The sequence below is a fragment of the Amblyomma mixtum genome, chromosome 2 (genome assembly GCF_055824585.1).
Source record: "Amblyomma mixtum isolate Tamu chromosome 2, ASM5582458v1, whole genome shotgun sequence".
In the NCBI taxonomy this organism is placed as follows: Eukaryota; Metazoa; Arthropoda; class Arachnida; order Ixodida; family Ixodidae; genus Amblyomma; species Amblyomma mixtum.
In genome coordinates, this window is record NC_143013.1 from 247,235,739 (window position 1) to 247,307,827 (window position 72,089).

At 45.9% G+C, this 72,089-nt stretch overlaps 2 protein-coding genes across 2 annotated transcripts in view; both read left to right on the plus strand.

Annotated features, from left to right (window-relative positions):
- Nucleotides 1–6,981, plus strand: part of LOC149363344 (uncharacterized) — a 7,478-nt gene extending 497 nt beyond the window's left edge. The window contains exons 2-4 of the mRNA XM_089568468.1: nt 2,735–3,554; nt 4,413–4,579; nt 6,760–6,981. Of these exons, the coding sequence (XP_089424594.1) occupies nt 2,735–3,554; nt 4,413–4,579; nt 6,760–6,981 (1,209 nt within the window). The remainder of the gene's footprint in view (nt 1–2,734; nt 3,555–4,412; nt 4,580–6,759) is intronic.
- A 9,482-nt stretch (nt 6,982–16,463) lies between these two features.
- On the plus strand, nt 16,464–57,811 carry LOC149363345 (uncharacterized). Its single transcript, XM_089568469.1, has 6 exons — nt 16,464–16,469; nt 16,771–17,357; nt 38,592–39,238; nt 43,428–43,486; nt 53,409–54,108; nt 57,798–57,811. Exons 1-6 carry the CDS (start codon nt 16,464–16,466, stop codon nt 57,809–57,811), a joined length of 2,013 nt encoding a protein of 670 aa, XP_089424595.1.
- Nucleotides 57,812–72,089: the final 14,278 nt, after the last annotated feature.

The window sequence follows — 72,089 nt, forward strand, 5'->3', positions numbered from 1 at the left end:
TGTTGAAAATGCGACCGCGCAAATTTCCTTGAAGCTACAGGTTATGCTGAATTTTCTTACTCTTTGTAATCTAGGAGCACGCGCGGCATAAATTAAAGCCCCGCTGAGCTGGTATAAAAGCGGCTCAAAGTGTCTCATTCACCAGCAGTTGGCACAACAGCAATTCTGAACTCATCATGGTAAGTCTTTTTTATGCCGCCCACAAGGAGGACACTTCTAAATTTCAACTAAAATCTTAGTGTCACTTCCTTTCCAGCTTGACGTGTGTTTTTACTGTGCAATCCCTATGAGCATGTACCCGGTGATCTTTATTAAACTTTGCATCTAGGAAGAGATAATATGAACTAAAAAGGTAAATGGAAGGCGCAGTTAACATGCACCTGGGAGTCCGTCATAGCCTGAGACGCTTTGGGACGTTAAACCTCACAAAACGTAACGTTCACTTGGTAACAGCGATGAGGCTGCAACAGGGACTATTGTTTTTATCTTGTACATTTCATTCCCAAAATAAATAAAGGTACGGGATGGATACACTGACACTTCCGATGGCATGAGAGTCCCGATTTTGAGCCCCATCTTTCGACTATGCAAATTAGCTAATCGTTTGTCACCAATCGAAATGGCCGTCGTGGTGGCTCAGTGGTTATGGTGCTCGCTTGCTGACCCGAAAGACACGGGTTCGATTTCGGCCGCGGCGGTCGCTTTTTGATGGAGGCGAATTGTTAGAGACCCGTGTACTGTGCAATGTCAGTGAACGTTAAAGAAACCCTTTCGTGGAACTTGTCCGGAGCGGATCTTTAACGAGCCCTTACATCGCACAACACACGGGCACCGTTTTACGTTTCGCCTCTATAGAAAAAAACAAACCCCAGAAAGAAAATCAACCAGCACTTGGAATAGCTTTCTTTACCTGACAGCCATGTGCATGGGGTCAGGTGGGCTCTTAGAATTCTCTCCCACATTTGAGGATTGATGGCGCCGTTAGACAGGCTGTCGACGTCCCGCAATAAGGTCTTATGCCGGCCTTAAACAACGGTCATATCAATCAATCAAGCAATCAATCAGCCTTTTATTTTCTCTATATTAGAGAAGGAGACAGGACTAAAAGCTCGAAAGCTTGACAGAGGTCCTGCCCCCTTTTTTCACGCTGGCATTGCAACAGACAAGCGGCAATAAATTCTGCGCTATACATTATAGCACAAAAGAAAATAACACACCTTGAAAAAAAAGCAAAAAGCACCAACATAAAAATACATGCAGCGTCATGACACAAACTTGTTCAGAAAAAATTTCTAAATAACGGTATTTGAATGCTGGAAAGGGTCAAACATTTCTTTGTTTAAGTTATTTAATAGCACTGGCAGCGTATACGAGATAGATTGTTGTGAGTAATATGCTCTAGGTGTAGGAACTAGCCACATTTTTTTATTTCTGGTTTGTGGAATATGGGTGTTTTTTGCAAGTTCTGCCAAATTACCAACATAATTTTCATTGCTCCGCGAAGCACTTTTGAAACTCATTAAAAGTCTGTGTTCGTGTAAAGCTAAGACTGGCAGGATTTCATATTTTAAAAAGAGGTCACTCGTAGGGAAACAATACGGAACACCAGCAATGCATCTCACAGCTCTTTTTTGGAGAAGATGTAACTTGGTCATGTTCGTGATACCGGTGGTACCCCAAACGATAATGCAGTATTGTAAGAGAGATAGAATTAAGGAGTTATACAGCAACAGCCTAATTTTGAAAGGAAGAATGGTGCGCAGGCGCGACAAAACTCCGACAGTTGAGGATATTTTGGATCTGATATAATCCACATGATCATTCCAAGTCAAGTGTTTTGAAAACACGACACCAAGGATTTTGACAGAATCCACTATCTCCACAGGATCATGGTTTAAACATACATTGAGTGGCCTAAACAATACCTTCCCTTTCGGCAAGTACAACACTATTTTAGTCTTTTTAGGATTAATCTTCAGAAAATTTGCTTGTGCCCATGTATTTAATGCATTAATTGTTCTACCTGCTTTTTCTTCAATATCATCTTCTGATTTCCCAGAAATGAACACTGAAGTATCATAGGCGTAAGATACAAATGTACTATCAGGTTCACAATGCACAATATCATTTAGATAAATTAAAAATAAAAGCCGACCCAATATGCTTCCCTGGGGAACTCCTGTGCAGATATTCTGTACTGAGGACAAGGAGCTTTTAAAGTCTACATACTGTGTTCTATGGGAGAGGTATGATTCCATTAAGTCTAGTGCTTTTCCACGGATACCGTAGGTTCCCATTTTATGTAAGAGAATTTTGTGACTTAATAAATCAAACGCTTTTGTGAAATCTATGAAGATACCTGCAACTATATAAAACACTGAAGCGTAAAAGTCAAGGTTTATGAAGGATATCAGAACAGCTTTCAGTCATGGTGCCAAATTGCGCATTGAGATTTCGACCATTAAAAAAGAATGAGAGAAATTCAGTAGTAAGGAAGCAGCGGTAGAGTGGCGCTAGCGCAAATGAACGTATTACGTGAAATTAGGAGAGGCATCTTAAAATACATTGCTTTCAGCAACGTGTAAAAAACAAAATAGTTCTCCAGTCTGCAAAAAATACGAACGTCGGGATAAAAAGGGAACATATGCGGCAACAAAGAAAGTTAAAGACGTCTAATTACAGTAATATTTCGCCCTTGACGTAAGCACCTTTACCTCTTTATCTTGCTTGCCAGATCCGCGCCTGCATTGTTCTGGCCCTGGCCACCAGCGCCTTCGCTGGCTTTGTTGGCAGCGCCGGTTACGGCGTCGGCTTGGCTGCCGCTCCAGCCGTGGCCACCTACGCCGGTGCCCCAGCTGTGGCCACAATTGCTCAGGCTGCCCCAGTCGCCACCATTGCTGCTGCTCCAGCTGTGACTAAGGTTTCCACCACTTACGCTGCTGCTCCAGCTGTCGCTGCCGTCCAGGCTGCTCCAGCTATTGCCACTTACGCGGCCGCCCCAGCTGTGGCTACTGTCGCCCACGCTGCTCCAGCCATTGCCACCTACGCCGCTGCCCCAGCTGTGACTAAGGTTGCCACCACCTACGCCGCTGCTCCAGCTATCGCTGCCATCCAGGCTGCCCCAGCTGTTGCCACCGTCGCCCACGCTGCTCCAGTTGCCACCATTGCTGCTGCTCCAGCCGTGACCAGGGTTGCCACCACCTACGCTGCTGCTCCAGCTATCACTGCCGTCCAGGCTGCCCCAGCTGTCGCCACCGTCGCCCACGCTGCCCCAGTCGCCACCTACGCCGCTGCTCCAGCTGTCGCTGCCATCCACGCTGCCCCAGTTGTTGCCACCACCACCGTCCACCACGCTCCAGCTGTGGCCACCGTTGCCCACGCTGCCCCAGCCCTCGCTGCCTACCAGGCTGCCCCAGCCTACGGCTACGGCATTAGCACCCTCGGCTATGGTGTCGGCCACTACGGTTTCGGCCACGGTCTCCTCGGCTACGGCCTGAACTACGGCTACGGTCTTGGCTCTCCATTCCACTACGGCGCTCTCCTCCGCAAGAAGTGTAAGTGGACCCCTGGACACATACTATGTAAAAGCACCGAAATTACTAAGCTATATCACCTCCCCATACCGCTGCTTAGGCTGAAAAAATATGTTTGGCTGCAGTGGGCTGGACCTGGCACTAGGATTCTAATTAAGTGCTGTCGTCACTTGTTATGACGGTATCTTCACTCCGCACTGCAATTACTGCTGAGAAGTAGATACTAGGCTGGTGAATGCATGTCGTTGGAGGCGCATTTATACAAAGGAGGTGGTGATATTTTTGATGTGGTGTTGCATAACTATACTTTATAAAAAACTGCGCCTTTTCGCTTTTACTCGTCATAGGCGAAAATGTCAGTGCATATTAGGGAGTCTTCAAGTAGATGAGGCTGAAATAAAACGATACTTATGATTCGTCGGAACCAAAGACGAAAGCACATGTTCATTCGCTTCCATCTAATGTAGACATTGTGAAGCGAGCGACGTGGCACTAGTTTGTAATGCTTGGGGATATGAAAGCAGCTAATATTATTAAATTTCAATTAGTGTTTGGCAGCGCTAGAGGAGTGACGAATGTTGACACCGCTTTTTGTTTCTTTTTTTTTGCAGAAACTGCTTTCCTGGACATAAGCACTCTGTACTCCAATTCGGACGAAGCAATTCCTGTTTTCCATCGTCGTCAGTGCAACGTCGATTGAATGAAACTTCACTAAAAATAAACCTATTTATTTCAGCAAACTTGGCTAACCTTGATTTATTCCGTACTACATTCCGCGGGTTTTCTTTTTGTTCGCGTTACTGTTTGCGCAACATTGTTGCAATCCGCGAAACAACTTTGCTTTTGCTGGTAACTAAACATGTCTTTAAAAATACCTAGCGGCCGTCATGCTAATGAGGGCTCTCTACGAATGTCTCCGAGACTCCTTACTTTCCCGGCAAAGCAATCTGTTTGAATCCGTTGACACGCCCAGGGAGATGCTGCTCCGTAGAAAAAAGCAGAGCCTGCTACCCAGCATACTTCGGCCGTTACAAGACCGATATAGGGCAAGCTAAGTTTAGGGGTTACGGTATGCACTGCTGAGTAGCTCCGACCAGACCATAAGAAAGCGAAGGAGTGATTTTCTAATCAGGGCAGTGGTAGTCGAGGGTCAGTCGTTGGATGGGACGGAATTCGTACCGGAGAAAAGCGAAAGACCAAGATGTTGCAGCATCGGGGAAAGAATGAAGGCTACCACTAAAGATTATTTGCCATGAGGTATCGACCACATGAACTGGTTCTCTTTTTCCGGCGTGGAAAGCGGTCTCAAGCCAATGAACCTTCAGTGGTTTGGTCGTCTTGTGTTCATGGAATACTAAACTGTCGTAAGACTGAGTGAAATCATTAAAAGGAATCTAATACAGCGTGAACATTACGAGCCCATATTTACAATATTAAAGTGCAAATGTTTTACTTTTTTATTCAGGGCTACGTTACGTGCTTTGTCCCACACCTGAATAAATATTTAAATACCCATTCTCTCCAGGTTCGACATTTGAGTGAAACGACCGTGATTGCATGTGGGCTGAAGTGGATGAAGCGGGTCAACTTCGGGTGTTCATTGAACTTAGTGTATTAAGTCTGTTCCTTTCAGCTTAATATCTTTGAATGCTTTGTTCTTCTATTCACGTACTTTATTTCTGATGTATAGCATCCTTTTCAAACCTTTCGTTTTTTTTTGTTTACTTTGTACTATCTCAATGTTTAGTGATTTATTTCTTACGCTGCCACGGGCCCTACCTCGGAGCTAGGAGTATTGTGAATAAATAAAATAAACAAATATGGTTTGGTTTATTGGGGTTTAACGTCCCAAAGTGACTGAGGCTATGAGAGACGCCGTAGTGAAGGGCTCCGGAAATTTCGACCACCTGGGGTTCTTTAACGTGAAAAAAAAACAAATATATTCAAAAATAAGAAGTTCCGTTACTGAAAGGAAATTTTCGTCATTATGTGATGCGTCACATAATTTCCTTGTTCTCCCTGATGAAGCAAACCTTGAAATCTACCAGAGAACTCTGTGATTGCTTTCCACTGAAGCCTAACGAAATGCAATCTGTTGGATGTGGAGTATTATCTTTTGTGGTAAGTTGCAGCAAATTCAGTAGTCAAACATTCTCCATTACCATAGAGAACACGGCGAAGAAGAAAGATAGAATCCAGGTAAAACCAATAGGGCTGGAGACAAGGACAAGCTATGCAAGAAGACTTTTTTTTGTCTCTGGAGTGTTTTTTTTTGTTCTGTACAATCATAACCAATCCTCCAGCCAGTATGTAATTTTATTCTTAAACTGCAGCTCAGACATAGGATGGAGAAAGGACGAGAGAAAGAACTAAAGAAGTAAGGAAGGAGGGAATTGAAGAAAGAAACAAAGGAAGCAAGACAGAATGAAAGAGGTAAAGAAAGAAAGGAAGGAAAGCACGGAAGGAAGGAAGGAGGAAGGAAGGAAAGAAAGAAAGAAAGAAAGAAAGAAAGAAAGGAAGTAAGAAAGAAAGAAGGAAAGGAAAAAGGAAAGAAGGAAAGAACGAAAGGAAGAAAGAAAGAAGGAAACAAAAAAAGAAGGAAGGAACGAAAGAAAGACAGAAAGAAAGAAAGAAAGAGAGAAAGAAAGAAATAGAGAAAGAAAGAAAGGAAGAAAGAGAGAAAGAAAGAAAGAAAGAAAGGAAGAAAGAGAGAAAGAAAGAAAGAAAGAAAGAAAGGAAGAAAGAAGGAAAGAAAGAAAGAAAGAAAGAAAGAAAGGAAGAAAGAAAGAAAGGAAGAAAGAAGGAAAGAAAGAAAGAAAGAAGGGAAGAAAGAAAGAAAGAAAGAAAGAAAGGAAGAAAGAAAAAAAGAAAGAAAGAAAGAAAGAAAGAAAGAAAGAAAGAAAGAAAGGAAGAAAGAAAGAAAGAAAGAAAGAAAGAAAGAAAGAAAGAAAGAAAGAAAGAAAGAGACACGACCCCTGTCGTTTCTCTCACCTTACAGTTATCGTATACACGTGCTTCTTTACGTTCGCTTTTGTGGCGAAAGCTACACTAGGCTGGCAGAAGCGCATTTTACGGAGCCGGGCAAAAGCCCCTACTGCGCATGCGCCGTTACCTTGGCAACCAGTTTCGTTGGAGCCACTGGTATTGCGCCGCGCGCCGTCGCTCCGCCGCAGCCGCTGTTCCAAGTTCCGATCACTTCGCTATGCCCCTCACTGCGCATGCGCAGAGTCACACGGAGAAGCTGGGATATAATCCGGAAGCGATGCACTCGCTCCTCAGACTCGCACCATGGAAGAAGGAGAGCAGCCGTGCTCGTCATGGCAGCAGTACAGGCTGCGTGAAATTGAGTCTTCCCATCCCAGAAGCCGTCGCATGGTGCAAGGCCAGCCGACTGCCTGAAAACAAGGCGAGAAAAACTAAGCGGGCTACCGAGACGACCGAAGAATGAGATCAATATCTCGCGAAGAAGCGCCGCCAAGCTGCTGAACAACAACGACGGCGTGCCGCTACCGACATGTCAGTCGACGAAACTGGCTTCGCTACGAATATCCTGGCCTAGCTGAGCTAAGCCATTGCCAATTTTTCACTTACGTGCATAAAACACGCGTGGTAAGGCTTAGCTCAGAACAAAAAATAATCTGCCCAGGAGCGGAAACTTTATTTCTCCAAAGAACACGGGGCAGTACGAGAGCACCATACTCCAGCCTGAAGGCAAGCGTTTCAGAGGGTGTTTTGGTCCAAACCAATTTCCGCAGCATTTCTCTCAAGAAAAACCGAGCTCAAAGTAGTGGTGAATGATGAACTCGTTAGAAAACCGGTGGGAACACAGCGGCACTAGGGATAGAACCCAGAGCCCCACGAATGCTAGGGGATTCAGTGCTGCAATTGTTCTGTTCACCACCACGACACGGTAAAATGAGTAGTAGTAATTCATGCATACGGACGGAGCACTTTATCAGGAACGTCTGCATGCCGTCTGCAAAGTATGCTGTACTTTTTAAGTCAAATTTTAGTTTGATTCTCCTCTATATGCTACCGCTAAATGTCGCTTTCCTGCAGTTAATAAAAAATATAAGTGCAGTGTACAGTTTAATTTCTTCAATAATTGTTGGGTCCAGCAACTCTTAACCGTTCTTGAATTTGTTAAAAAGTAATAAAGCAGCCACAAAAAAAAATGGGGCTTAGCTAAGGTTAAGCCTGGACATCTCGAAGCGAAAAGCTGCGGTGATGCGTATGGTTTAGCTCATGGTTATGCTTTATGATTTAGCCTATGGATATGATTACGGTTTAACTTATGGATATGCTTATGGTTTAACTTATGGTACGTAGCTGTTCAGCTTCGTTTTCACGCAGCCGTTTAGCGAGACGTGCCTCTCGTACTTCTGGCGTTTCAGACTCGGCTTTGCTGCGTCGTTTAGCGAGACTTTCTTCTCGTTGTTCGGGAGTCTCGGACGCTCGTTGAGCTTTCAGCCTTTCATTTCTTCGCTCCTTTTCAGCCAAATCCTGTGGTAGCACTTCTGCATCGACAGTATCACTCTCTTTTCCTTCAATGTTGAATGTGCACGCCTTTTCTTTGGCAAGCTGTTATATAGTCGGCCTCCGCGATAAACACGCGCTTGCGGCGAACGTCAAACGATGACGCATAGCGCGCGGCAGCGTGCGCCTGTTCTATGGGCAAAAGCGCCTTTAATACCCCTCCATTCAAATGAGCACTGCGCACGGCTGCGGCGAAAGGTCAAACGGTGGCGAGGAGGAGAAGCGGCGGCGCACATGCGCAGTAGTCTGCGCCGTGCGTGACGTCACTCGTGCTTCGACATACGCCGGCTCACGCGAAGCGCAGTGTTGACTAGTGTAGTGAAGCTTTCGCTTCAAAAGTTGCTGCGAATTCTCACACATTGACGTTCGCCGATATCTACTAGCCTGTGGTGTCAGTAATTGCGCCACTGAAAACCTTTAAGAGCCACTGCTTGTCCGAAGCATCTAGCCCTAATGGTGCTAAAACATGCACCAATCACAACAATGTGCTCCAGATGCCTTTTGCGTCGGATGGCTTCGGCTTCGCGGGCGCACACTTCCTGTTCCACTTGGAATTGCGAGATCACACTTCAAGATTTACTCGCCGTTGACACTTTTTCTCCGTTCCACAGGCGTGCAGCATCAAGGCTTCACCTAGTTGTCGCCGGCGTTCGCAGTCGCGGCAACGGTCGCAAAGATTTCCCTCCGAGTACTACTTCGGACGTCCCGTTTTCTGTGCCAGGAGAGCAATCGAGTGAGGTACGGGTAGTTGGTAAGTCACCAGCAACGCGCTGCGTGATGCTGGCTCCATTGAAGCGCACGGCTTCGGGGTGCTAAACAGCAGAAAGTCCAACTACTGCAAGAAGTTTAAAATGTTAAGCTATCGGATGTATCACATGCTTTGTAGAAACGCAGGGGGAGAAAAAGCATTACCCTCTTTCTTGAGACAGCCTGCAGCACCGTATGAGGCGCACCCTGAACTGCAGCACGGACCTTGTCAAGGCGTTTTGCTGTTGGCGGTAGCGCCTTTTCCTTAAGCAGGCGAGAATATGGGAGTCTTACTGTAATTCCGTTGGTTGCTGATCAGTGGAGACAGTTTCTGTAAAGCAGTAAAAACTGTAAAGGTTGGAGCGTTCCTCGACTTCTTACTTCGGATATTGAGTATCAGGTCCAGATTGAGACATATCCTCCTTGATCGTCGGACGCGTTTTATTCACTACTCACTCGGCTTCCTAATGTATCATTATTGATTTTGTCAAGGCCTCGCGTATTGCGAATCAGGTCCCAATAGGGCTATATTCTCTTTGTTCATAGGACGTGTTTGATGTGCTACGCCTGTTACGAACGTGCCCAGTATCGGCTTCCATGCGCCCACGCTTGCTCCAGTAAACAGAGCCAGCCTACGGTGGAAACTCGAATCTACACGAAATGGACACATGACAATAAGTACATCGTCTGATTTTCTGTGTTTTTGAGTGAATTAGGTGTGCCGTTATTATAATAAATTCCCGTCTTGCCTTCGCGCCGGACTGCGTAAGCATATGGCTAACGGCAGAGTTAGGGTAAATGAAAATAAAACGGTGGGTCAGCTTTTGTTTCAAATTTCGGTTCATTTCCAGGACGGAACGTAAGTACTTAACCACTGCTGTTGCCAATTACGGGAGTGGCTGAAGGCGTCAAAAAATGCCATTACAACACCCTATGGTTTTTCAGCAACTGCGAGTAAGTAACCAGGCAACAAGCTATTCTGGTCAGACATCTTCAATCATGCTCAGAGCAGTGCTGACCTTCTATCTTATTGCTTAAGTTTTACTTCATGTGAACCATACGGTAGTTCTGCTGCCGTTCAAAAGATCGTACAAGTTTGTTGGCAATGAACCTAGATTCCAACGGATGAAGAAAGGTTAAGATGCTACGACCAATGCGGGACCTAGAGAGGAAAAATGACATCTAAACAGCTGATTAGTATCTCTCAATTCATGTCTCAGTGATGAACAGTTTTTCTTCAGTTAATGGAGAATGGAAAAAAGGCGGGATATCTTTTCATTGTCGCTCTAAGACCCTAGTTAGGAGGTCGCTCGTATATTTTGCTTTTTTTACTTGTGAATACTTTGACATCCATCTCTAACACTCAAGAGTAACAGTAAAAATTAGGGTTTGATAGATTTTGGAAGAAAGTGGTTGCTCCATAGCAAAAACGCTTGAGAGCCAGAAAAGAAGACGAAGTGAAGTAGGAGTTAAACAAGACGAGCGCTTTATGTAGCGCTCAATCCTTTTTTCTCCAGAGGCAATCAAAGATCTAGCTCACTAATTCACCTGGAAGTTTCATTTAGCTCCATCTATTTTAAAACTAAAAAGGAGTGTGCGATTTTCTTTTATTTTAACTCTAGACAATTCTAAAAGCTTGATTCGCCTACGGTGTTTGAGCAGTCACTGGACGAAGAAAGGTGTGATTGGATGAATATACAGAATTTTATGCAGAGTTTCGGCTACGGGGCGTTACTTGTGCCAGTTTCCAAGAATGAATACTCAGAATGGTATGTTAGGGGACCTGTAACATTCACTACTGCTAAACCTCTCTGCCCTAGTACCGCGGTTAGGTTGGGACCTTTGCGCTAATTGGGATTTTACTGCCTTCTCGTGGAGTCCTGCTCAGCATTACCCACTTTGTGGCAATTATTCCACTCTTTCTCCACGCATCTCCATCAACGCTTTTCGCAACAGACGCCCTAGTGCATGGATGCCGTTTGAAGGGCTTAGAGCAACCCATTTGATTCGCTTTTGCTGTTTTTTACTCCAGAAGAGTGGAGTAATTATATGCATAATTCAATGTGCACGTAGCTACAAAGGTCACGAATAACCGGCTTTATTCCAGCTAGCGCCCTTAACCGTGGTGCACAGACGACAAATGGGAGACGCTTCCTGAATGCTTATGCGACGAGGCTTTTCTTTTCGACGCATGCCGCGTAAAGGAGGCTAGCCTGGCTGGAACGACATCATGAGGCATTCAGAGTTAACGAAAAGTCAGGCTTTGCTTTTTAACTGCAGGAAAATCGAGTTATCAAAAAGCAATATGGAAAAAATTTTTGGAAATATGGAAATTGATAACTGCGGTGCTTGCTATACTCATATATCGCATTTCTTATAAGTTTGGAAATAGCACCCCCTAAATTCATTGAAAGAAAAGATTTCAAATTTTTTGAACCGATTACAGCTTGCAAACGGCCTTTGCTAGCCCAAAACAGGGATGCTTACCTTGAAGCATTAGGAGGCTTCCATTTCTTCATTCTCTGAGATGATGACTAATGCAGTAGTGTAATCGTGCATTAAAATCACGATATACAAACACATCACTTGTTTTAAGTATCTTCATCATCACCAGCCCAGCTACGTCCACTTAATGATAAAAGCTTGTCCCGTTCATCATCATTTCTCAGCCATTCTATCTGCACAGGCTTTCTGTTCCGATCTTCCAAAGTCATAATTCTGTCATCTCTTCTAATGAAGTCGGCTACCCTAGGGGACAATCGCTTATCTGCTCTCTCGACCACCAGCCCTGACTATGTCCACTTTCTTTTCCTGCTATCAGCTAAGAACAGCACTAGCTTATCCCACGTTTGTTACCGAACCCGCTCAACTTTCTTCCTGTCCATTAACGCCAAGTATATTATTTTTTTGTGTAAGCCTTGAAGCGCTAACCACAGTCCAATTTCAAGCCTTTTCCCAGCCTCCACACAATCGCCCCATATGTCAGAGCTGTCACGATTCAAGAATTTATTTAACCTTTACTCTTTACGAAGACGGGCCAGCTGGTATTCAAAGCCCGCAAGCAACTGCCGCACACCGCAAACCATTCTTATTCTCCTAAAAATCTTACGGGTTATTAATATATTAGTAAATGAATTGTTTTGAATACAGAAGTACCAGGTCCCAGCACGGTTTTCTCATTTGGCTTCTTTGCTCCAGAGGTGCACCAACAGTACCGCTTCCAGCATACATCCCTTGTCATCATACCACATACGATTCATTTTTGAAATGGCTGCTTGACATTGTATAATCCGAGCGGGGGAAGTTGTATAGCAGCAATGTCAGTGGTGCTCTGAACAAGGTGACAAAGCTGATGCTTATTCCGTAGGGTGAAATTTAAATTGAAGCATGCGAACAGGATGCAACCCTTCTTTTCAGAGGACATTAAAATTTCGCAATTTTCAAAATTACAACGCATCCCTCATTTGAATGCAGGCTATCACAGCGGACAGCGACGATTTCACTCGCAAAGCTTCAGAAATTGGCTAAATGCCCCGCTTTAGTTATAGAAAAATTTAAAAAGAGCACCACCTCTGAAGACCGAAGCGGTATCGAGTCCCAGCCACAGTGGCGGCATTTGAATGGAGGCGAAATGCGAAAACGCACATAGGCAAACTGTGCGATGTCGTTGCACAGCAAGAAACCCGGCGTGGTGTAAAATAACCCGGAGATCTCCAATATAGCATAGTTCATAACTCATGTGCAGCTTTGGTAACCCCCACCTTCTATACCATGTGTAGCAACCGTCGGTTCAGAGACAAAGTGGTCCTGAGGTCAATTTTCAGACGCGAGCTGTAAATGGCCTGTTTTTTGCTATGCATCTCGGAACGGCCGGGAAAAATATAGGCTGATTTGCAGCAGCGGCACATTTGATAGTAAATTTTTAAGTGTTCTCCCGAACCGTATGACAGTCAAGAAACACCGGCGTGCACGCTGCCCATGATGACATAAGCCAACTGTCAGGCGCTTGCTCACGACTGAACGACTGTGCGGGCCTTAGTTGCCGTGGCGCGAGGAGGGGGTTGTTCATTTTTCAGGATAGATGTGCGGAGGGGTGAAAGGGGAGACGATGCAGGGTCGATGTACTGCTGTGGAGCCCACGCCTTTCCTGTCCAGCTTCTGCTGAATTGCGAAGAAAAGCTTGAATAAAAAGGTAGGACAAAAAAAGAACACAGGAGGAAGCCAAGGCTAACACGAACACGTTCGTTTTGGTCGCGTCTTCATCGTTTGTTCATATTTTGATGTGTGCTAGCTTTTTATTCAAGTATGTGTCACCAACTAGCCCACCAACAAGTTTTATTGAACCAAGAAAAGCTGTCCTCGAATATACTGTTAGCACGATCTCGGTGACTCGCACCGATAATATTTATAAAGTCGGCATACCACATTGCCAGACATCGTGACGTTTACGCACATCAGAGAAGTTACAACTGAAAAGTTACAGCGTTCAGAGAAGTTACAACTGGAGTAACTTACAACATAAACTGGTGGGCGAGTTGGTCTGACATATCTAGTGAAGCAGCGCAACGGCACAAGGCCAAGGGAAGAAGAGGACACTGACAACAAATGTTTATTCCGGATGCAATCAGCATATATATACTTCAGCACCTTCGAAAAAAACAACAAAAGAAAGAGAGAGGAGCGGAAGGTTTCATCCTAGTCACTATGCGCATGCAGCTGTATCCCGTGTACATCGGTCATATGACATCAGATAGTTGTGCTCTTTCAACTAAATGGCTACGGAAGGGGAGCTGATACAATTCGCACCCAGCTTCATGATTTTAGATGCCTCGATAATCTCTTTAGTAAGTTTATCCTTGTGTTTGTAACTACGTGGCTGTTACAGCCACGTAGTTACGTAGCTACGTAGTTACAAAACACAAGGATAAACTTACTAGAGAGATTATCGAGGCATCTGAAATCATGAAGCTGGGTGCGAATTGTGTCAGCACCCCTTCAGTAGCCATTTCGTTGAAAGAGCACAACTATCTGATGTCATATGACCGATGTACACGGGATACAGCTGCATGCGCATAGTGACTGGGATGAAACCTTCCGCTCCTCTCTCTTTATTTTGTTTTTTTCGAAGGTGGTGAAGTATATATATGCTGATTGCATCCGGAATAAACATTTGTTGTCAGTTCAGCGCTGTGTTTGTCCTCTTCTTCAATTGGCCTTGTGCCGTTGCGCGGCTTCACTAGATATGGAGTAACTTACCCACAGCCTGCACGTGGATAAGAGACCCAAAACATTTTAAAACGCGATTACTAGGATAATACAATACTGTTTTACCTCCCGTTGCTTTGCGTTTATAAGTTCTTTGACTTTTATGTTTTGTTGATTTCTCCTTGTAGTATGATCATTGTGTTCTTCATATTGAGATTATTGTTTACATGTGCTATAATTTTTGCGACTCCCTTCTGGAATGTATGTGCACATACAGCATGAGAGTAAGAATAAATAAATAAAATATCTTACGGCCGGGCTCGAGTAGCCGCGTGCTCTGCTCCGCACCGGCAGTGCGCGAGCTCACCTAGTTTTGCAGCAGATAATGGCGTTATCAGCTCATGGCGTAACTCTGGCTGCTTCAATATGGCCGTCGCCGCCAAGGGTAGAGCCTCAGAACCGATAACTTCTAATTTCTAGCTCAAATGCTTGCCTAGAGCCCCACTTCTTTTTTAAGCGCGCTTAATAATGGCGCGTCTGTAGCTGCAGCGTAAAACAAAGTTTGTTGTTAAATTAACCACTGGCCCTTTTAGGCTCGGGAAGAAAGAATAAAATTACGGAATGTTCTTCAAAAGAATGTTCTTCACAGCAGTCTGGAATAAATTGAACTACATGAAAAAAATGTTCTTCATAGTAGCCTAGAATAAATGGAACAACAGGCGTGGTGTTGCGTCAGTACTCATGCAAGGTGTGAATGATTGCCTAAGAAGCAATTTGAAGAACTTAGCTCTATAAGCCAACAAAGCCGTACTCGATTACAGCTGGGATGGGATTACCTCCAGCTAAGACATAATCTTACATCGTGCAAGCGAGCCCATTTTTCCGGCAATATATGGCGATTCCTAAATTTCAAGATATAAAAAAGCAATGTTTACACATATTCGTCGGTGCTTCCAACGGCACTACCGAAGAAGACGAAATGACCTGTGAACCAGTTTGATAAAGCGGCATTTGCAAAGCAGCATACTGTAGATGTTAACAATTATCCTCTGTTTACACCCCATAAGAATTCCTCGACTAGTGTTGCGCTGTACATTATTCGTCATTCATTTAGGGAGAGATAATCAGCGCAACTTTTCTCAACCAGTAATAAAATCTGCGTGATGCTCATGTAAGTGCCATGCTGAGGTTACTGAGTTAAATATTCGGTCCAGCTCGATTCACTTTAACATATAATTCCCAATGATTATTTAATGTAGCCGCGCTTTAAGCGATTAATTTACCTTTTACAACAAAGCCATTCAGACTGACAAGCAAAGTACAAAAACTAAAACGTCACGGTAATGGGTGCACTATAGAAAGGGTGTACGACTGCGTGAAGAGCTTTTTTTTTAGAAACCCAAGGTCTATGCATTTAGCCTGAAGGAAGAAAACCTGATTTAAAGATTTGCATTAGGGTACCGGTCATTCTATACAAAGTAGCAAGGTAATACCAAAGCACTCAAGTCAGACAAGACTTATGTTACATATGAATTCATGACTCACGTAACGACCTTCTTTCTAAACGTTACGAGAATTTCAGGACCCTAATAGAGCTCTTCTCACATCAGCAAACATCGATTTCTAACGTTTAGAAATGTTCAATTCGGTGCCATAGTGGAGGGTAATAAAATTCAAGGTATGTACCGAAATACATCGTACACAACACTAAAAAAATTGAAATCAAAGTTGAGTAGGAGACTAATGCAATGCCTAATCATTGTAATGTTCAAGCTCAGCTCGAGTTAATATTCTTTTTATTCACTCAGTCCTGTCTAGAATAGAAGAAAATATGGGTACTAAGCGGGCACCCGTGTAAGAAGAACCTACCTTTACTGAATTGCGCAGACAACTGATAACTGGCGCGCCAGAAGCATGTCTAATTTATCTCGACATGGCCAATGGGCGTAGCCTTATTCGCCTTCGAGAAACGTAGCTTTCCCGTCGTGTCTGATTTGCGAACAAGCCAGCTCACCTCAACGCTACTGGTTATGCAGCATTCCAATCGCTCATTGTTATGTGGGTGCATGCGACGCATAAAATTAAGGCAGGCTGAGCAGGTATAAAAGCCGCTTGGAGCCTCACACACACCAGCAGTTGGCCCCAACAGCAGCTCTGAATTCACAATGGTAAGACGCCTTATTTAACAGCGGAAAGTGCACCACTTAGAATCTATTCGTTTTGTTATCACTATTGCTCTGTATTTATGCAGAATATTTTCTTACTGTGACAACTGGCGAACACAGTTACAGTGCACTGCAAGACTTTGTTGCACTCAGGAGGCGTAGCAGTATATAAAAATGTAGAGCGATTAAACAACCTAGGTACCTTTCATTCTTTTATATGTCGCTATCAAGGCAAACATACAACCCTCGAGTAGTATCAAAGCGTAATCGTGCCAAAATGAACGTTAGTGAAAAAGCTTCCATTTTTCTTCCTGAAAGAAAAACTCACCAAAAATTTGTTACTTCAGATAAGTTAATTCGAACGAATTCCGTTGCTGATGCTCATTTGATGCATTTCTGTATATGTAGATTATAAGTGAAGGAGAAATATAATCTTCACTACAGACTTTACTATAATACTACATTACTACTTCGTAATTCCCATCCAGTAGGAACAAGTGTATGATAATTAATAAAAAAGGGTGTTAGTGAAGTTGTTCTGCACCCCTCCCTAAACATTCCCCCATTTTCGTTCTACCTCTCAGATCCGCGCCTGCATCGTCCTGGCCCTGGCCACCAGCGCCTTCGCTGGCTTCGTTGGCACCGCCGGATTCGGCGCCGGCCTGGCTGCCGCCCCAGCCGTGGCCACCGTCGCCCACGCTGCCCCAATCGCTACCTACGCCGCTGCCCCAGCTGTGACTAAGGTTGCCACCACCTACGCTGCTGCTCCAGCCATCGCCACTGTTGCCCACGCTGCTCCAGTTGCCGCCTACGCTGCTGCCCCAGCCGTTGCCACCGTTGCCCACGCTGCTCCAGTTGCCACCATTGCCGCTGCTCCAGCCGTGACCAGGGTTGCCACCACCTACGCCGCTGCTCCAGCTATCGCTGCCGTCCAGGCTGCTCCAGCTGTTGCCACCGTCGCCCACGCCGCTCCAATCGCCACCTACGCCGCTGCTCCAGCTATCGCTACCGTCGCCCACGCCGCTCCAGTCGCCACCTACGCTGCCGCTCCAGCTGTTGCTGCCATCCACGCTGCCCCAGCTGTTGCCACCACCACCGTCCACCACGCCCCAGCTGTGGCCACCGTTGCCCACGCTGCCCCAGCTCTTGCTGCCTACCACGCCGCTCCAGTCTACGGCTACGGTATTGGCACCCTCGGCTACGGTGCTGGCCACTACGGCTACGGCCACGGTCTCCTCGGCTACGGCCTGAACTACGGCTACGGTCTTGGCACTCCATTCCACTACGGCGCTCTTCTCCGCAAGAAGTGTGAGTGGAAAACTTTTTTTTTCTCGTATTTGGGTGTGGGCATGATATATTGAGACTGTCTTCACTGTTAGCATACGTTGCAACTCAGGTGGGTCATATGGGATTAACCCTGTTGTCAGAAATTGCAGAGTTACTGGTTACATATATTCCTGAGGCAATCATAGTTTCCTCAGGGATGTCGTTCAAGCAGACAGTGCTACAGAAACAGCAAAATACGCCAGCGCTTCTCTTGAGCCACTTATTCATAACACGTTTTCAGTAGCAGTCATTACGCCATTAGGCACTTGTCTCTTGAAAGCACATGTGGCTGTTTTACTGCGCGGCTTTTATTTTCACGATGCTTCACTGGAGGCGAATAACGAGTACAGAGATAATTCAATTATGAGATGTTTTTAACTTCTGCGCGCTGCCCAAGAAAAAGAGGAGGAAGATATATTTTAAACAATTGTATGCGTGAAATATTTCATTTCAGCGCTAACGTTTCCTTTTCTCTTTTTTTTACAGAAACAATTTTCAAGGTCATCAACTTCAGCAAAATTACTGCCACATTCCTTCGCTGATTCTACATCGTCGATGGAATGATACTTCATTGGGAATAAACGTATTTATTATTGTAAAATCAATGCTTATTCGTCCATTTATTATTAGGTGTGAGTTGGTTTTGCAGCTGATTCAATTCTCGTACGGTCATAGTTTTGATGAGAGGGGCTTGCTTCGAAGTGGAGAAAAATTTGGACCTTTAATTCTCTTCCTGAAATTGGGAGGCAATAACGATGGAGGTCCTGCTCGCCAGCCCCCTTAACCGGCTTTCTCCAATAGCCGCGTGACTGTGTGACCACTTCTGGCACACAATCCAAGAACCATTTCCCGACCCTTCTGTGTTTTACAAAATAATGCAGGCCTACTTGACCCTTAATTTCTTTGAGCCGCAAAATAAACGCGGTTGCTCTGGCTGACGACATGCTACATCGCCAATGGCCATCAAGATACCGCATAGCCCACGGAATATCTCTGTATTAAGATTATCGGTTGGAAAAAATATTTATGATCGTGTATATTTCATGAGCTGTGGCTACTTTGGTAGTGTAAGATTGAATCGACGCTTTATGCACGTATAAACTAAGTCGTCCACTCTCATCGTAATGAGAATCTGCCCGAAACAAGTGGCGTGATATTTCTCAAAATAAAGTGCAGCGCAGTCACTAAGAGTCGGCATAAGTCTTATACTCAATTTTAAAATAAAAATAAGGCGTGCACTCTGAGAGTGAGGGCCCTTGCTTACTGCAACATTGCAACGGTTCGTGTAGGATTAAAGGAGCATAAGTACTGTATTCCGTCCTCAATCGTAGCACCAACTCCAACTATTACGGCAGACAAAATTACTTCTCTTTGAAATGACCTGAAAACATTGTCCATTACAACGAACGCCAGCAATTACTCGCATGTCCTAAATGGCCTACAATGTACTATGATTTCGCGTTTTCAAGTACGTGCTTGCTCCGACCTGCGCGGTAGCCAATCGCCACTCAAGGACATGGATTGCAAACTGGCAGATACAGTGTCGTCAATGTCTTTCGGAAGCCATGGTTTACGAGTAATAAATAAAAGAAAATTAATATGGTGGCCTCAAATTAAAGAAAGGACACTCACACTGACGAAGGTAACAAAGGTGGCGCTGTCTTTCCTGTGAACAGCGAAGTACACACGACGTGCAATTGTTTCCTTAAGCGTTCAGCACTCCGACAAGGTATCTTCAAGCGTGTGACAACCTCGAGTTGATCCCATATCAAAACGAAGAATTGTTACATTTTCAAGGAAGTGATAAGGTGATGTGCCATTGACGGTATATTAGTAGGGCCTGGAACTTTACGCTTTTACCTAAACGTGCCAATAAATGCCTGAACGGGGGATTTTTGTACTTCCCTGCCTTTTTGTTATTCTTTAGGAAATACTACCTAGTTAACCGCAATTGTTGGCTATAAATGCCTAAATCCGGCATTTCGGTCCTCGGTGCAGTTTTTAAATTTTGAGATATGTAAGTGTGGTGAAACGGCGAAAGGTGTGCGCTTATGCAAGCACAAAAAGCGTGGGTGTCGCCAAACATTTTTCTCCAAGTGTAACTGGCGCAACAAAAGAGGTTATAATATCTGCTTGAGTGCAAACTGGAGCCCAAACACCCGAACTGGAGCCGTTCAGCCAAAGATCGTCTCAACGCGCTCCGTCCAGCCGCGGAACGCCGCCTCAACGCGCTCAAGATTCACAATCGCGTGCTCAGTGCTCGCTGGTCACTCGGTCGACTCTCAGCCGCCTACCCCTCCACAGGGAATGGCCACACTTTGGCTGCCGCTTAGAGAACACGCGACACTGATTTGAGCGGGCTCACAACCTTTGCTTCGTCAGCGCTCCCCATTTTATTTCGTATTAACATGCCGAAAGAAAAGGCATCGAGAGGCACTCGTTGCAGGCAGTGGGTTTCGCAGTTTGGAGATGTTTTTTCAACAGATGGAACTGTGCTTTTCTGCAAAGCGTGTGAAAGTTCAGTATCAAGTGAGAAGCGATGCCATATAGCGCAACACGTCGCTACCAACAAGCATACTGCAAACCTGATGCGATGGAAAGAGGGGACATCGCAGCTCCTACTGGCAGAGGCTTTCACCGATAGTTCGACAGCAAAGGAATCGTCGTTTGCCAATGAGTTGTGTCAAGTATTTTTGGCGGCAGATACCCCGCTGTGGAAACTAACGAACAGTGATCTACGAAGCTTTCTAGAAAAGCACACTAAGCAACATGTTCCAGACGATTCAACGCTTCGTAAGAGATACGTGCAAGAGTGCTACGAGGATACTTTCGCCATAGTCAGAGCTGAAATTGGGACAACTATATTTGGGTTTCGGTCGAAGAAACCACGGACACTAGTAGACGGTATGCGGCCAACTTCATCGTGGGAGCATTGCTGAGCTGAGCGTTCTGGAAAGCTTCTGATTCTTCATTGTGTGCATTTGTTTGCTATTATGCTCGTTATAACCAATTTCGAATTACGGCATACTGCACCATGGCACAGTTATTTATTAATTAAATGGCCATCGTTATGCCGGCTAGAAATTTTTCGTCATATGCCAAGGCAAGAAGGCAAACCGTTTGACACCACTTCGGATGTGCTACGTCAATTAGTTGGGCCGTAATGGACGTTTCGATTTTTCAAAACCTCACTGTATGGGGAACGAAAAGTCGTCGGTTTGAGTCCCTATGATAAGCTACGCTTAGATTCGCCTAGTAATTTTATGCTCCGTAACGCGATGAATTGTTTGGTGTGCTCCGGATGTTCTGCGCCAATCAGGTGGTCCACAATCTGTGTACGAGTGGCACCACCCACTGGCCCCACTTGAACTGCTCACACAGGAGTATATATAGGAGAACGAATGTATATTGAATAGGAGGAGATGCGACTTGCCGCGCTAGGCTGACGCGACTTGCCGGGCGGATACGCTGGCGAGTCCATCACGCGACTTGACATGACCGTCTTGCGAAGTCGGAAGTTTCATTGACAATTTCGGGTACACGGATACACTGGCGAGTCATGAGTTTACAAGAGCTAAAAGCGCCACCGGTAAACAAAAGGAATGTTCGTGCCTCGTATAATGCGTATAAGGGCTGGCCTTGCCCACAACTTCGGGTTGATTTCAGCTAAGATATCTATATCACCCACTTGTTTTCCGCCCTAATCTTTTCCCCTCTTGTCTCTTGACGTGTGGCCCACTAAACATAAAAGACATATGGGGCGGTTCAGCCAGGATAGGTTGTTCATGTACTGCATGTGGAACTAGGAGAGGAGGACATCAGAAGCAAACTGGGGGCAGATGGAGAAAATACTCAGGGCGATATACATAGCAATGAATGGAGGTTTAGCAATATAAGTCAAGAGAAAAGTATATAACAGCTGAATCTTCCCAGTACTTTCCTATGGGGTAGTAACGAGAAGGCTAACGAAAAGGGTTACACTTTAGGACAGCGTAGCAAGATATGGAAAGAAAAATTAGAGGGGACACTTAAGCTCCGCAGTAAGTATATGCGCGTTAATGTTGTAGAGCTAATGCCCATATGTGCAGAATGAATCATTGTCATCTTAACATTCATATGTACCTTGGAGACTTCACACCACTCATTTAGCATTGGTGCAGCGGTTGAGTGATGCACCAGTACCTTGCACTGGCATGTGCTGCCACCGGTGGGTTTTGTGCGACCCAAGTTGCTCTTCCAGAGCAACCTCTCGCGATAAACCATTAATTTAACTGCCACCTCCCAGGGTAGTTAGTTTGCTCACAATCTTGTGGGTAGACTGTGATTACTCTACAAAGTCATGTGGCCTATGTTGCCCATCTAGGTTACTTATTCTAGGATGGTTGCCTGGGCCACCGTAAGCCACCATATTTATCGCTCACATCACCGCTCACATTCTAATATTCTCAAATTAGTGTGCGGTGTGGCCTAAGTAATGAATCTCAGTTATGTTTCGTATCGTTCGGCGCCCATTGTAACGGCGTGGGAAAAAGAAAATGTTGCATTGTTCAGTCCTCTTCTAGACGCAAAGGTGTCGCTACACGCGTTTCACGTTTGCACTCATTTTCTTCCTGCTTGCCATCTGCTTCAGAGTTTTGTTAAAAGAATAGCGTTATGCGATCAAGGTCGAAACAGCTTTGAGCGTCTGCCAGTACTTACTTGACAACGCGCATGTTTTTGCAACGTGGAAGGCTGGTTTACATCTGGTAATGTACTTGTGCACAGAAATGATCATACCATTAGTGACCGTCTAGCGACCAATAATTTTCAATGCTGCGGGAATGGTGAGCGCTGTCACGACAACATCGCACCTCAGGAAAAAGGTAGCTAAGCATCTTTTGGGCAGCTGCCGCCTATCCAGCCCCGCCCTGTCCCAATTTCGGAGACTCCGATTAATAGAGTTATTTCTTCAACCTTGGAAACTGTGTGGACATTGCGAAAAAAAATCCTTGGGCGATATATTATTGCTGAGAACAAAATATTTCTGCGAAAGCGCTGTTTTCTGCAGGTAGACACCACCGCCATGCACCTGAAAGCGCAGTTCAGGTGTCCACTGACACAGGGTGCCAGTTATATTTATCTTAAAATTTTTCATCGTGAAAGATCATTTACTCAATCAATGCCGGTGGTGGTGGTGGTGAAAACTTATATATGGTGAAATAGAGTTTGGGAGCCACAGAATGGCCCCGCTACATGATCGGCGTCCCTAGTCCGGGACACCGCATGACGAGGCCCCGTCTCTCGCCAGTTTCACCAGAGCCCTTTGGGACTCAAGCGAGGAGCAGTTGAGGAGGGCAGTCTTCCATGTCTCTCTGGAAGGGGTAGGGGAAGGGGGGAGGTGGGGATTTTGAGTACATGCCCACACCATGTGGAGGATATCACAGGTCTTCCCACAGTGTGGGCATCGCCCATCCGTGTTAGGATCGTAATGTTTTATGATTGCAGGACAGGGTAGAGTACCTGTCTGCAGGCGTCTTAAGGTTCGCTCCTTCATCTTACTCAGCCCCTCTGCAGGGGCCGGGAAAAGGCGGTGGTTGTCGCCATAATTAATGCGTTATTATATCCCTGAATCGCAGCAGCGACTGGTTAGTCTCCGAGCCAGAAGAGCTGGGATGCGGAGCTCGGTGAGTAAGCGCTCGGGAAGCCGCGTCAGCGGCCTCATTATCTCGTGAGCCCTGGTGGCCAGGAGCCCAAATGACTCTTTTCGGTGTTGGATCAGTGGCAGTCCGTCTTAGAATAAAAGCAGCTAAGGGGGAGATCTGCCCTGCCAAGTAATGATCACATGCTTTTCTGGAGTCCGTGATGATGATTCTCGAATTGACGTGGGCGGCAGCAAGCGCTCTCTCTACTTCCTCGGCTCGCATTGAATTCGGGGCTGGAATGGAAAGTTCATCAACGGGCATATCCTGGTGAACGACAGCGGCCGTGTAAAATCTCGTGGGCGATGGCCCTGCTACGTCTACATAATATACACCGGGTCGGGAGCCGTGTTGTCTCTCAGGAGCCAGAGCCCGCACTTGTCGTCTGTTTTCGTGCATGTCGGTGTCCATGTTACGGAGGAGCGGGGATACCCAGAGCATATGGCGCCACAGTACTGGGATACGCTCCGCCTCCTCTGGAGCGTAGCCGTGTTGGATGTGTAAGCGGTTTAGCAGGCGGTGCCCGGGGGCCGTCTGCATGAGCCGCGTGTATTGGCTCACGAGGTGGGCCTCCCGCCACTCCTGGTAGGAGTTTAGCACCCCCAACGCCTTAAGTTTGGCATTAGAGGTAGCCACCGGGAGATCAAGGGCTCTCTTAGCTGCCTTGCGGATGATGGCGTCTATTCGCGCCTCGTCTTGCTTCGTAGTGCGGAGATATGGCGAGGCATAGAGGATCCGGCTAGTCACGAAGACATAGACTAGCCGAAGCGCGTCCCTGCCCCGAAGACCGCTCCGCTTGTTGGAAACGCGGCGGATCATGCGCCCCACTTGTTCGCCTACTCCCTTGAGTTTCACAATGGTGGTGTCCGGTCTGAGTCTGTGGTGAATGACAAGGCCCAGAATACGGAGCTCCTCCACCTCTCTAACAGAACCTCTTGACAGAGAGATGTGTATTGCTGTCCTATCCTTTAGGTTCGCTCTGACATTCAGAAGCTCTGATTTCGCTGGAGCACATTGGAGCCCACAGTCAATAGCATACCCACCGACTATGGAAGCGGCCTGCTGAAGGCGGTCCTCCATGTCCCCAAGGATCCCCTCAGTGGTCCAAATTGTGATGTCATCTGCATATAACGCGTGTTGAATGCCTTCCACCCGGTCCAGTTGGCTTAGGAGGAGCATCATAGCTATGTTGAACAGGAGCGGTGATAACACCGCTTCCTGAGGGGTACCCCGTGTCCGATCATGTAAGGGCCGTATTCCTCGCCCTCAATCCGAAGAAAGGTCCGGCGATTAGTCAAGAAATCTCTTACATACGCGTAGGCCCCAGCCCCACAATCGGTAGAACTCAAGTTGGTCAAGATGCTTCCGTGTTTAGCATTGTCGAAAGCCCCTTTCAGATCAAGGGCGAGGATGGCTTTGTCATTGTGTTGCATAGTTGTGGGTCGTATTACATCCCTGTGCAGCTGGAGGAGGACATCTGTGCAGACATGTGGGGCGAAACCCGAACATGGTGACTGCAAAGAAGCCCTTACTCTCCCGGTATGGAGAGAAGCGATCCCATACCATCGTCTCCATAAGCTTGCCCGCACATGAGGTCAATGATATGGGCCTCAGGTTGTCTGTATTCACGGCCTTATCTGTTTCAGGGATAAACGCCACAAGTGACGTTTTCCACTCGGGAAGGAGTGGACGCCCGCGCCAGATCTGGTTGATGTCCACTGACACAGGGTGCCAGTTATATTTGTCTTAAAATTTTGCATCCCGAAAGCTCATTTACTCAAGCTATGCCGTTGGCCTATTGCTCCAATGCGACATTTCTGCAGCATTCTTTTCAACGCCAACGTGTATTGCTTTAGTGCCGTGTTTCTGCACAACATAGCTTAAAGCTCGAATTTACTGGCACGGATAGCCGAACGAATTTTGCACGAACACTTTCTAAAATTTTGAGCTAGCATTTGAGAGTGTACCTGTCGTTCGTTCCGCTCCGAGGTGAGACGTTGGTGGTTCTGTTGACGCAGTAACTCGTTCCTTCGCCGTTTTATGATCCACTGTTACTCAAAGCGAACGGCTCGCTGTCCCGGTGTTTCGGCCGCTAACACAGCCTGACGGCTCTCATTCGCAAGTTTTTCATTGCGTTTCGCCACGTTTGTTGGATCTATATAAGCTTACGTTGACGCCATCTTCTTCCTCGTTCTGCATAAATGCGGCCTAGTCAGCGCAACTGCTCCTCAGATATGTTTATCGGAACCGGCTAGCTTTCCATCAATCCGTGCTTTGCATGGTCTTGTTTGTTCGCGAAAGACTTCGTTGTGCAATGCGCAGCGCGAGATGGTTCAAGCTGCACACGAAGTTAATGAGCCGGTTGGAGCTCCTGAAGAAGTGCTTTCGCACTAAGAGAGACAAATTGTAACTGGAGACCCCCATCAGCCTGCACATGATAAGCAGCCACTTTGAAGGTTGGGGCAAGAACGAAAGCGCTTGTTCGGGCCGACCAAACAAGCCCAACGCGCTTTAAAGCCCCTAGGAAGTTCTGGTTCCGCATTTGCTCTGTACGACGGCTTCACGCTGGCCACAGTCTCGCTCTTTCAGTAGTGAAAATGCCAAGGGATGGACCCAGCATTTTCAATAACGATCACCGCGCTGCTTTCCTCGTTTCGACAATACTTACAAATTGCTGTGCAATTAGCAAGAAAAGCAATGTTACCGGAATCCAATAGGCAATCATTACACAGTATTCTCTCTTATCAACGTAGTGTTCTAAAGAGAATGGCATGTTTGCTGCTCCGGGATACTAACCTATCAGTCTGGCGTCGCTTACTTTTCCCGTTATCTTCTTTTAAGAGAACCGAGATTTTTAGCGTACCATGATTATAACTAACTTAAAAGTGCATCCATGCCTAGCTCCTCTAATCTCCATGTTAAATTTTTGATTGATTTATTTTTGCAGGAACGTACACTGCTAAAGCACTTTATTTTAGTAGACATGACCTCCAGAAATTGCGCACTAATTTTTCAAGTAAACTGAAAAATTTACACCTTCACTTTCATAGTGCGAACACGCTCTAGTGTTTACTGCCACCATATTTGTCGTAGTTAGAACAGCGGTATCAATAGAGCTTATATCAACGAAAACTAATGCATTCTTTAAGGAGCTTTATGCCAGTTTACCTGGTTTGTTATGCCAGTTTACCTGGTTGGTTGTGGAGCTAACTCCACAAGCCGCGACTGCGAGATTGAAGGTGAAACCGCCGCTGTCTTTTTTAATTTGAATAACTTACTCCAGCACCCAAGTACGACCACGAAATATTGATTTAGAACATCTAGACTCTTACACGGTTCTGCATTTTATACCATTTTTTCGCCTGCACTGAATAAAATCGTGCACTAAAAAAAATTAAGGCTACATTTTTTTCCCCTGCTGCACTGCTTATTATGCGCTTGAAGTTTTCCAGGGTATCCAGTATTACCTCTCGATTCAGCGCCCGACACCTGGAGAAGAAAGAAGACATGCCCGCATTATTAGGACGACCGCTTTCTTTAGTTGCCTCTGAGGGCATCCCATTTTTCTTGCTTGCAGCACAGCAAAGCGGACTCCCTATTGCGGAGCCGGTTTTTCAGGGCCTTTCGGGTCAGCTTCGGGTGTAATTCTGCATTCATTTCTGTCGCTTTCGGAGAACAAAAAGATATCGTGAAACGTGAGGTACAGCACCGGTCTTGATGACGACTGTTTTAGCATCCTACTCAATGATCGGTGCCAGCGGATTAGACGACAAATGTCTATTACTGTCAATGAATATGAAGGATGAACGTGAACGTTACTGCAAATTAGCTGCTAGTGCACATTTTAGAGAAGAGTAGAAAAAAAAATGCTTTAATAAACAAAAGCTCAGTCCGCATCCTCCTCAGCAGTGTAAGATGCACAATGCCTGCTCTACAATACTCGTGGTCGCTCATTTTCGCTTCGCATCTTTCAGTGCACCCGTTTCTCCTGCCACCTTTTCAAGCTAACAGACGGCAAAGTATCTAAACTGTCCACTGCGTGGAATACGTGACTTTTGCAGTCGGAGCCTTAGTGGACCGCGTTCTCTTGCAACGTTTGTTGTAGTATGAAAGTACTCCTGAATAAGCGGTGAGTGCTTTCGAAAAGTAGTAGCTCGTATGTGAAAAGGGCAACCTTCATCTGCTGGCGAAGGAAAAATTTGCGCAGTTGGCATGAGCCTTAAATGCAAACTCTCGTTGCATTTTCGAACACTTTCAGTGTTAATCGCATCACATTCATTGGCAGCCATTGCAGCCTTCAGCTTTCGCTCCAGCTTTATGTAGTAGAAGCCGACAAATAAACATAAATACAAAGCGTTTTCTTGGTGCGGTACAAAGAACCGTCCTTTTTTAATACCAGATAAAGTAATAAAAAAAGATAGAAACAGGGAAATCTAAACCAAAACTGTTTTTCGACGAAACGATGAAGTCACGACATACTGTCTTATGATGTCACGGATACTGACAGAAAACCTGTCAGAGGAAAGAGGACAGGAAAGGGTAAATAAAGGAAGAAAAAGGAAAGAAAGAGAGCAAAAAATGAAGGAAGGAAAATAAAGAAAAAATATAGAAGGAATGAAAGAAAGAAGGAAAGAAAGAAAAGAAGGCAGAAAGAAGGAAAGAACGATAGACAGGAAGAAAGAAAACGAGAAAGAAGGAAAAAAAACGAGAATGAAGGAAAGAAAGAAAGAAAGAAAGAAAGAAAGGAAGAAAGGAAGAAAGACAGGAAGAAAGAATGAAAGAAAGAAAGAATGAAAGAAAGATAGCAAGACAGAAAGAAAGAAAGAAAGAAAGAAAGAGAGAAAGAAAGAAAGAAAGAAAGAGAGAGAGAGAGAAAGAAACAAAGAAAGAAAGAAAGAAAGAAAGAAAGAAAGAAAGAAAGAAAGAAAGAAAGAAAGAAAGAAAGAAAGAAAGAAAGAAAGAAGGAAGGAAGGAAGGAAGGAAGGAAGGAGGAGACACCACCCCCGTCGCTTCTCTCATCTTGCAGTTATCGTATACACGTGTTATTTACGTACATTTTTACTTACGTGCACAGAACACGTGAGATGAGGATTCGTTCAAAACAAAAAAAGAATGGCTGTGGTTTGACCAATGGCCATCCCGAGTAGAGTTACGGAAGCAACGGCGCGGCAATCGCAAGGGCGGCGGCATCTGAGGGGGCGCTTTCACTGCCGAAAGTGCGTAGAGGCGAAAGCGTTTTCCGCACCACTCTGACTGCCTCTGTGGCACTGGTGATGTCACCACTGGATGGCGTCATACATAATTAAGTACTAATTACTAAGTAATCACAAATGACTAATTTTGGCTAATTACTGAGTAATGACTAAATGATAATTAACTACAAATTAATGACGCTTCAGCTTTGCCTTTAGGAGTGGAACGCGACAGCGTGTTGTAGCGCGGCCAGGGAGCCCACGGAACGGTACCACTAGTTCGGCGCGATGTCTTGCCCTTTGAACGAAACGCTTTTTGAGGAACGGAAATGGCGCAGTAATTCTCTGTCACATCGGTGTACACTGAACCGCACCTTAAATCAAGGGAGGAAGTGGGAGTGAAAGAAGAAAGAGAAAGAGGACCGTAATGAAGAAAATTGAAATTGTATTTGAGGGAAGGGAATTCGCAGTAGCTGTCTCACACTCCCTCTTCGCGCATGCGCAGTTGGGGCTCTCAGGGGGTCCGCGAAATCACTCGCACCTAGAGTAGTGTTGCTTACGCTACAAAGGTAATCTGCCTCCGTAACCCACGAGCGGTAACGTTATTTCTAAAAAAATAGACGGGGCTGTACGCGTGCACTATAGTCCAGCTTGAAGTGAAGCACTTGAGAGGACGTTTTTGTCTAAACCAATTTCCCTAGCGTTTCACACAAGAAAAACCGAGCACCAGGCCGGGGTAAATAATGAATTCATTAGAGAACGGTGAGAACACAGAGGTACCAGGGATCGATCCCAGAACACCCCGAATGCTGTGTTACAAGACCGTCGCTAAGAAATGTAGGCTCCACCGACGTCCGGCTGCCTTAGCGAACATCTCCTTATCCGTTAGCCTGGTTAAAAGTAATGCGTATGAATACATTGCGTCATGTTTGGCAGCAGCGCAAAGTTCGTTTCTAAAATGGGATCACTGAACATGTGATGCCCTTATGTAATGCCTTCGGGCCTTTAAGGGAAAAATAAATGAAATACCTGGCGGGAGTGAATTCATTGGAAGCGTTTATTAAGGATTTCAGAGATTAATTCCCTATTCTTTACTCTTGAGCACCGACCTCCATGGTCCTGTTTGAGTACACTCCGGCGTCGTATCTGCTTATATCGCATTTTGGCTCACGCACGCTGATTTGACTGCTTCCAAATAACTAAAACAATTATATAGTTGCAACAGATATACGTTAGCGCTCCCCGTGAACTAAACTACTCCTGTAAAAATCACTCAGCCGTCCTTATCTCGAATATGCGCTCTTTCTCTTTAATAGATATAAGGATATCTAAATTAGTAGAACGAAATGTGTTACGAAATCTATAAGATTTTTGAGCTCGCGATCAAATGTTGCCTTTGCGGCATCACCAGTCCACACTTTCTGAACCTTTCTTCAGAAAAGCCGGAATGGGTAATGGCTGAAATTTACCATCGCATATTAACGAAATCTCTTGTCTCTGAAAAAAAATTTCCGAAGTTTTCTGCTCAAGAACATCGACAGGGCACATCGTGCGCTTAGAGTAGCGCCGTTTTATGGGCCCACGAATATGTGTAAACATTTCTTTTTTATATCTCGAAATTTAGGAATCGCCATATATTGCCGGAAAAATTGGCTCGCGTGCACGATATAAGATTTTCTTAGCTGGACGTAACCTCATCCGGTTAGTGCGGCTCAACCTCATCAACCTCAGTGCGGCTTTGTTGGCTTATAGCGCTAAGTTGTTCAAATTGTTTCTTAGGCAATAATTCACAACTTGAATGATTACTGACGAACCACCACGCATGCTGTTCAATTTATTCTGGCTACTATGAAGAACATTCCTTTGATGTTCAATTTCTTCCAGGCTGCTATGAAGAACATTTTCCTGAAGAACATCGCGTAAGTTTATTGTTTCAGCCCGAGCCTAAAAACAATAGTCCATAATCTGCCAACAAATTTTTGTTTTACGTTGCAGCTACTAGCCGCGCCATTAATATGCGTTCTTAAAAAAGAAGTAGTGCTCTAGCCACGCACTTGAGCTAGAAATGAGAAGTTATCTGTTCTAAGCGTCTCTCCCTGGCAGCGACGGCCATATTGAAGCAGCCTGAGTGGCGCCATAAGACGACAACGCTATCGTCTGCTGCAAAACTGAGTAAGCTCGCGCACTGCGGGTGTGGAGCTGAGCGCGCGCCAACTCCAGCCCGGCCGGGGCATATTTTATTGATTTATGCTTACCATTAAGTTATATGTGCACATACATTTCAGATTGGGGTCGAACAAGTTATAGCGTATGAAAACAATAATAGGAATAAGAAGAACACAATGCTCATACTTCAAGGAGAAATAAAGAAAACAAGAAACGTCAAAGAATTAATTTATGAACGCAAAATAACGAGAGGTAATCAGTATTGTATTATGTTAGTAATCGCGTTTTGAAATTTTTTGGGGCCGTTATGCGCGTGCAGGCTGCAGGTGAGTTATTCCAGTTGCTACTTCTCCGAACGAAGAATGTGTGTAAATGTCATGCTGTCTGGCAATGCGGCATACTGACTTTATGAATATTATCGCGGCGAGTCAACGAGTTCGGGCTAACACTATATTCGGGGACAGCTTTTCTTGGTTCAATGAAACTTGTTGCTGGGCTAGTTGGTGATATATACTTGAATAAAAAGCAAGCACAAAAAAAAGACGAAGAAAGGAGGAAGACTCGACAAACACGAACGCGTTCGTGCTTGCCGTGGCTTCCTCCTGTGTTCGTCTTTTTTTTGCGCTACCTCTTTATTCTAGCTTTTCTTGGCAACTCAGCAGAAGCTCGGTAGAAAAGGCGTCGAGAGTGGGCTCCTCAGCAGTACAGCAACCCCGCATCGCCTCTGCCTTCACCCCTCCACACACCTATCCCGAAAAATGACCACCCCCTCCCCGCGCCACGGAAACAAAGACCCACTCAGTCATTCAGTCGCGAGCAAGCGCCTGACAATTCGCTTATGTCATCGTGGGCCCCGAGCGCACCAGTGTTGCTTTACTGCTATGCTGTTCAGGAGGACATTTAAAAATTCCCTAACAAATGTCTCACTGCTGCAATTCAGTTCAAGTTTTGGCCGGTTGTCCCGACGTTCATAGCCAAAAACATGAAATTAACAGCTTGCGTCCCAAAAATGGCGTCATGACCACTTTAACGTGCAGACTCATCATTGAACCTACGCTTGCTGCACATGGTATAGTAGGTGGGGATTAACAAAGCTGCACATGAGATAAAACACGCTATAGTGGAGATCTCCGAATTACTTTAAGCCACGCCGGGTTTCTTGCTGTGCAATGACATCGCACAGCTTGCACATGCGCGCTTTTGTAATTCGCCTCCACTGAAAAGACACCGCCGTGACTGGGCCTTCGGTACAGCGTCCATGGACTTACTAGCCAAGCGGTGTAGCCGCTAAGCCACCATGGCGGATGCAGTCGGTCATCAGAGGTGGTACATTTTTTAATTTTTCCTATAACTAAAGTGAGGCATTTTGTTAATTTCTGAAGCTTTACGAGTGCAATCGTCGCAGCCCGCTGTGATAGCCAGCATGAAAATGAGGAATGCGGAGTAATTATGAAAATTGCGAGATTTTAATCTCCTTTGAAAGCAAAGATTGCATTCTGTTCGCATGCTACAATGTAGATTTCACCCTACAGAATAAGCATCAGACTTGTGACCTTGTTCAGAGCACAACTGACATTGCTGCTATAGAGTTTTGGTGAATACAGGATTCAGAGGATTCAGACTACTTCAGGTTGCACCACAATGAATACGGAATGAAACCTGCTCGTTTTCACGTCACAGATCTTGCAGTTGCTTCAACAATCGTTTAATGCAATTAGTGGGCCCACTGCTGACATTTCACGTTTGCTGCTGAAAACATTTTCGATTATACTTCCAAGTGAAGCTAGCGGCCATGTTCGGTTTCCTTTTCTTCTCAAACACGGAAGCTGGAGTAAACACAGTACGGGAAGAATTTATGCTGAATAGTCAACAACTAGATGTATTTGACTGAAAGCTAAAAAAATTATCAAGCACTAAATTTAATTTCCTTAATCCCAAGGGGAAGTAAAACTCGCGACCTCGTTTGGTTTCCGGTTCTTAAACATGGGTTGTAGAGTAAAAACAGTACGGGAAGAATATATGCCAAACAATCAACAATTAGATGTGAATGCCAGCAGAAGAGCAAAAAATTATCCAAAAAATTGGTTTAAATTCCTTAAACCGAAGCAGAATATGACAGAACGCATTAAATGACAACTTCCCACATAGTGATTACATGATGTCAAGCAGCTAATTCAGAAATGAATCGTATGTAGTATGATAATTAGCGATGTATGCTTCAAGCGGTACTCTTGGTGCATCTCTGGAGCAGAGAAGCCAAATGCGAAAATCCTGCTGGGACGTGATACTTCTGCATTCAAACAATTTCTTTATCAATATATTAAGAACACGTAAGGTTTTTAGAAGAATAAGAATGGTGTGCGCTGTATTCGACAGTTGCTTGCGGGCTTTGAACACCAGCTTGCCCGTCTTCGTGAGGAGTAAAGGTTAAATTCTCGAATCGTGACAGCGCTCACGTATGGGCGAAGGCCCGGATGCTGGGAAAAGGCTGTAAATTACACTGTCAATAGCGCTACAATTTACGCACAGGAAAATAATATATGTGGCGTTAATGGACAGGAACAAAATAGAGCGGGTTAGGTAACAAATGTGTTAAGCTAGTGTTGTTTTTAGCTGATAGCAAGAAAAGAAATTGACATAAGCAGCGCATGCTATCGAGAGAGCAGATAAGCGATTGTCCCCTAGGGTAGCCGACTGCATTACAAGAGATAAAGATAAATAAGAAAAAAACTGCTGCGTTACTTTTCTACCCCAAAGGAAAGCACGTGCTAAATCCTCCCCCGATTTATTTAGGTTACGATACTATCAGATACATGGATAGATTCAAATCTCTTGGCATTCTGTTTACATCGACAATGACATGGGATGCCAATGTAGAAGCTATCTCTCTTTCCCTTTCTTGATCTATTGGAATTGTCTATCGCCTTAAAAATAATCCTGACCCTTGCAGGTCAGGATGAATCTGTATTACGCGTTTTTTTATTCGTCTTTAAGTTACTGTTTTCTTGTGTGGGGAAACACGACTGTGACGAATATTAACAAACTTTCTATTTTCCAAAAAAGAATGCTTCGTGTTGTTGCCAATTTACCTTATGATTCACCAATCACCCCAATTTTTCGAGAGAACAGGATTGTGCCTGTGAGACACTTGTTTGATTACAGGTTTGCATGCTTTTATAGGCGAACAATATCCGAAGATGACACCTACTTTTCTAATCTTGTCATACTTACACCTCGCCGCTCTTCTTATGACATTAGAAGCGGTGGCTCGTATGCAATCCCACAAATCAGAACCAACCATGGTTTCATGATGCTCGGGTCTATCTTGCCTCGGTTTCTAAACACACCTTTGTCTAATGAACTTAGTACCATGTCACTGTCTTCTATTCGCTACCTCTATATCTAATAGCACTGCTAACTAAAGCTTTATTTTTTTTATGGAAAGCACCACGATCGAAATCCTGTTTGTAATAGTATAAGAATGTAGTCTATTTCTACAGTAGCAACGGGTATCATCATTATGTTTGTCTATATGTTGCTGTCATGCCGAGTTATTTTTTACCGAGTGTTGTTTCAATTTTTTACCCCGTAATGATCATACGTCAGTCAATGTCTGTGTATTTTTTGTTTTTTTGTTTTTTTCGTGCATCATGTGCTGCTGCTGCCAACATTTAGGGGTGGCGAGGCTTGTCAAGCAGTGGTGGAACACTGCTTTTTTCTCGCCGTCCTCAGTTTTTTGTATTGCGCGAAAAACTGGAATAAAGAAATGAAACGAAATGAAGAAATGAAATGAAGAGCTGATAAAATTATGACTTGGGAAGATGGGAACAGGAAGCTTGTGCAGATAGAATGGCTGGCACAGTAAAGCGTTAAATGACGATGCATGTGACAAGCTTTTATCATTAGTTGGACGTAGCTAGGCTGGTGATAATGAAGACACTTAAAACAAGTGAAGTTTTTGTGTATCGTGATTTAAACGCACAATTAGAGTACTAGAATAGTCGTCATATCAGAGAATGAAGAAATGGAAGCCTCCTAATGCTTCACGATAAGCATACCTGCTTTGGGCTAGCAAGGGCCGTTTGCAAGCTGTAATCGGTTCAAGAATTTCGAAATATTTTCTTTCAATGAATTTAAGGGGTGCCATTCCCAAAGTTATAAGAAATGCGATATATCAGTTTAGCCAGTGCTGCAGTTGAAATATTTTTGCACATCGCTTTTTGATTACTTCATTTTCTTGCACTGAAAAAGTAAGGCCGGAATTTTGGTTAGGCTGAATGCCTCATGATTTCTTTCGAGCCATGCTAGCCCGTGTTATGCAGCCTACGTTTAAAAGAAAAGCTTGGTCGCATAAGCATTCAGGAGGCGTCTTCCATTTGTCTTCTGTGTATCACGGTTAAGGGTGCCAGCTGGAATAAAGCCGGCTATTCGTCATCTATGAACCTACGCACCCATTGAATTATGCATATAATTGCTTCATTCTTCGGGGGAAAAATACGAAAGGCGAAATAGATGGGTTGCTCTAAGCCCTTGAGACTGCATCAGTGCACTTGGTCGTATGCTGAAAAAAACGTCGATGGAGATGCATAGAGGAAGAGTGGAGTAATTCCCACGAAGTGGGTAATGTTGGGCAGAACTGCGCGAGAAGGCAGTAAAATCCCAATTAGCGCAAAGGTCCCAACCTATAACAGCGGTACTAGGGCAGAGAGGTTTAGCAGTAGTGAAGGGCACAAGTCCTCTAACATGTCATTCTGAGTATTCATTCAGGAACGTGCAACCACGTGTTGGGGAACACAAGCTTAGAAACTGGCACAAGTAACATTCCGTAATTGCAACTCTGCATAAATTCCTGTACAATAATCCAATCGCACGATTCTTCGCCCAGTGACTGCTGAAACACCGTATGCGAATAAAGCTTTTAGAATTGTCTTTAGTTGAAAGAAAAGAAAGTCACAAACTCCTTTTTAGTTTGAAAAATCGTGGAGCTATATGGAACTTCAAGGTGAATTACGGAGCTTGATCTTTGATTGCTTCTCGGAATTAAAGGGTTGAGCGCTACATAAAGCGCCCGTCTTGTTTAACTCCTACTGCACTTCGTCGTCTTTTCTGACACTCAAGACTTTTTGCTATGAAGCACCTTCTTTCTTCCAAGATATACCGAACCCTTATTATAATTCTTACTAATTAGTGTTAGAGAGGTATGTCAAAGGAGGCAGAAGTAAAAAATTAAGAAGAAAGGAGTGACATCTTAACTAGTGTCATAGAGCTTCAATAAAAAGATATCCCGCCTTTTTTCCGCTCTTAATTGGCTGGATAACAAAAAAATTGGCTGAAGGCTTAGCTTGGTTAAGCCTGGCTGATTGCGAAAGCAATAACACCTGGCTGCGCTTGGTTCTGCTGGTAGTTTCGTTTCTCGAATTCACGCGTAGCAGACTCGAACTCGCCAACTCTTATCTCTTGTTCTTCACGTCGCTGAACCACGATGTCACCGTCTCGAATCACCACAATGCTCCGCTCTTTCTTCTTGGCTGTATACTGCACTCTTCTTTTAGCAAGCCGCTCTTCTTTCTGTTCCGGCGTTTCTTCCGCACGGCGTTTTCTTCTCTTGTGATTATATCGCTCCGCACTACTCATAGATTCTTCTTCGCCATTAAGTAATATTAATTAATTAATCGAATGAATAATTGGATTAATAATTGAAAGAATTAAGTGTGCGCCCGCGAAGCCGCAGCTATCCGGCGCAAAAGGCATCTGAAGCACAATGTTATGATTCGTGAGCCCATCTGAGCCCATCATAAGGGCTAGATATTTTGGACAGGGAGTGGCTCCTAAAGATTTTGGAAATTTCAGTGGCGTAATTTCTGACACCACAGGCAGTAGGGATCAGCGAACGTGAATGTGTTGCAATTCGCAGCAACTTTTTATCGCTGCTTTATTCATTTTTTCAAAAATTCAGAATTTTTTAGAGCTGCTTAATTAACTACAGACAAGCGGCATTTAGCGGTGGCATACTAGGCAAGAATCAGTATAAAAATTTGACTTAACCAGGACAGAATACTTTGCCGAGGACTTGCAGACGCTTCTGACAAAGTGATCCGTCCGTAGGCATGAATTACCGCCACTCATTTTACCTCGTGGCGCTAGTGCACGCAACTACGGCAGAGTACAAAAGATATGAGCTGTGAGCCATTTTGATAAAGCAGCATTTTGCGCCCATCTTTGCGAAATACTGCCGGTGTTAACAATTCTCCTCGTTTTGCACCTTGTAAGAATTCCTCGACCAGTGTTGTTCTGTACACTTATACATCGTTGATTATTACTTCTTACGGATTTAGAAAAAGTAATCAGTGCAATATTTCTCAAATGATAAACTCTTCGTGATGCTCACGTAAGGGTCTTGCTCAGGTTACTGATCATGTATTCCGTTCTGCTCGATTAACTTTAGCATAGAATTCTGAATTATTTTAGAACGTAGCCTTGCTTTGGGCGATTAATTTACCTTTTACAACAAAGCCCTTCAGACCGACAAGCCAAGTACTTACACTAAAACGATACGGTTATCGCTGCATTGTAGAAAGGATGTCTGACTGCGTGAAGAGCTTTTTTTTAGGAAGCCGATAACAATCTGAGAACTTTAAAGCCTCATCCTCAACAAAGAATACCTTATTGAAAGATTTGCTTTAGGGTACCGGTCATTCTAAAAAAGCAGCAACATGATACCAAAGCACTTAAGTCAGACAAAAGTAAGGTTTTAGGGGTTCGGTACTCACTTAGCGACCTTCTTTCTAAAACGTAACGAGAATTTCATTACCCTTATAGCGCATTTCCCTGATCTGGACAAATCGAATTCTAACATTTAGAAATGTCTAATTCGGAGCCATAGTAGAGGATAATAAAATTCAAGGCTTGTACCGAGATACGTCGTAAAGAACAGTAAAGAAACTGAAATCAAAGTTGAGTAGGAGACTAACGCAATGCCTAATCATTTTAAAGTCCGTGCTCTGCTCGAGTTCACTTTCTTTTTATTCTCTCAGTCCTGTATAGAATAGAAGAAAACATTGGTACTAAGCCGGAATTCGTGTAACAAGAACCCGTCTCTACAGAACTGCGCAGACAACTGATAACTGAGGCACCAGAAGCACGTCTAATTTATCTAGACGTGGCCAATAGGCGTAGCCTTATTCACCTTCGAGAAACGTAGCTTTCCTGTCGTGTCTGATGTGCGAACAAGCCAGCTCACCTCTACGCTACTGGTTATGCAGCATTCCAATATCTCTTTGTTATGTGGGCGCATGCGACGCATAAATTTAAGGCTGGCTGAGCAGGTATAAAAGCCGCTTGGAGCCTCACAGACACCAGCAGTTGGCCCCAACAGCAGCTCTGAATTCACCATGGTAAGACGCCTTTTTTTAGAGCGGAAAGCGCGCCACTTAGAATCTGATGGTTTTGTTATCTCTATTGCTCTGTATTTATGCACAATATAATCTGACCGTGACAACAAGACAACACAGCTCCAATACACTGCAGGACTCTTGCACATAGGAGGCGTAGCAATATACGAAAATGTGGAACCATTAAACATCCTAGGTACCCTTCCTTGTTTGATCTGTGGCCACCAAGGCAAACATACAACCCTCAAGTAGTGTCAAAACGTATTCGTGCCAAAATGAACGTTGAAAAAAAGCTTCGATTTTTCTTCCTGACGGAATAACGCTTCAAAAATTAGTTATTTCAAATCAGTTAATTCCAAAGAATTCTGTTGATGATGCTCACCTGAAGCATTTCTGTAAATGCAGGTTATAAGTGAAGGTTATAAGTAGGTTATCTTCACTACAGACTTTAGCATAAATATTTGTAATCCCCATCCAGTATGAACAAAGTATATAAAAACTAATAAAAAAGGGTGTCAGTAAAGTTGTTCTGCTCCCCTCCCTAAACATTCCCCCTTTTTTATCCTACCTCTCAGATCCGCGCTTGCATTGTCCTGGCTCTGGCCACCAGCGCCTTCGCTGGCTTCGTTGGCACCGCCGGATTTGGCGCCGGCCTGGCTGCCGCCCCAGCTGTCGCCACCGTGGCGCACTCAGCCCCAATCGCTACCTACGCCGCTGCCCCAGCCGTGACTAAGGTTGCCACCACCTACGCTGCTGCTCCAGCCATCGCCACTGTGGCCCACGCTGCTCCAGTTGCCACCTACGCTGCTGCCCCAGCCATTGCCACCGTTGCCCACGCTGCTCCAGTTGCCACCATTGCCGCTGCTCCAGCCGTGACCAGGGTTGCCACCACCTACGCCGCTGCTCCAGCTATCGCTGCCGTCCAGGCTGCTCCAGCTGTTGCCACCATCGCCCAAGCCGCTCCAGTCGCCACCTACGCCGCTGCTCCAGCTGTCGCTACCGTGGCCCACGCTGCTCCAGTCGCCACCTACGCTGCCGCTCCAGCTATCGCCGCCGTCCACGCTGCCCCAGCTGTTGCCACCACCACCGTCCACCACGCCCCAGCTGTGGCCACCGTTGCCCACGCTGCCCCAGCTCTCGCTGCCTACCACGCCGCTCCAGTCTACGGCTACGGTATTGGCACCCTCGGCTACGGTGCTGGCCACTACGGCTACGGCCACGGTCTGCTCGGCTACGGCCTGAACTACGGCTACGGCCTTGGCACTCCATTCCACTACGGCGCTCTTCTCCGAAAGAAGTGTGAGTGAAAAACTTTTTTTTCTCGTATTGAGGTGTGGGCATGATATATTGAGACTGTCTCCGCTGTTAGCAGACGTTGCAGCTCAGATGGGTATATGGGATTAACCCTGTTGTCAGAAATTCCAAAGTTATTGGCTACTTATGTTCCTGAGGCAATCATAGTTTCCTCAGGGATGTCGTTCATGGAGACAGTGCTACAGAAATAGGCAAAATGCGCCAGCTCTTCTCCTCTGAAGCCACATATTCATAGCACTTTTTCAGTAGCAGTCACTACGCCATTAGGCAGTCATTTCTTGAAAGCCCATGTGGATGTCTTACTGCACGTCTTTTATGTTCACGATGCTTCACTGGAGGCGAATAACAAGTATAGAGATAATTCAAGTGTGCACCTCAAATTAGCAGACGTTCTGAAGTTAGCACGCTGCCCAAGAAGAAGAGAAGCACAATATATTGATAAACAAGTCTGCGTGATATATTTCATTTCAGTGCTAACGTTTCCTTTTTTTTGTTTTTTTACAGAAACAATTTTCAAGGTCATCAACTTCAGCAAAATTACTGCCACATTCCTTCGCTGATTCTACATCGTCGATGGAATGATACTTCATTGGGAATAAACGTATTTATTATTGTAAAGTCAGTCCTTATTCGTTTATTTTTTATTAGGTGTGATTTGGGTTTGCTGCTGATTCAATTCTCCTCAGGTGATAATTTCGATGAAAGGGGGCTTGTTTGCAACTGGTGAAAAACCTGGATCTTTAAGGCTGTTCCTGACATGGGGAGGGATTAACGATGGAGGTCCTGCTCGCCAACCCCCTGACCCGGTTCTTCTGTCCTCGTCCAAGTTCGCGCTGTTATTCAGGTAAATTTCGTTCCAACTCGCGCAAGCTTCCGCTTTAACGTCTCTCCAAGAGCCGCGTGACAGTGTGGACACTTCTGGCACAAAATCCAAAACCCACTAACCGACCCTTCGGTGTCTTTCAAAAACAATGCAGGTCTACCTTACCCTCATTCCCTTTCAGCAGCAAACAAACATGGTTGCTCTTGCTGACGACATGCTACGTCGCCAATGGCAATCAAGATAGCACATAGCCTGCGGTATATCTTTGTATTGTTATCGGCTTGAAAATCTATTTCTAGTACTGCATATTTCATGAGCTGTGGTTACTTTGGTAGTGTAAGTTTGAATAGACGCTTTATGCGCGTATAAACTAAGTCATCCACTCTCATCGTAATGAGGATCTGCCCCGAAACAAGATGCGTGAGATTTCTCAAAGTGCAGCTCAGTCACTAACAGTTGATACAAGGCTTATCCGCAATTTTAAAATGAAAACGAGCCATGCACTCAGAAAATAAGCGGTCCTGCTTACTGCAACATTGCAATGGTTTATGTAGGACTGAAATGACCTGAAAATAATAGACACTACAGCAAACGCCAGCAACTACGCGCATGCCCTACATGCCCAACAATGTATTATGGCGTTCTACTTGCAATTAGGTGCCTCCTCCGGCCGACGCGGTAGCCGATCTCCACTCTATGATATGGATTGTAAACTGGTAGATACAGTGTGGCCAATGTGTTTCGGAAGCTATGGTTTACGAGTAATAATAAAAGTAACATGGTAGCCTCAAGTTAAAGACAGGACACATACACTGGCAGGTAACAAAGCAGGCGCTGCTTTTTCTCCGCACAGCGAAGTCTATACGACGTGGAATTCTTTCCCTACGCGATCAGCACTCCGGCAAAGTATCTCCAAGCGTGTCACAACCTCAACTTCATCTCATATCAACAAGAAGTATTGCTGTTACATTGTCAAGGAAGTGTTATGTGATGTGCAACTCACGACATATGAGGTTACCTCACTCCAACAAATCCTTCCTATTACGTCATCACGCGACTTAGCATGACGGCGACTTGCGACGTCACAAGATGATTGACACGCTCACATAGACAAATACAATTCAATCCTGGCAATTGGTATGTGTTTATTTTTGTTTACTTTGTTGTTGTTATGTGTAATATGTTCTTTGGTTACGCTGAAAATAATGTCGTGGCAATAACCATATTCCCCTAACGTTAATAGCAATATAATGCCTTCATTTTTCATCACAAGAATGGTTGAGTCAGTGATAACAAGTTAGCGTTACATCTTGACGGCATCTCACCAGCTTGAAGAGAAATGCGTGGTTCAAAAAAATCAAAAGCGCATTGTGGAAAAGAGCCCAATGCACAAACAAAAACGAATTATAACAAAAATGGCAAGTTCGTGTGAAAGATGGTGTACACAAAATTTGTTAGTGTAGGGGTTCGTTTATTATGAGTCCTTGAAGAGACCGAGCTGCTGCGAAGGATCTTGTAGCGTATTCAAGTGTAGCCAGCACAAGAGAGCTGGGCAAGTTCTTCGTCTTCAGGTGCAGCGTTGTCTCCGCAGAAGCCGGTAGCGGAGTCCGTGACAGTAGGTAAACTATAACAATATTCACAATAGTATATACATCCACTCAGGCATAGCTGAACTTTAAATGCGCTAATCTTTTTATTGTAGCGCCTAAACATTTTTTTTCGCATATCTGACTTTCTGCCGACAGGTGCTACTCTTTCCTTCTCTTGGAATCCACATTATTAAGCTAAGAAATCGGTTATCTCTTCTTCGGATTACAAAGGTCGACCTTGTCCACTGCTTCTCGTTAATTTGAGCTAAGATATCACTATTACACACTTGTTTTACGGCCTAATCTTTTCCTCTCCTGCCTCTTCACGTGTGTCGCAATAAGCATACAAAACATACGTGACGTTTTAGCCAGGATAGCTTGTTCATGTTATCTAAGTGCAGCTACAAGAGGAGGATATAAGAAGCAGACTGCGGGCAGATGGCGAGAATACTCAGGGCAATAGACATAGGAATAAATGGCACTTTACCAATATTTGTCAAAAGAAAGGTATATAACAGCTGATTCTTACCGGTACTTTCCTATGGGGCAGAAACATGGAGGCTAACCAGAAGTGTTCCACTTTAGGGCAGCGCAGGGAACTATGGAAAGAAAAACTGGAGGGCACAATTAAGCTCCGCCTTAAGGGTACGACATGTTAGCGCTAATGAGTTAATGTGCATATACTGGGAAATTGGCCACTCTCAACATTGCACTCACATCTCCCTGAGACACCTCAATCCACTCATTGAGCTATGATGGAGCGGGTGAGGGATGCGCCACTGCCTTGCGATGGCAGGTGCTGCCACCAGTGGGTCTTGTTCGACCCAAGCTACTATTTCTGTGGGGGTAGACTGCGATGATCTCACAAGGTCACGTGACCTACGTTGCCCACCAAGGTTGCTTCCCCTTGGATGGCTGCCTGGGCCACCGTAAGCCACTCTATTTATCGCTCAAATCGCTGCTCACATTCTATTATGCTAAGATTAGTGTTCGGTGTGGCATGATTAATGATGGTCAATTATGTTTTGTTTTGTTAATGTTACATTGTTGAGCCCTCCTGTGGACGCAAAGGTGTCGCTACAGACGTTTCACATTTGCCCCCATTTCGTTCCTATGCATCTGCTTCGGAGTTTTGAACAACGTTATGCGATAAAGGTTGAAGCAGCTTTGAACGTTTACCAGAACTTATAAAATGAAAAGGGGCATATTTTTTTAACATGGAAGGCTGGTTTACCTCTAGTCCAATAGTTTTCAATGCTGCGGGAATGGTGATTGCTGTCGCGACCACATCTCTCCACAGGAGAAAGGTCGCACAGCATCTTCGGGCCAGCCGCCGCCTAACCGCCCCCTTCCTCTCAGTCTCGGATACCCCGATGAAAAGGGTTATTTCTTTAACCTGGCCAACTGTATGGACAGTGTGAAAAAAAATCACTGCCGGTTTGGCATTGCTGAGCACGATACACTGTAGTGAAAGCCTAATTTTATGCAGTTTGGTGCCACTGCCACTTGCCTGTAAGCGCAGTTGAGCTGTCCACTGACACAGGGAGCCAGTTATGCGTGTCTTAAAATTTTTCATCCCCAATACCCATTTACCCAAGCTATGCCGGCGGCCTTTTGCTCCAGTGCCACATTTCTGCAGCATTGTTTTCAATGCCAACGCATGTTGCTCTAGTACCGTGTTTCTGCCACAACATAGCTGAAAGCGCGGATATTAGTGGCACGGATAGCCGAACTGACTTTGCACAAATTCTTTTTGCGCTAGCAGAAGCGGCAATGGCCAACTGCTTTTCAGAGTTTACCTCACCTTCCTTCAGCTCCGTGGTGAGACGTTGGTGCTTCTGTTCACGCAGTAAGTCTTGTCTTGTCCGTTTTCTATTTCGCTGTTCCTCAAGGCGCTGTCCGGGTGTTTGGGCCGCTAACCCGAGCTGAGGCATCCGTCGCTTATTGGCAAGTTCTTCTTTGCGTTTCGCCACGTTCCTAGGATCTGTAGGCACAAGGTAACGCAGTCTTCTTCCTCGTTGTGCATAAATGTGGCGTAGTCGGCGCATCTTCTCCGATATGTTTATAGGAACCGGCTAGCTTTTCACCAATTCGTGCTTTGCCGATCGTGTTTGGTTGCGCCGCACGTGGCAGATAATAAAGACAGCGTTGTGAAATGCGAAGCGTGAGATGGGTCAAGCTGCACACAAACTCAGTGAGCTGGTTGGAGCTACTGAAGTAGTGTTGTCCCACTATAACAGACAAATTGTAATTGGAGATCCCCATCAGCCTGCACATGATAAGCAGCCGCTTTGAAGTTTGGGCCAAGAACGAAACCGCTTGTCCGGCCGACCGAACAAGCCCAAAGCAGCGCTAAAACCATACGAAGTTGTGGTTCTGAATTTGCTCTGTTGCAGCAGCTCCAATCTGGCCACAGTCTCGCTATTTTAGCATTCATAATGCCAATTGAAGAACTAAGCCTCATCAACAATGGTCACCGCACTGTTTTCTTGTTTCAACCATGCTTACACATCGCCGAGAATTTAGCGAGAAAGCAGAGTTACCTGAATCCACTACGTAAGTCGCCGCATGCACTGCAGCATTACAGACTTTTCTCTCTTGAATGGCATATTTGTTGTTTCGGTGCACTAACCAATCAATTTAGTAACACTTAGTTTTCCCGTTAAATTCTTTTAAGAAAACCGGGTTTTTTCCCTTGATATAAATGAAACTAACATAGAAATGCGCCCGTGCCTAGCTCCTCCAATCAGCATGTTGCAATTTTTATTTATCTACTTTTGGAAAAACATCCACTACATAAGCTCTTCGTCTTGATGGACGCGACCTGCAGAAATAGCGCAGTAATTTTGCAAGTAAAGTAAAAAAAATTTCAAAATCACTTGAATAGAACGATTATGATCTTGTGTTTACTGTCACCATATTTGTCTTAATTAGGACAGCGGTAACAATACAGCTTATATCGGCAAACACTAAAGCATTCGCTAAGGAGTTTTATGCCAGTTTACCTGCTTTGCGGCCAACCGAACTAAATCCACAAGCCACGACTGCGAGATTGAAGGTGAAACCACAGCTGTGTTTTTAATTCGAATAACTTACTCCAGTATTCAAGTACGACAAAGAGATATGTAGAACATCCGGCCTCTTACGCGGTTCTGTATTTTATAGCATTTTTTTTCTGCACGGAATAACCTCTTGCACTGAAAAAAAAATAAGGCAACATTTTTTTTCCCGGCTGCACTTCTTATTGTGCGCTTGAGGTTTTCTAGGGTATCCAGTATATTCATTACGTTCAGCGTCCTAGAACTCGAGAAGATAGAAGACATGCCCACATTATTACGAAGACAGCTTTCTTTAGTAACCTGAAAGGGCATCCCCCATTTTTCTTTCTTGCAGCACAGCAAGGCGGACTCCCTATTGTGGAGCCGGTTTTCCAGGGTCGTTCGGGCCGCCTTCGGGTGTAATTCTGCATTCATTTCTCTCGCTTTGGGAGAAAAAAAAGATATCATGAAACCTGAGGCACAGCACTGTCCTTGATGACTGTTTCATTATCCTGCTGAGTGATCGGTGTTAGCGGATGAAACGACAAGCGGCCATTATTGTCAATGAATATGCAGGATGAGCGTGAACGTTACTGCAGCCTAGCTGCTAGTGCACATTTTAGAGAAGAGTAGAAAAAAATGTTTTACGAAACAAAAGATCAGTCCGCATCCTCCTCAGCAGTGTAGAATGCACAGCGACTTCTGTACAATACACCTGGTCGCTTCCTTTCGCTTCGCGTCTTTCAATGCACCAATAGGGGATATTCAAAATTCCGCAAGTGCGCTTTTCCGCATAACAATGTTGCCCAAAACAAGGTGGCTGATCATGCGCTTCCAGCTGAAACAAAGCAAGAAACACTAGTTATTTGGTTGATTCCTCCAAAATACGTTTCTTACATTCTATCCACACCTTTAACGCCTGTCCTGTAGCCCACGTAGTTTCTTTGTAGAGAAGTCGGCCATTTTGTTTTTGGCAACACACTTGTGTGAGAAAGCGCACTTGCGGAATTTTGAATATCCCCTATAAACCTGCCACCTTTTCAAGCTAAAGACGGCAAAGTATCGACACTGTACACTGTGTGGACTAGATGACCTTTGTAGTCGGAGCCTTAGTGGACCGCGTTCTTTTACAACGTTTGTTGTAGTACAGAAGTTCTGAATAAGCTGTGCGAGTTTTCGAAAATTAATCGGTCGTATGTGAAAAGAGCAACCTTCATCTGCTTGCGAAGCAAAATTTGTGCAGTTCGCCTAAGCCTCAAATGCAAGCTCTGGTTGCTTTTTTGAACACTTTCAGTTATTAATCACATCACATTCATTGGCAGCCATTGTAGCCTTCAGCTTTCGCTGTAGCTGTAGTAGAAGAAGTCGACAAATATACATAAACACAAAGCGTTGCCTTGCTGTGGTAAAAAAAACGTCTTTTTTTCATAGCAGGTAAAGTATTAAAAAGACAAAAAACAAGGAAATCTAAACCAAAACTGGTTTTTTACGAAACGATGACATCACGACAAACATCTCCTATGATGTCACTGATACTGTCAGACAAGCTATGAGAAGAAAGAGGACAGGAAAGGGTAAAGAAAGGAAGAAGGCAAGAAAGAGAGAAAAAAGTGAAGAAGGAAAGAAAGTAAGGATGAAAGAAAGAAAGGAAGAGAGAAGGAAAAGAAGGAAAGAAAGAAAAAGAAAAGAAAGAAGGAAGGCAGAAAGAAGCAAAGAAAGAACGAGAGGAAGAAAAGAAGTAAGAAAGGAAACAAGAAGGGAAGAAAGCGGTATAGAAAAAAAAGGAAGAGAGAAAAAAAGACAAAGGGAAAGAAAGAAAGGAAGAAAGAAAGAAAGAAAGAAAGAAAGAAAGAAAGGAAAAATGAAAATGAGAAAAGAGGAAAGAAACAATAAAAGAAAGAGAGGAAGAAGGGAAGAAAGAAAGAAAGAAGGAAGGAAAGAAAGAAGGAAATAAAGGACGAAAAAAGAAACAGAGAAAGAAAGAAAAAGGAAAGAAAGAAAGTAAGAAAGGAAGAAAGGAAGAAAAAAAGGAAGATAGAAACAAAGAAAGACAGAAAGAAGGACAGAAAGAAGGAAAGAAAGAAAGAAAGAAAGGAAGAAAGAAAGAAGGAAAGAAAGAAGGAAGGAGAGAAAGGAAGAAAGGAAGAAAGAGAGAAAGAAACGCGGAGACACCACTCCCGTCGCTTCTCTCATCTCGCAGTTATTGTATACACGAGTTTGTTTACGCACATTTTTACTTGCGTGCACAGAACGCGTGAGATGAGGATTCGCTCAAAACAAAACAAAATTGGCTGTGGTTTGACCAATGGCCATCCCCAGTAGAATTGCGGAAGGAACGGCGCGGAAATCGCAGCGGCGGCGGCATCTCAGGGGGCACTTTGACTGTCTAAAGTGCGTAGAGGCGAAAGCGTTTTCCGCAAAACTTTGCCTCTGTGGCCCTGGTGACGTCACCACTGGATGATGTCACACATAATTAGGCACTAATTACTAAGTAATGTCAAATTACTCATTTTGGCTAATTGCGCGCCCACGGTAAGAGGCTGTTTGGCAGTCCCTGACTGGTAGCGACCATACTGAACCCGCCTGAGTGCCGTCTGAATCCGACAGCGCCATCGCCTGGTGTAAATCTGGATGAGCTCACGCACTGCCGGTGCGGAGGAGAGCGGGCCAACTCTTGCCCGGCTGGAACATATTTTATATATTTATTCTTACCCTTTACTTATATGTGCACATACATTTCAGAATGCGGTAGCAAAAACTACAGCGCTATAAAACAATCACAAGAACACAATGCTCATATTACAACGAGAAATCAAGAAAACAAAAACATCAAAGAACTCATAAACGCAAAGCAACAGGAGGTAAACAGTATTGTATTATGTTAGAAATCACGTTTTGATATGATTTGGGTCTGTTATGGACGTGCAGGCTGTAGGTAAGTTATTCCAGTTGTTACTTATCTGAATGAAGAATATGTGTAAGTGTCACGCTTTCTGGCAATGCGGTATGCTGACTTTATGAATCGCGGCTCGCGGCGAGCCACCGAAATCGGGCTAACACTATATTCGGGGCCAGCTTTTTTGGCAATGCAGCCGAAGCTGGACAGAAAAGGCGTGGGCTCCTCAGCAGTACTGCGACCCCGTATCGCCTCCCCCTTCACCGCTCCGCGCACATATCCTGAAAAACGAACAACCCCTCCTCGCGCCACGGGAACAAAGGCCCGCTCAGTCGTTCAGTCGCGAGTAACCGCCTCACAGTTGGCTTATGTCGTCATGGACTGCGAGCGCGCCAGTGCTCCTTGACTGTCATACGGTTCAGGAGAACACTTAAAAATTTACTAACAATTCTTAGTGAAGCAGCGCAACGGCACAAGGCCAAGGGAAGAAGAGGACAAACACAGCGCTTACTTAACCAAACTTAACAAGGCCTCTTCTTCCCTTGGCCATGTGCCGTTGCGCTGCTTCACTAAGATATGTCAGACCAACTCGCCCACCAGTTCATGTTGTTACTAAGAATTGTCTCGCTGCTGCAAATCGGTTCAAATTTTACCGGTCGTTCCTAGATGCATAGCCAAAAACATGCAATTAACAGCTCGCGTCTGGAAAATGGTGGTGGCATGACCACTTTAACGTGCCGACTCATCTTTGAACCGACGATTGCTACACATGCTATAGTGGGTGGGGGTTACCAAACCTGCTCATGAGATGCAACAGGCTATATTGCAGATCTCCGGAATATTTTACGCCAAGTCGGGTTTCTTGCCGTGCAATGACATCGCACAGTTTGCACATGTGCGTATTCGTATTTCGCCTCCATTCAAATGCGGCTACCGTAACTGGGACTGGATACGGCGTCCATAGACTGAGTAGCCAAGCGCTGTAGCCGCTAAACCACCATGGCAGATGCAGTCGGTCATCAGAGGTAGTACTTTTTTTAATTTTTATATAAATAAAGGTGGCCATTTTGTTAATTTCTGATGCTTTACGAGTGAACTCGTCGCTGCCCGCTGTGATGGCCTGCATGCAAATGGGGGATGCGGAGTAATTTTGAAAATCGCGAGATTTTAATGTCTTCTAAAAGCAAGGATCGCGTTGTCTTCGCATGCCACAATTTAGAATAAACATAAGAATTGTGGCCATGTTCTGAGCACCACTGGCATTCCTGCTAGAGAGTTTTGGCCAATTCTGATTTCGGACCACTTGAGGTTGCAACACACTGAATTAGGAATGAAACCAGCTTGTTTTCACATCCTATATGTGGTAGTTGCTTCAACAACCTTTTATACGATTAGTGGGCCCACTGGAGACATTTCACCTTTGGTGTGGACGTTTCCGATTAATCTCCGAAGTAAAACAAGCGGCCTCGTCTGGTTTCCTGTTCTTCTTAAATATTGCATGTGGAGTAAACATAACAAGGGAAGAATTTATGCTAAATAATCAACAATTAGATGTAAATGCCCAAGGTTCAAACAATTATCAAGCATTCAGTTTAAATTCCTTAAACCGAAGGAGAAATAAAACTCGAGGCCTCGTTTCGTTTCTTGTCCTTCTTAACATAGAATGTGGAGTAAACACAGTACGGGAAGACAATAAGCCAAATAACCAACAATTAGATGAAAATGCCAGAAGGAGCAAGAAATTATCCAAGCATTCACTTTAAATTCCTTAAACTGAAGGGGAACATGACAGAACGCAATAAATGACAACTTACCACGTTGCGATTATACGATGCCAAGCAGCCATTGCAGAACTGAATCGTATGTGGTATGATGACTAGCGCCACACCCATCAAGCTTGCTGAGCGGGACAAGATTTATCATTAACTGGAAGTAGCTGGGCTGGTGATGATGACCATAGTTAACACAAGGGAAGTTTTCATGTATCGGCATTTTAATGCACGATTACAGTCCCCATCTCAGAGAATGAAGAAATGGAAGCCTCGTAATGCTTCAAGATAAACACACCTATTTTCGGCGAGAAAAGTTGTTTGCAAGCTGTAATCGGTTCAAGAGTTTCGAAACCTTTTCTTTCAATAAATTTAGGGGGCGCTATTCCCAAAGTTATAAGGAATTCGAAACATCAGTTTAGCCAGCACCGCAGTTGAAATGTTTTTGCAGATCGCTTTTTGATTACTTCATTTTCTTGCAGTGAAAAAGCATAGCCTGACTTTTGGTTAAGGCTGAATGCCTGATTAATTTGTTCGAGCCCGGCTAGCATCATTGACGCAACCTACATCGAAAAGAAAAGCCTCGTCGCATAAGCATTCAGGAAGCGTCTCCCATTTGTCTTCCGTGCACCACGGTTAAGGGCGCCAGCTGGAATAAAGCCGGCTATTTGTGGTCTATGAACCTACGCACACATTTAATTATGCATACAATTGCGTTATTATTCGGAGGAAAAAAGTATCAAAGGCGAAGCAAATCGGTAGCTCTAAGTCCTGCATCGGCGCACTAGGGCGTATGCAGCAAAAAAGCGTCGATGGAGATGCGTGGATGAAATGTGGAATAATTCCCACAAAGTGGGTAATGTTGGACAGAATTGCACGAGAAGGCAGTAAAATTCCAATTAGCGCAAAAGTCCCAACTTAACAGCTGTACTAGGGCAGAGAGGTGTAGCAGTAGTGAAAGGTACAAGCCTCCTAACATACCAATCTGAGTATTCATTCAGGAACGTGCAACCACGCGTTGGAGAACACGAGCTTGGAAACTGGCACAAGTAATACCCCGTAATTGCAACTCTGTATAAATTCCTGTACAGTAAACCAATCGCACCATTCTTCTTCCAGTGACTGCTGAAACACCGTATGCGAATAAAGCTTTTAGAATTGCCCAGAGTTGATATAAAAAAATGTCACACACTCCTTTTTATTTATATAATGGATGGAGCTATATGAAACTTCAAAGTGAATTACTGAGCTCGACATTTGATTGCTTCTGGAAATAAAAGGGTTGAGCGCTATATAAAGCGCTCGTCTCGTTTAACTCCTACTGCACTTCGTCGTCTTTTCTGCACTTCGTCGTCTCTTTGGATATCATTTTTCCTCTCTAGGTCACGCATTCGTCGTAGCGTCTATACTTCATTGCCAACTAACTTGCGCGACCTTTTGAACGCCAGCAGAACTACAGTATCGTTCACATCGGTATAACTTACGCAATAAAATACAAGGTCCGCACTGCTTTCAGGATCATTCAAGATGCCTGACCAGAATAGCTCGTTGCCTGGCTGCACGCAGTTGTTCAAAAACGCATCGCGTGTTGTATTTTATTTTTTTGTCTTCCTCAGCCGCTCCCGTAATCTGTGTCAGCAGAGGTTAAGTACTTACGTTAAGTCCTGGAAATGAACTGAAATTTGAAGCAAAAGCTGGCCCACCGTTTAAATTTCATTTACCAAGCTCTGCCGTTAGCCATATGCTTACGAAGACCGGCGCGAATGCAAGACGGAAATTTATTTAAATAACGGCACACCAACTTCACTCAGAAACCCAGAAAATTAGACGATATACTTATTGTCATGTGTCCATTTCGTGTAGACGCACGTTTCTACCCTAGGCTGTCCTCAGAGGAGCAAACGTGGGCGCATGGAAGATGATATTGGGCACGTTCGTAACAGGTGTAGCACATAGAACACGTCGTATGAACAAGGAGAATATGTCTTTATCGTGAACTCACTCTCAATATGCGAGGCCATGACAGAATCATTAATGATACATTAGGATCCCAAGCCAGTAGTGCATAAATCTCGTCCGATGAACAAGGAGGATATGTCCCGACCTGGACCTGATTCTCAAGATGCGAGGTAGGAAGTCCAGGAACGCTGCAACCTTTACAATTTATTACTTCTTTACAGAAGCTGTCCCAAGTGACCTGCAATTAACAACATTACAGTAAGACTCCAGCATATACGCCTGCTCAAGGAAAAGGCGCTACCGCCTACAGCAAAACGCCTTGACACGCTCCTAGCTGCAGTTCAAGACAAGCCTCATACAGTGCTGTACGCAGTCTCAAGAAAGAGGGTTAGGCTTTTTGCCATCCTGCGTTTCTACAAAGCATGTGATACATCCGATAGCTGTACATTTTAAAGTCCTTGTTGTAGTTGGACTTTCTGCTATTTAGCGCAGCTCGAAGCCCTGCGCTTCAATAATGCCAGCAGCACGCAGCTCGTTGCTGATGACTTGATTGCTTCCCGTAACTCAGTAGATTGCTCTCCTGGCACAGAAAGCGGGACTTGCGAAGAAGTACTCGGAAAGAAATCTTTGCGAGCATCGCCGCGACTGCAATTGCCTGCGACAACTAGGTGAAGCCCAGAAGCTGCACGCCATTGAACGGAGGTAAAGTGTAACAGCGAATAAATCCTGAGGTGTGATTTATTCAAATACAAAGAGGTGTGAAACCTCTTTGCATTTAGCCTGACGAATGAAAACTTGATTGAAAAATTTGCATTGGGTACCAGTCATTGTATAAACGTCAAAGTAGCAACGTAAAGGCAAGAATAATGTTATAGGGATTCGGTACTCACGTCGCGACCTTCTTTGTAGAGGTTACGAGAATTTCATTACCCTAATAGAGCTTTTCGATGATGAGGACACATCGAATTCTATCGTTTAGAAATCTTGCATTCGGTGCCATAGTCGAGGGTAATAAAATTCAAGGCATGTACAGAAATAACTAGTACGGAACAGTAAAGTAATTGAAATCAGAGTTGAGTAGGAGACTAGTGCAATGCCTAATCGTTTTGAAGTTCGTGCTCGGCTCGAGTTCATTTTTTTTTATTCCCTCAGGCCTGTCTAGAATAGAAGATAATATGGGTACCAAGCCGTCATTCGTGTAACAAAAACCCGTCTCTACAGAACTGCGCAGACAACTGATAACTGGGCCACCAGAAGCACGTCTAATTTATCTAGACGTGGCCAATGGGCGTAGCCTTATTCACCATCGAGAAACGTAGCTTTCCCGTCGTGTCTGATGTGCGAACAAGCCAGCTCACCTCTACGCTACTGGTTATGCAGCATTCCAATTGCTCTTTGTTATGTGGGCGCATGCGACGCATAAATTAAAGGCTGACTGAGCAGGTATAAAAGCCGCTTGGAGCCTCACAGACACCAGCAGTTGGCCCCAACAGCAGCTCTGAATTCATCATGGTAAGACGCCTTATTTCACAGCGGAATGTGCACCACTTAGAAACTAATCGTTTTGTTATCACTCTTGCTCTGTTTTTATGAAGAATACTTCTGACTGTGAACCATAGCGAACACAACTCCAGTGCACTGCACGAGTTTTGTTGTATTTAGGAGGCGCAGCACTATATAAAAATGTGGAACCATTAAAACACCTAGGTACCTTTCATTGTTTTAGTAGCCGCCATCAAGGCAAAAATACCACCCTCGAGTAGTATCGAAACATAATCGTGCCAGAGTGAACGTTAAAAAAAGCTTCCGTTGTTCTTCCTGTCAAACAAGCTCTTGGAAAATTACTTAATTCAAAGCAGCTAATTCGAAAGAATTCTCTTGATGATGCTCCTCTGGTGAATTTCTATATGTAGGTTCTAAGGAAAGGAGAAGTATAATCTTCGCTACAGACTAGCGCACATATTTTTAATTGCCACCCAGTTTGAACGAAGTGTATAAATAAATAAATAAAGAAGGGGGTGTTAGGGAAGTTGTTCTGGACTACTCCCTAAACATTCTCCCACTTTTACCCTGCCTCTCAGATCCGCGCCTGCATCGTCCTGGCCCTGGCCACCAGCGCCTTCGCTGGCTTCGTTGGCACCGCCGGATTCGGCGCCGGCCTGGCTGCCGCCCCAGCTGTGGCCACCTACGCCGCCGCTCCAGCTGTGACTAAGGTTTCCACCACTTACGCCGCTGCTCCAGCCATCGCCACTGTCGCCCACGCTGCTCCAGTTGCCACCTACGCTGCTGCCGCTCCAGCTGTTGCCACCTACGCTGCTGCCCCAGCCGTTGCCACCGTTGCCCACGCTGCCCCAGTTGCCACCATTGCCGCTGCTCCAGCCGTGACCAGGGTTGCCACCACCTACGCCGCTGCTCCAGCTGTTGCCACCATCGCCCACGCCGCTCCAGTCGCCACCTACGCCGCTGCTCCAGCTGTCGCTACCGTCGCCCACGCCGCTCCAGTCGCCACCTACGCTGCCGCTCCAGCTATCGCCACCGTCCACGCTGCCCCAGCTGTTGCCACCACCACCGTCCACCACGCCCCAGCTGTGGCCACCGTTGCCCACGCTGCCCCAGCTCTCGCTGCCTACCACGCTGCTCCCGTCTACGGCTACGGTATTGGCACCCTCGGCTACGGTGCTGGTCACTACGGATTCGGTCACGGTCTCCTCGGCTACGGCCTGAACTACGGCTATGGTCTCGGCACTCCATTCCACTACGGCGCTCTCCTCCGCAAGAAGTGTGAGTACAAAGGTTTTTTCCTTGTTGTTATGTGTCGGTATGATATATATAGACTGTAGTCGCTGTTAGCAGACGTTGCAGCTCAGGTGCGCCACATGGAAGACAACCTGTTGTCAGAAATTGTATCGTTACTGGCTACTTATGTCTCTTAAGCAATCAGTTTCCTCAGAGATGTCGTTCAAGCAAGCAGTACTAGAGAAATAAGCAAATTGCGCCACCGCTTCTCCACCTGAGCCCCTTATTCATAACACGTTTTTAGTAGCAGTCAATGCATCATTAAGCAAGGGACTCATGAAAGCCCGTGTGTCTGGTTGAGTGCGTGGCTTTCATTTTCACGATGCTTAATGGGAGGTAAACCACGAGTATAGAGATAAGTGATGTGTGCACCTCAAATTATCAGGTGCTTTGAACTGTTGTACCCTGTCCACTGAGAGTATTAGCAAAAATATATGTATAAACAGTGGGCCTCGTGATATATTTCATTTGAGTGCTAATGTTTACTTTTATTTGTCTGTTTTTTTTACAGAAACAATTTTCAAGGACGTCAACTTAAGCAAAATTACTGCCACATTCCTTCCCTGATTCTGCATCATCGGTGGAATGATACCTTATTGGGAATAAACGTATTTATTATTGTAAAGTCAGTCCGTATTCGCCCATTTATTGTTAGTTGTCAGTTGGCTTTGCTTCTGATTCAATTCTTGTAATTTGATAGTTTCGAGGAAAGTGGCTTATTTGGAACTAGAGAAAAATTCGGACCTTTAAGTCTGTTCCTGGCATGGGGAAGTAAAAGCGATGGAGGTCCTGCTCGCCAGCCCCCTGGATCGGTTCTCTCGAAGAGCCGCGTGACTGTGTCACCACTTATGGTAAACCATCCAAATTACCTACTTCCCGACCCTTCAGTGTTTTACAAAACAATGTAGGCCTACCTGACCCTCATTTTGTTTCAGCAGCAAATAAACGCGGTTGCTCTGGCTGCCGACATGCTACGCCACCAATGGCCATCAAGATACCGCGTAGCCCACGGAATATTTTTGTATTAAGATTATCGGCTGGAAAATTATTTCTTGCCGTGTATATTTCATGAGTTGCGGTTACTTTGGTAGTATGAGATTGAATCCACCATTTATGCACGCATAAACGAAGTCGACCACTCTCACCGTATGAAAATCTGCCCCGAAACAAGTGGCCTGAGATTTTTTAAAATATCATCATCATCATCAACCTGACTACACACACTGCAGGGCAAAGGCCTCTCCTATATCTCTCCAATTAACCCTGTCCTTTGTCAGTTGCCGCCACTGTATCCCCGCAAACTTCTTAATCTCATCCGCCTACCTAACTTTCTGCCGTCCCCTGCTACGTTTGCTTTATCTTGGAATCCACTCCGTTACGCTTAAGGACCAGCGGCTATCTTGCCTCGCATTACATGCCCTGCCCAAGCCCATTTCTTCCTCTTCATTTCAACTAAGATGTCATTAACCCGCGTTGGTTCCCTCACCGACTCCACCCTCTTCCGATCTCTTAACGTTACACCTATCATTTTTCTTTCCATAGCTCGCTGCGTTGTTCTTAACTTAAGCTGAACGCTATTTGTTAGTCTGCACGTTTCTGCCTCATAGGTGAGTACCGGTAGGATACAGCTGTTGTATACTTTTCTCTTCAGGGATATTGGTAAGCTACCATTCATGATCTGAGAGAACCTGCCACATGCGCTCCACCCCATTCTTATTCTTCTAGTTATTTCCCCCTCATGATCCGGATCTGCGGTCACTACCTGCCCTAAGTAGAGATATTTTCCTACTACTTCCAGCACCTCGCTACCAAAAATAATAGCGCAGCGCAGTGACTAAGAGCTGGCACAAGGCTTCTACGCAATTTTAAAATGAAAACGAGGCATGCACTCAGACTGTAAGCGCCCTTGCTTACTGTAACATTGCGATGGTTTGGGTGTAATTAAAGGAGCATAAGTACTGCACTCCGTCCTTAATCGCAGCACCAACTCCAACTATAACGACAGTTAAAATTTCTTCTTTTCAAATTACCACTAACTGCTAGCCACTACAGCGAGCGCCAGCAATTACGCGCATACCCTACATGCCCAACCATGTATTATGATGTCCCAATTGCAATTAGGTGCCTCCTCCGGCCGGCGCGGTAGCCGATCGTCATTCAGTGGTATTGATTGTAAACTGGTAGATACAGGCTGGCCAATATGTTTCGAAAGCCATGGTTTACGAGTAATGAGAAAAGTAACGTGGTGGCTTCAAATTAAAGAATGGACACATACACTGACAGAGGTAATAACAAAGGTGGCGTTGTCTTTCTTCCGCACAGCGAAGTCCATACGACGTGGAGTTTTTTCCGCACGCGTTCAGCACTCCGACAAGGTATCTCCAGGCGTGTGACAACCTCAATTTGATCCCATATCAAAAAGAAAAATTGTTGTTACATTTTCAAGGAAGTGATTATATTTATGTGCAACTGACGACATATGAGGTTACCTCACTCCGAGAAATCCCCCCTATTACACCACCACGTGACTTGGAATGACGGCTACTTGCGACGTCACAAGTTGCTTAACGCGTTCAAGCAGACGGAGACGCTGGCGAGTCATAAACGCTTTCACCGTAACATACGTTTGATAAAACTGCGACCGCAAAACACAGGCAACGCGTGTGTTTCGTGTAATGGGTTTTATCTCGTGCATCAGACGATCCGCTGCGGTGTCCTGGTCATTGTGCTCAGCTACGAATCCAAAGATTGTGGAACTGCGAAGGGTAAACGCAAGCAATGTGTGTGCTTCGTATATTAGGGTTTTATTTTCTGCACCGAATGGGGCTCTGCGGTGGCCTGGTCATAGCGCTCTTTTCGGAATCAAAGGTTGTCGGTTTGAATCGTGGTGTTTTCTCTGTGCTTATTTCTGTTTACTTTGTTGTTATTTTGTGTAACAAGTTCTTAAGTTGCGCTGGAAATAACGCAGTGCTGATAACTATATTCTGGTACGTTAATAGCAATGTAATGCCTTCAATTTTCATCACAAGGATGACTGAGGCAGTGAGAACAAGTTAGCATTGCAGCTTGTCGGCCTCACGCCACCCCTAAAAGGAATGCGTGATTTAAAAAAAATAAAAAGCGCATTTTGCATAAGAGCCCAATGCGCAAACAAAAACGAATTATAACGCAAATGACAAGTTCGTGTGAAAGATGGTGTACACAAAATTATAAATTTAGGGGTTCGTTTATTATGAGTCCTTGGAGAAACCGAGGTGCTGCGAAGGTCTTGCACCGCATTCAAGTGTAGCCAGCACAAGAAAGCTCGGCAAGTTCTTCGTCTTCAGGCGCAGCGTAGTGTCCGTGCAAGCCGGTAGGGGAATCCGTGACAATATGTAAACTATAGAAATATTCAGTATAGTATTTACATCCATTGAGGCATAACCAAAATTTAAAGGCGTTGATCATTTTGTTGTAGCGCCTAATCTTTTTTCTTCGCATATCTGACTTTCTGTCCACATGTTCTACTCTTTCCTTCTCTTGTAATTCACGTTATTAAGCTAGGAAATCATCAGTTATCTCTTCTTCGGATTACATAGGTTGACCTTGTCCACTACTTCTTGTTAATTTCAGCTAAGATATCGTTGTCACCCACTTGTTTTACGGTCTTATCTCTTCCTCTCGTGCTTCTTCAGGTGTGTCGCAATAAGCGTACAAAACATATGGGGTGATTTCGCCATGCTGGGTTGTTCATGTAATCCATGTGCAGCTACAAGAGGAGGATATAAGAAGCAAACTGGGGGCAGATGGAGAAAATACTCAGAGTAATACACATAGCAGTAAAAGGCAGTTTACCGATATCCCTCAAAAGAAAGTTATAAAAGTGCCGAATGTTACCGGTACATTTTTATGGGGTAGAAACGTGGAGGCGAACGAAGTGACTCCACTGTAAGACGCAGCAGCGAGCTATGATTAGAAAAATTGGAGGGGAACATAAGCTCCGCCTTAAGGATATGACGGGTTAGAGTTAATGAGTTAATGTGCATATATGCGGAAATGGCCATTCTCAATTTACATTCATATATCCTTGGGAGACTTCATACCACTCATTGAGCAATGATGGAGTGGTTAAGCGATGCGCCACTGCCTTGCGATGGCAGTTGCTTCCACCGGCGGACCTTGTGCTACCCAAGTTTCTCTTCACGAGCAACCTCTCGAGATCAACATAATTTAATCTGCCACCTGCCACGGAAGTTAGTTTGCTCACAATCTCGCGGGTAGACTGGGATTACTCCACAAGGTCATGTGACCTGTGTTGCCCACCTAGGTTGCTCACTCTGGATTGGCTGCCTGGGCCACCGTAAGCCACCCTATTTATCGCTCACATCGCCGCTCACAATTTTTTATTCTAAGATCAGTCCCCGGTGTGGCTTGAGTAATAATGCTCGATTATGTTTTGTGTCGTTCGGCGGCAGTTGTAATGGCAAGAGAAAAAATGTTACATTGTTCAGCCCTCCTGTGAACGCAAATGTATCATTAAAGGGGTTTCATATCTGCCGTCATTTCGTTCCTGCTTGCCATGTGCTTCGGAGCTTTTTCTACGAATAATGCTATGCGATGAATATCTGATGATCTTTGAACGTTTACCGGCACTTCCATCATGAAAAGAGTAACGTTTTTCCAACGCCGAAAGCTGACTTACCTCTAGTAATGCATGTCTACAGAAATGATCACACCAGTAGTAGCCGTCTCGCGTCGACTAGTTGGCATTGCTGAGGGAATGTTGAGCGCTGCCGTGACCACCTCTCACGCTAAATTATCGCTGCTGGTTTAACATTGCTGAGCACGAAATATTGTAGCAAAAGCACAGTTTTCCGCATTTCAACACCACAGCCATGCACCTGAAAGCGCAGTTGAGGTACCCACAGACACAGCGTGCCAGCTATACGTGTCTTAAAATTTTTCATCGCCTAGTGCAACTTTGCCCACGCTGTGCCTCCGGCCTATTGCTCCAGTGCCACGTTTCTGCAGCATGTTTGCGACCGCAAACGCCTATACCTCTAGTGCCGTGTTTCTGCCACGACATAGCTCAAAGCGCGAATATTAGTGGCAAGAATAGCTGAAGGAATTTTGCGCGAACTCTTTCTGACAGTTTGCGCTAGCAGAAGCGCCAACAGCCAGCCGCATTTCAGAGTTTACGTGACGTTCGTTCAGCTCCGTGATGGGACGCTGGTGGTTCTGTTCACGCAGTAACTCTTGTCTTGTCCGTTTTCTATTTCGCTGTTCCTCAAGGCTCTGTCCGGTTGTTTTGGCCACTGACCTACCCTGAGGCATCCGTCCCTAATACGTAAGTTCTTCAATGCGTTTCGCCTGGCTCGTAGGATCTGTAGACTCACGTTAACGCCGTCTTCTTCCTTGTTGTCCATAAATACGGCGTAGTCGGCGCAACTTTTCCTTCCATTTGTTTAACGGAACTGGCTAGCTTTCCATCAATCCGTGCTTTGCTGATCTTGTTTGTTTGCGCTGCACGTGGTAGATAATAAAGACGGCGTTGTGCAATGAGCAGCGCAATATGGGTCAAGCTGCAGAAAAACATATTAAGCTTGTTGGAGCTACTGAAGTAGTATTTTCGCCCTATAAGAGATAAATTCTAATTGGAGATCCATATCATCATCAGCCTGACTACACCCACTGCAGGGCAAAGGCCTCTCCCATGTCTCTCCAATTAACCCTGTCCTTTGCTAGTTGCCGCCACTGTATCCCCGCAAACTTCTTAATCTCATCCGCCCACCTAACTTTCTGCCGTCCCCTGCTACTTTTGCTTTCTCTTGGAATCCACTCCGTTACCCTTAAGGACCAGCGGTTATCTTGCCTTCGCACTACATGCCCTGCCCAAGCCCACTTCTTCCTCTTGATTTCAACTAGGATGTCTTTAACCCGCGTTTGTTCCCTCACCCACTCCGCCCTCTTCCGATCTCTTAACGTTACACCTATCATTTTCCATTCCATAGCTCGCTGCGTTGTTCTTAACTTAAGCTGAACCCTCTTTGTTAGCCTCCACGTTTCTGCCCCATAGGTGAGTACCGGTAGGATACAGCTGTTATATACTTTTCTCTTCATGGATATTGGTAAGCTACCATTCATGACCTGAGAGAACCTGCCATACGCGCTCCACCCCATTCTTATTCTTCTAGTTATTTCCCTCTCATGATCCGGATCTGCGGTCACTACCTGCCCTAAGTAGACATATTCTCTTACTACTTCTAGCACCTCGCTACCAATTGCGAACGGCTGCTCCCTTGCAAGGCTATTGAACATTACTTTGGTTTTCTGCATGTTAATTCTTAGCCCCACCGTTCTACTCTGCCTGTCTAGCTGATTGATCATGCTTTGCAGTTCTTGTCCTGAGTGGCTTAGCAAGGCAATGTCATCAGCGAATCGCAAATTACTCAGGTATTCTCCATTAACTCTTATCCCCAACTCTTCCCATTCCAGTCCTCGGAATACCTCCTGTAAGCAGGCAGTGAAGAGCATTGGCGAGATCGTGTCTCCCTGCCTGACACCTTTCCGTATTGGAATTTTATTGCTGACTTTATGGAGAACTATAGTAGCTGTGCAATCGTTATAAATATCTTCCAATATTTTCACATAGCACTCTTCCACACCCTGATTCCGCAATGCCTCCACGACAGCTGAGGTTTCCACTGAGTCGAATGCTTCCTCGTAATCAATGAAGGCTATATATAGGGGTTGGTTATATTCTGCGCATTTCTCTATCACCTGATTGATAGTGTGAATGTGGTCTATTGTCGAGTATCCTTTACGAAAGCCTGCCTGATCATTTGGTTGACTAAAGTCCAAGGTTGTCCTGATTCTATTAGCGATTACCTTACTAAATACCTTGTAGGCAACGGACAATAAGCTGATCGGTCTGTAATTCTTCAAGTCCTTGACGTCTCCTTTCTTATGAATTAAGATAATGTTAGCGTTCTTCCAAGCTTCTGGTACTCTCGAGGTCTCAAGGCATTGCGTATACAGGGTGGCTAGTTTTTGTAGCACAATCTCTCCTCCGTCCTTCAGCAAATCTGCTGTTACCTGATCCCCACAAGCTGCTTTCCCTCTTTGCATTGCTCCTAAGGCTTTCTTTACTTCCTCCTTCGTTACTGGCGGGATGTCCCATTGCTGTGCTCGAGTGCCTCCCTCAGTAACTTGATGATTACATTCGCTACTGTATAGATTTGTGTAGAACTCTTCGGCTAATTCAACTATCTTATCCATATTGCTGATGACATTGCCCTGTTTGTCTTTTAGCGCATACATATGGTTTTTACCTATGCCCAGTTTTCTCCTCACTGATTTTAGGCTACCTCCATTCCTTGAATCATGCTCGATTTTCTCCATGTTAAACTTTTTTACGTCGGCTACCTTGCGCTTATTTATGAACTTAGATAGCTCTGCTAGTTCTATCCTGTCTGTGGAGTTAGACGTCCTCATGCTTTGACGCTTCTTAATCAGATGTTTAGTCTCCTGAGATAGCTTGTTGGTATCCTGTCGAACCATCCTACCACCTACTTCTGCGGCGCACTCTGTAACGATAGCTGTAAGATTATCATTCATTGTTTCAACACTACCGTCTTCTTCTTCAGTTAAAGCGGAAAATCTGTTTTGCAGCGACATTCTGAATTTCTCTACCTTCCCTCTTAATGCTAACTCGTTAATAGCTTTTCGATTCACCAGTTTCCTCCGTTCCCTCTTCAAATCTAAGCTAATACGAGACCTTACCATTCTGTGGTCGCCGCAACGGACCTTACCGAGGACATCCACATCCTCTACGATGCCAGGGTGTGCACATGGTCTATTTCATTTTTAGTCTCACCATTGGGGCTCTTCCACGTCCACTTCCTGTTTGCTCGTTTGCGGAAGAAGGTATTCATAATCCGTAAATTATTTCTATCTGCGAACTCTACTAATAACTCTCCCCTACTGTTCCTAGAACCTATGCCATAGTCACCTACCGCCTTGTCTCCAGCCTGCTTTTTACCTACCTTTGCATTAAAGTCGCCCATCAGTACAGTGTACTGTGATTTTACTTTGGTCATTGCCGATTCCACATCCTCATAGAAGCTTTCAACTATCTGGTCATCATGGCTTGATGTAGGCGCGTAGGCCTGCACCACCTTCAACTTGTACCTCTTATTAAGCCTAATTACGATAGCTGCCACTCTCTCGTTAATACTGTAAAACTCCTCGATGTTGCCAGCTATATCCTGATTTATGAGAAATCCCACACCTAGTTCTCGCCTATCTGCTAATCCACGATAGCACAGTACATGCCCGCCCTTTAGTACTGTATACGCCTCATCTGTCCTCCTAACCTCACTAAGCCCTATGACATCCCATTTAATACTGGCTAATTCCTCCAGCAGCACTGCTAAGCTAGCCTCACTTGATAAGGTTCTTGCGTTAAACGTTGCCAGGTTCAGTTTCCAATGGCGGTCTGTCCGGAGCCAGAGATTCTTAGCACCCTCCGCTGCGTCACAGATCTGTCCGCCGCCTTGGTCAGTTGCTCCGCAGCCGCTGGGGACTGAGGGCCGATGGTTAATTGGTTTGTTCATAGAAGGTTGTGGCCAAGTACTACACCAGGGTGGCCAAATCCTGTTCTGATGAGGAAGTGCGTTGTCGGCTCTGGTCACCGAAATCAGGCCGCACTTCAAGCCTGGTTATGCAATTCCATCGACACGCGGGGTTTTATATATATATATATATATCCGGTGGAGAATTGCCTGATTCAGGATTCGAACCCCGGTCCTCTTGCACGCGAAACAGATGCTCTACCTCTACGCCATCGCTGCTCCTTCTCCTTCTGATCCATATCAGCCTGCATATAATAAGCCGCCACTTTGAACTTTGAGCCAAGAAGAAAACCGCTTGTCCGGCCGGCCAAACAAACCCAAAGTAGTGTTAAAGCCCATAGGGAGTTGTGATTCCAAATTTGCTTTGTGCGACGTCTTTATGCTGGCCACAGTCTCGCTCTGTAAGCAGTCAAAATGCCAATTGAAGGACTAGGCATTTTGAACAATCGTCACCGCACTGCTTTCTTCCTTTTGGCCATACTTACACATCGAATTCACTAGATAAGTCGCCGCACGCACTCTATCATTGCAAAGTTTTCCCTGTTATCAACACTCTCTTCTGAGAAGAATTGCAGATTTGCTGTTTCGGTACCCTAACCCATCAATCTAGAGTCAGTTAGTTTTCCCATTATCTTCTTTTAAGAAAACCGGCGTTTTTAGCGTGATGTGAATATAACTAACGTAGAAGTCCGTCCGTGCCTACCGCCTCCTATCTGCATGTTGTACGTCATGCTCTTCGCTTTGGTGGGCACGACCTCCTGAAATTGCACACTAATTTTGCAAGTAAAGTAATAGTACGAATATGCTCTAGTGCTTACTCTCACCAAATTTGTCTTAATTTGGCCAGCGGTATCAATACAGCGTATATCGGCGAACACTAAGGGATTTTGTGCCAGTTTACCTGCTTTGTGGGCAACCGAACTTACTCCACAAGCCACGACTGCGAAATTGAAGGTGAAACCGCCGCTGTTGTTTGAATTTGAATAAGTTACTCCAGCACGGAGGTAGGACCACTAGATATTCATTTAGAACATCTGGCCTCCTACACGGTCTGCATTTTATAGCATTTTCTCCCCGTGCACTGAATAACCTCGTGCAGTGAAAAAAGAAAAAACAAGGCTACATTTTTTTCCCCCGCTGTACTCCTTATAATGCGCTAGAAGTTTTACAGTGCATCCAGTATTCCCTCTCGATTCAGCGCCCGACACCTCAAGATGAAAGAGGATGAACCCACATTGTTACGAAGACCGCCTTCGTTAGTAGCCTGAAAGGACATCCCCCGTTTTTGTTGCTTGCAGCACAGTAAAGCGGACTCTCTTTTGCAGAGCCGGTTTTTCAGGGTCTTTCGGGCTGTCCTCGTGTGTAATTCTGCATTCATTTCTGCCGCTTTGGGAGAACAAAATGATGTCATGAAACCTGAGGTACAGCATCGGTCGAGATGATGAGAGTTTAACATCCTACTCAATAATCTGTGCTAGCGGATGAGACAACATATGGCCATTACTGTTAAGGAATATGCAGGATGAGCGTGAACGTTACCGCAACCTAGCTGCCAGTTAACATTATAGGAAAGAGCAGAAAAAAAATGTTTTAAGAAACAAAAGCTGAGTTCGCATCCTCCTCAGCAGTGTAGAATACACAGCGACTTCTCCACAATACACCCCGTCGCTCCGTTTCGCTGCGCGTCTTTCAATAGACCTATTAAAGGGGCAGTGAGGAGAGCTCTATTAATATTTTTTTAAAGCAAAATCGGATAGTTCGGTATTTCATGGCTTTGTTGCCACTTGGCCGGCAGCGAAAGATGCATTTATTTCAAAGAAATTTGGATTCGAAGTTTAAAAAGTTTTTCCCGCCACTCTGATTCAAATTTGGGATTATCTTATGACGAAACAGGACTAAGTGACGTGAAACATGACGTGCACATGACGTAACGCAGACTCCGTGATTTCTGTCGGCCAGCAGTGCGGCCTAGCAGCAGCCGAAAAGAAAGCTACCGCCGGCCGCACGTTGAAGGCATCTATCGGCTATGGCGGCCGTCGCTACCGTCGCTTCGTTTACGTTTGCACCGGTGTTTCGCGAGCGTTACGATGGATCCCGTTATCGAAGTAGTCAACGAAGTTCTCGCAAATAGACACCTTTAGCATACCGTGTACCTTGTTACCGTTAATGGCATACCGGGAGCCCGCCTACCGCCGGTGAGCAGGCGCTGATTAGTCCCGATGCTGCATGCGCGCGCGCGCGTAGCTGCCGGGGACGTGACGTGGCGCCATCTGGCGACGTCAAGAAGATTTGCGCATGCATTGGCTGCGCCTAAGTGATTTGTGGCTTCTCGTGCCCTGGTGTTGCTAGAACCAATGGTTCTAGCAACACTGTTTTGTCCTATGACGTCACCACGCTTGTACTTGCGAGTTTGGCCTGTGGCGGCGATACCTGTATTTTAGTTCTTGCTCTTTTCTACGTTACAAGAGCTTTGTTGTCAGTATGAGTGGCGTTTTTGCAATCAGGAGCTGGTATTCTGTCGATACAAGCCAACTTCAATTTCTCCTCAGTGTCCCTTTAACCCTGCCACCTTTTCGAGCTAAAAGACGGCAAAGTTCGAAACTGTCCACTGTGTGTGCTGGGGACCTTTGCAGTCAGAGCCTTAGTGGACCGTGTCCTTTGCAACGTTTGTTGTGGTAGAGTATTTCTTCTGAATAAGCGGCCAGTCCTTTCTTAAAGTAGCAGGCCGTATGCGAAAAGATCAACCTTCACTTGCTGGAGAAGAGAAAAACTTGTGCAGTTAGCCTTAACCTTAAAGGCCCACTCTGATAGCTTTTTCAAGCATTTTCAGTTAATCACATCCCATTCATTGGCAGATATTGTAGCCTTCAGCTTTCGCTCCAGCTTTATGTAATAGTTGCCGCCAAATAAACATAACTACAAAGCGTTCCCTCGGTACGGTACAAAAAACGTTCTTTTTAATAGCGGGTGCAAGTGTTAGAAAAGTTAAAAAAACAGGAAACCGAACCTGGTTTTCGACGAAACGATTACGTTACGACATTCTCTAATATGATGTCACGGATACTGTCAGAAAACCTGTCAGACGAAAGAGAAAGAGAGGAAAGGGTAAAGAAATGAAGAAAAAGAAGGAAAGAAAGAAAGAAAGAAAGGAAGAAGGAAATAAAGGAAGAAGGAAAGAAAAGGAAGGAAAAAAAAGGAAAGCAGGAGCGAAAGAAGGAAGGAAGGAAAGAAAGAAAAGAAGGCAGAAGGAAGGAAAGAGAAAAAAAGAAAGAAAGGAAGGACGGAAGAAAGAAAGCAGGAAAGAAAGAAAGGAAGGAAGAAAGAAGGAAAAAAAGAAAGAAGGAAAGAAAGGAAGAAAGAAAGAAAGAAAGTAAGAAAGTAAGAAAGAAAGAAAGCAAGAAAGAAAGAAGGAAAGAAAAAAAGAAAGAAGGAAAGAAAGAAAGAAAGAAAGAAAGGAAGGAAGGAAGAAAGAAAGAAGGAAAGAAACTCGCAGACACCACCCCCGTCGCTTCTGTCATGTTGCAGTTATCGTATGCACGTGTTGATTTATATTGATACATGCATTCGAAGAAGAGACAGAAGTAGTGCATGCGCTAGAAGAGGAAGAAGTTAGTTGGCTCTCTCGCGCGCGCTCGAACCACTGGGTGACCGCCGCAGGTTTTTCGTCTCTGCGCGGGTGTTCTTTTTGGCGTTGCACGCTACAGTTTGGTGGAGGTGCTGGGTACGCTTCCCGACCTGCAAACTCCGTACAGCGTCACTACGGACCTCACACCGGTTCACCAGCGACCCAGCCGCCGTCTCCGCGGAGAGTCGCCTGAATTTGGGCCCCTTCCCCCGCCAACAAGGACGACGCAGCCTCGACCACCGAGTCCAACTGACATGGCCACTGACACCAGGACCCAGCCGCCGATCCAGCCTCTACCGTCGAGTCCAACTGCCATGGCCGCTGACACCAGGTCCCTGGCGCCGATCCTTTGCCACCCACCGCGAACACCGCCATCTTTTCACGGTGACGTGTTCGAAGACGCTGAGGACTGGCTGGAGATGTTCGAGCGGGTCGCACGCTACAACGACTGGTGCGACGAGCGCAAGCTGAATAACGTCTACTTTGCCCTGGAAGAGTCTGCTCGGACGTGGTTTGAAAACCACGAGGCTACACTTCCCACCTGGGAGACGTTTTGCCGGAGTCTCCTGGCTACGTTCCCCAACGCTGACCGCCGGGAGAAGGCTGAAGCTGCGCTGCACTCCCGAAATCAGCGCACGAACGAAAGCGTGCGCATGTACACCGAAGACATGGCCCGTCTTTTCAAGCGCGCCGACCCCATCATGACAGAGGAGAAGAAGCTGCGCCATCTCATACGTGGGGTTAAGCAGGAGCTGTTCGCGGGCCTCGTGCGCAGCCCACCCCGCACGGTGGCGGAATTTCTAACCGAGGCGACCACGATGGAGACGACGCTGCAACAACGGGCCCGCCAATACAACCGGGACATCAACTGCATGGTCCCCGAAGGCTTTTCATCGCGTCTCGGCGGCAGTGCAGACACCTTGCGTGAACTAATTCGCTCCGTTGTCCGGGAGGAACTGCAACGGATCCATCTGCCTCAGGTTGCACCTGCACCCCTGGCAGCGCTGTCCGAAGTTGTCAGGGACGAGGTGCGACAGGCTGCGCAGGCACCTCCTGTCCCCGAAGCGCCATCCCGGTTCGATGACCGACCCACGTACGCATCTGTTGTACGTCGCACGACAGGCTACGGTCCCATTGCCCCAACGCCTGGCGTGAGCAACATCGGCACATGTCACGCAAGCGTGCCTGGCTACGGTGTGACCCCGTCGACCTCCGTGAGTAACATCGCCACGTATTCTGCAACCGCATCTGCTACAGCTGGGCCACGCCCTCGCAAGTCGGATTTGTGGCGTACACCGGACCGCAGGCCTCTCTGCTACCACTGTGGGGAGCCTGGTCACCTCTACCGCGCCTGTCCGTACCGCCAAGTGGGCCTTCGCGGTTTCCATCCCGACGCACCCTGCCCTCAGAACGGCGAACGACCGCATGAGATTGCACAGCATCTCTGGGCACGCCAGAACCCTGCCTACTCTGGAAGGCGCGAGTCCCGTTCCCCTTCGCCTCTCCGTTATCGCTCTTCCAGCCCTGGCCGCCAGAGTAGCTCTGCTGGCCGTCGCTCGCCGAGTCCGCGTCGGGAAAACTAACACCAGCGACCTCTGGAGGCAAGGCCGCTGACGTCGGGACGTGTCAAGATCCTCCATCGCGGAACCCTCGAGCCGACGATACCCGGACAGAGATAGGCAGCGACAGTATCAGATACGCTGCATCCGATTTGCGTGTGACAGTTGATGGCACTGACATTACCGCGCTGCTCGATACCGGTGCTGATTACTCTGTTATGAGCCGTGCCTTCGCTGGAGAACTTAAGAAGGTTCTGACACCGTGGACGGGGACCCCCATTCGCACCGCTGGTGGCCACCTAATTTCCCCTGTGGGCAAGTGCACGGCTAGAGTTGGGATTAGTGGTTTTACGTACGTTGGTGAATTTGTCGTACTCCCCGAGTGTTCCAGAGACTTGATTCTGGGGATCGACTTCCTGCAGTCGAACGGCGCTGTGATTGACTTTCAGGAGGCACGTGTCACGTTCTCGACCAAACAGGCCGTGGCGCGCTTTGACTCCCGCGATCCCTGCAGCAACGCTCTGCGCATTGTCGAGAACGACGTCACGGTGCCGCCGCGGTGCAGTGTTCTGGTGCTCGTGCGGAACGACCTCTTTCATGACTACGAGGGCCTAGCGGACAGCCATAGTCCACTGCTGCTTAAGCGGGGACTTGCCGTTGCAAGAGGTCTCGTCCAACTACGTGACGGCCGCACCCACGTCCTCCTGACTAACTTTGCCAACGAATATCAGCACCTGGCCAAAGGCATGGCTATTGCCTTCCTCCACGACGTTGCTGAGGTTCCAGGTTTGTGCACCGTGGGAGGACCCTCTCCGGAGTATGCTGGCCCACATCACGTTCTTCAGTCAGTCAGAATAAATCCTGCCTTGCCGTCGGTTCAGAGGGATCTTCTGTCGGCCCTCTTGGCAGAATTTGCGGACTGTTTCGCTACGTGCTCGAAGGTCGGCCGAACTCCACTCGCCAAGCATCGTATCATCACTGACGAGACTACGCGACCCGTCTGCCAGCGCCCATATCGTGTTTCCCCGGTGGAGAGAGAAGCCATTCAGAATCAGGTTGCCGAGATGCTTGCAGACGATGTCATTCAGCCGTCCACCAGTCCGTGGGCATCGCCTGTGGTTCTTGTCAAAAAGAAGGACAATACTCTGCGTTTCTGCGTGGACTACAGGAAACTTAACAGCGTGACCAAAAAGGACGTTTACCCGCTGCTCAGGATAGATGACGCGCTCGACCGATTGCGGAACGCCAGATACTTCTCGTCATTGGATCTTAAAAGCGGGTACTGGCAAATCGAAGTGGACGAGCGAGACCGGGAGAAGACGGCTTTCGTGACGCCTGACGGCCTCTATGAGTTTAAAGTGCTCCCATTTGGTCTGTGCTCAGCACCGGCGACTTTCCAACGCATGATGGACACTGTCCTCTCCGGCTTGAAATGGCAGTCCTGCCTGGTGTACCTGGACGATGTCGTTATATTTTCGCCCACCTTTGACCAACACTTGGAGCGGTTGCGCATTGTGCTACAAGCGCTCAAATCCGCGCAACTCACCATCAAAGCCGGGAAATGCCATTTTGGCTTTGAGGAACTTCGCTTTCTTGGTCACGTTGTCAGCGCACAAGGTGTTCGCCCGGACCCTGACAAGACTGCTGCCGTCTCAGGTTTTCCACGCCCAACTGACAAGAAGGCCGTTCGCCGGTTTTTAGGCCTGTGCTCCTATTACAGGCGCTTTATTCAAGATTTCTCGAAAATCGCGGAACCGCTGAACGCACTGACCCGTGACGACAAGCCCTTCCTGTGGGGGACCGACGAAGAGGCTGCATTTGTCGAGCTTCGCAGCCGTCTGCAAAGCACTCCGATACTCGGCCATTTCGACGAGCATGCTGCCACGGACATCCACACTGACGCCAGCAATGTTGGCCTTGGTGCAGCACTGATCCAGTGGCAAGACGGTGCAGAACGGGTCATCAGTTATGCTACTCGGACACTTACGCGCTCCGAGACCAATTATTCTACGACGGAGAAAGAATGTCTTGCAGTGATATGGGCCATCTGCAAGTTCCGACCGTACCTCTACGGACGACCCTTCCGTGTGGTAAGCGACCACCACTCCTTATGCTGGCTGGCGAGCCTCAAAGACCCCTCAGGACGCTTGGCTAGATGGAGCTTACGCTTGCAAGAATACGACTTGACAGTAGTTTACAAGTCTGGCCGCAAGCATCAGGATGCGGATTGTCTGTCGCGCGCGCCTATCCCAATCAATACCGAAGAAACCACCGATGATTTTCCTTTCCTGGGCTCTGTTAGTACCACCCAAATGGCGCAGCTTCAGAGGGCGGACACGGAGTTGGCGCCGCTCATCGATTACCTCGAAGGCAGTGAAGCTCCCATTCCGCGTGTTTTTCTTCGAGGGCTTCACACCTTCACTTTACGGTCTGGTGTTCTCTACAAGCGCAACTTTGCCAACAGCGAAGAAGTGTTCCTACTTGTCGTACCATCACAGCTGCGGTCTGAGATCTTGAGTGCCTGTCATGATGCACCATCCGCCGGCCACCTTGGAGTCAGCCGTACACTCGCGCGGATTAGACAAAAGTATTATTGGCCCAGGTTACTCCCATCGGTGCGGGCCTACGTCAAAACATGCCGTGAATGCCAACGTCGGAAGACTCCTCCATTGAAACCGGCCGGATTTCTTCACCCCGTCGATCCACCGAAGACCCCTTTCCATCAAGTGGGCATGGACCTCCTTGGCCCATTTCCGAAGTCTTCGTCTGGAAAGCGTTGGATAGTCGTTGCGACTGACTACCTCACACGGTACGCTGAGACCACGTCTCTTGCCAAAGGCACTGCTGCTGAAGTGGCGCAGTTCTTCGTCCACAACATTGTCTTGCATCATGGAGCACCCGCCGTTGTTGTTACTGACCGGGGAACTGCTTTCACGGCCCGCTTAACCCAGTCCGTGATGACTCTGACGCACACGAGCCACCGACGTGCTACGGCGTATCACCCGCAGACAAACGGGTTGGTAGAGCGACTCAACCGCACACTAGCCGACATGCTATCAATGTACGTTGACGTCGAGCATCGAACTTGGGACGCCATTCTGCCGTACGTAACGTTTGCGTACAACACCGCCCTGCAGGAAACAACCCGACTGACCCCCTTTCAGCTTGTCTTCGGTCGCCAGGTGACCACTCCTTTGGATGCTATGTTGCCCGTCGACCCTTACTGCGACTCTGACGCTGACATCGACGTAGATACCTTCGTTCAGCGTGCTGAGGAAGCGCGTCAACTGGCCCGCCTGCGCATCCACCGTCAACAGGAGGCTGCCGCCACTAAGTACAACTGTGGACGCCGTTTCGTCAGTTATGCTCCCGGCGACCTTGTGTGGATTTGGATACCTGTTCGTCGCCGCGGGCTCTCTGAAAAGCTGCTGCGCCGATACTTCGGCCCTTACGAAGTAGTGCGCCGCATCAGTGATGTGACTTATGCAGTTGCTCCCGCCCCGACAGCTTGTTCATCGCGCCGGTCGCACCGAACTGAAGTCGTACACGTTGTTCGCATGAAGCCTTACCACGACCGGCTACCTGACTGAACTGCGGTCCACTGCAGCTGTGTTCTACCCTTTCGCTGACTTTTCTCTCCTAGCCGCATCGTGTCGATGCTGCAGAAGAGGGGGGCAGTGATACATGCATTCGAAGAAGAGACAGAAGTAGTGCATGCGCTAGAAGAGGAAGAAGTTGGCTCTCTCGCGCGCGCTCGAACCACTGGGTGACCGCCGCAGGTTTTTCGTCTCTGCGCGGGTGTTCTTTTTGGCGTTGCACGCTACAATATACATATTTACTTACGTGCACAGAACACGTGAGATGATTATTCGCTCAAAAGAAAAAGAAATGGCAGTGGCCTAGCTCTGGTTAAGCCTGGATATACAAGGGAAAAGCTGCAGTTATGCTTTCTTTGGCGTCATGACCGTCGCAGTTCGCGCACAATGGACTGGGAGCAACACGATAACGTTGTAGGCAATCGAGATATATAGCCCACCTTCCGCATGCGTAGTTACTATGGCAAACACGCGGCTGAAACGAAAGGTCAAGCGGTGGTGAGGAGGCGAGCGCGCAGTAGTAGCGGCGGTGAGGAGGCGGCGCACATGCGCAGTAGCGCGCGGCTGCGCCGAA

What these genes read in the sequence shown, in the direction of transcription:
- LOC149363345 (XM_089568469.1), top strand. An exon ending in CGCTCTTCTCCGAAAGAAGT is followed by an intron (nt 39,239 to 43,427) that starts GTGAGTGAAAAA and finishes TTTTTGCGCTAG; the next exon opens with CAGAAGCGGCAATGGCCAAC. An exon ending in CACCTTCCTTCAGCTCCGTG is followed by an intron (nt 43,487 to 53,408) that starts GTGAGACGTTGG and finishes CCTGCCTCTCAG; the next exon opens with ATCCGCGCCTGCATCGTCCT.